At 43.2% G+C, this 67,512-nt stretch overlaps 4 protein-coding genes and 2 long non-coding RNA genes across 6 annotated transcripts; 1 reads left to right on the top strand and 5 right to left on the bottom strand.

Annotated features, from left to right (window-relative positions):
• Window positions 1-6,857: 6,857 nt before the first annotated feature.
• On the bottom strand, window positions 6,858-12,926 carry LOC147795364 (uncharacterized; the record flags this gene model as incomplete). The annotated part of the gene is made up of 5 exons (XM_087131998.1): window positions 12,709-12,926; window positions 12,473-12,601; window positions 10,801-10,951; window positions 8,393-8,545; window positions 6,858-7,043 (listed from the first exon to the last, which is right to left on the bottom strand). Coding segments are annotated over exons 3-5 (456 nt in total), but the record flags the coding sequence as incomplete, so codon positions are not given.
• A 12,685-nt stretch (window positions 12,927-25,611) lies between these two features.
• Window positions 25,612-26,748, top strand: LOC147795363 (uncharacterized). The gene is made up of 3 exons (XR_015423973.1): window positions 25,612-25,750; window positions 25,979-26,111; window positions 26,506-26,748. It is a non-coding gene; the product is annotated as an uncharacterized LOC147795363 (long non-coding RNA).
• Window positions 26,749-30,592: 3,844 nt separating this feature from the next.
• LOC147795362 (uncharacterized) lies at window positions 30,593-32,589 on the bottom strand. The gene is made up of 2 exons (XR_015423972.1): window positions 31,031-32,589; window positions 30,593-30,655 (listed from the first exon to the last, which is right to left on the bottom strand). It is a non-coding gene; the product is annotated as an uncharacterized LOC147795362 (long non-coding RNA).
• A 163-nt stretch (window positions 32,590-32,752) lies between these two features.
• On the bottom strand, window positions 32,753-34,135 carry LOC110989793 (uncharacterized). Its single transcript, XM_087131997.1, has one exon. The coding sequence runs from the start codon at window positions 34,133-34,135 to the stop codon at window positions 32,753-32,755; it is 1,383 nt and encodes a 460-aa protein (XP_086988123.1).
• A 28,943-nt stretch (window positions 34,136-63,078) lies between these two features.
• On the bottom strand, window positions 63,079-65,450 carry LOC110976500 (uncharacterized). Its single transcript, XM_022229820.2, has 3 exons — window positions 64,263-65,450; window positions 63,843-64,079; window positions 63,079-63,570 (listed from the first exon to the last, which is right to left on the bottom strand). The coding sequence occupies exons 1-3, from the start codon at window positions 65,448-65,450 to the stop codon at window positions 63,079-63,081; spliced, it is 1,917 nt and encodes a 638-aa protein (XP_022085512.2).
• A 50-nt stretch (window positions 65,451-65,500) lies between these two features.
• On the bottom strand, window positions 65,501-66,736 carry LOC147795361 (uncharacterized). Its single transcript, XM_087131996.1, has one exon. The coding sequence runs from the start codon at window positions 66,734-66,736 to the stop codon at window positions 65,501-65,503; it is 1,236 nt and encodes a 411-aa protein (XP_086988122.1).
• Between the last annotated feature and the right edge of the window lie 776 nt (window positions 66,737-67,512).

Below are 67,512 nucleotides of genomic sequence, written 5' to 3'. Positions count from 1 at the left end.
AAAACATCCAAGTAATCCATCAAAAAAAGAGTATGATTGGGTCTAACAGGCCATGATTTTTTTCGATGAACCAGTAATAAATTTTCCTCACACAATCTTCAGCAACATGATCAAATTCAGAAAGACATTGAAACACCCAACATGTCAGGTGCCATTTTGAGTGGAACATCCTAAACTGATCAGTACTGGACAACCTACGACAAATGGAATCAACTTTACTCACAAAAAATAAACCCATGTCAGCGGGCAAGTTTGAAAATCATTAACACATGAGGGTTACAATGAGGTATGGATGTTAAAAAGAGATGTACTAGTCTTGAAAAAACACCTAGGATCACTGCTATTCTTAGTAATAAAGTTATTATAATATTCACAACAAGATTGATTCATAAGTAAAATTACCCTGTTCCTTGTACGCTTAAAAAGGATAAGATCACATTCTTGTTTGGTCATTTGCCATTTTCCCTCATACTTTCTCCGACACTGCTTCAATGATTTAATGTCATCATTGGACCAAGGAAGCCAAGGTCGCACAATGCTGGTTTTCATTACAACAGAAGCATGATCAATATAGTGAGGAACGAAGAGTGGTATCATGAGACATTCTAAGATAATTTACACATGCATTATCACCTAAGGATTCTTGTCAAAATTGACCGTCCGTGAACTCCACGTAGCTCATGGACAAAATTTGGCCCTTGGTAACTGATCGTCAACAAGCCCCGCAAGCTTATTTGCATTGTGAGTCAGCGAACTAGTGACTAACCGCCGCTCCCATCTCTTTGTGGCCAATATGTTGGGAGCTCTTGGTTCATAAAACTACAGGCATTTCTGGGCAGTTCATGAGGGCTTCTCGAACATTCTTTCGACTTCTTTAGCATACACTCATACTTTGTTGGTAGCTCTCTTTTTTTTCTTGAAGCCCCATTTTTCTTTCACTTTGACGCTGCCGAAAACCACTTTCTTATATTTTATTGAGGTTTTTAGATTGACGTAATTTTTCCCCGCGCGCTTTGAGAAAATGATAAGGGTCGGAAAATATATTTAATAATGGGGGAGGACAAAAAGTTTTATTGAAGAACGTCACTGGCCTTTCAAAGTACAGTGACGGAAGCTTTCCGTATAATGTAGGTATTAAAAACGTTACTTTCTACTGTGATTAAGTTTTTTAACACTGTGCTATCCAGACCTTTCTGACCCATTTAATTATCGTTGAATTCATTTTAAGCGTGGTTTTGTTTCTTGTACAGTAGGTTGCCTAAATTGCCTAAATTACCCCATAAGCCGATAGGTGAATATATAAAAGCAAATGTGTCAAGCTCTGCAGTCTGGGTGACACTGTTGCTTATACTGGTGCTACTAGGCGACCTCTGGTAGAAGACCTGATTTTGCCATAGTCACAGGGATTCGAAGCCAACAACGACTGCAAGCAAAATTTTATTTTGCAACAACGCGGACCTCGCTGGGAGTACAGAGTACAGATCACAGGGGTGCTGACAACAAAGCAACAACATGAAGGAAGAATGCGCTGCGCAATATTTCACAAGCCCATGCATGCAAAGCTCAATTGCATATCATAAAAACGATACCAGCATCAGACAAAGTTCATTTCCATCACAAACTCTTCCCTTTCTAGCTACAAGTATCTGCGAAGTTCATTGAGAAATGCACTTTAATTTTGGTCTAAAACCCTTGCCCTTCCAGTTATACACAATGTTTCAACCCAATCAGACGTGTACTTCACAAGAGTTATCGTTTAATGTCATGTGACTTGTTTCAAGATGACGTCATAATCACGTGAGGTCAATTCGGGTCTAAACCCTTCCCCTTCACAGTATACACAAAGTTTCAACCCAATTGGACATTTACTTCTTGAGATATAGCACTTTAAAGAGAGCCTGTTTAATGTCACGTGACTTGCCAGCTGATGACATCATTATGAAAACTTGTACAGGAACCTTTTCCAGCTTGTGGCCCTATTGTGTGCCCCTAACACAAACTCAGTCAATTGATAACAGTGCAAAAGCAGTCTTCCTGTTGAAAAAACATGTAAACGACCCTATATATATGAGCAAAATAAAATATTCAAAATTTTAAAAATAAAATCATGTGATGACACCATCATGACAATTATAGTGGTTGGGACTATCCTTAATTGTGGGAAGGTTTGGTAATTATGAAGTCAATCAGATCTTCTGAAACAACAGCAATATTCAAGTAAAACCGATAATTTAGTAGAAAAACATGGACAAAGCATATGGAAAAAATTAAATATTCAGAATTCAACAATAAATCACGTGATGGACGTCATAATTACGAATTTGCTTCTATGACCTACCTGGCATGACTATCTAAAGGTCTACCAAGTTTGAAATCAATCAAATAAATAAAACTATCAAAGACCTGTCACAAAAAGAGTCTGAAAAAGGAATAGGAAAAAAAATAGAGGCGGTGTTTGTGAACAAACACTTAGCTGTTCCTGAAATGTTTTTTATTGTCTTTTGATGACTGTCAACGAATATCATAAGTTTGCAATCAATTGGATTAAAAATAATTGCCAAAGTGGCATGTACACCTAAAAACAAATTATCACTGCAATTGAACATATAGTGCATGAGATATGACGATTTGTGGTGTTAAAATACAACTTCCCGGTCAAACCAGAAGTAGACGTCACATGAGATCAAGATATCAATTTTCATCTATAACACATCCCCGAACATGTGCAGACCAACTTTGAGTTAAATCGGTCCAATAGTTTACTAGTTATTAGACTGTAAAGAATTAACTTTTGAATTGAGGTCACGTGACTCCTGATGACATCACAATACAAAAAAGTTTTGGGGCTCAACTTCTGATGATGGTTAAATACTTTACCAAGTTTGAAATCAATCGGACTGAAAGTAATTGCCAAAGTTTTTTGTAGAGAAAGTCACCTTTAACGTGACATGATTTGTCTTCTCATGAAATCATCATCACATCGGGTCAATATTCCTCTAAAGCCCTGACTTTTGAAGATATCTGCAAGATTTCAACCCGGTCAGACATCTACTTCAGGAGATATAGGGCCTTAAAGGGTGTATTCTTCATTGACATCAGTTTGCAAACTCCACCCTTATTTGCAGAATCATAAATATGCATTGAACAAACATAATTCTTCGATAATATCTAATGTAACAATAATTGACTGCACATATCAGATATTCTGTATACAAAATTTAAGAAAGAGAGTGCAGGACCACTATCGATGACATCTGTTGCACTATCCTGGACATTTTGGCGCAAAAACTGAATTTCACTTTTTGTAACTGTGACTAGAATGTTGTACTGTATGATATACACTCCAAACCACTCTTGCATTCATCGGCAGACACAATGTGGGATCTGTAAGTTAAGGGTCTGGTGTTGTCATTGACTTCATCACCTGTCATGTTTGGGGTTCACGACTTAATATGTCCCCACAAAGATCAGGTGTCACGTCCCTTTTTTAAACAACAAAAGAGAAGAATCCAGGCCAAATTAATAACATTTGACATTTCGATAATGTTATGAAAAAAGCGATATGTTGGTATTCAACAATATACAATGTCGACGGTGACTACATCAGTATATGATTTGAAGAATACTGCACCCAACCAAATTTACTGGAATATTTAAATATCAAAAATTTAATAATAAATCACTTGATGACGTCCTCATGACATAATTATTTATGTATTATCTTCATTTTATGAGGAATGCTTGTAACTTAATGATGATCGAATATTGCTAGGTTACAAAAATAATGCCTCGAAAACGTGTATAAAGTCAATGGGCTGAAATAAATATTGAAAGATCAATAATAATCAATTGGAGGCAAAATAAATTGCAGCTTCAAATAATTTATCACCGAGGGACACTGGAGACCCTTGTCACTATGTGGCTCAGTTGTGTTCACTCTCGCGGTTGCTTGCACGGTGATTTAATGCCTCTAACTAGTTACTGGCATGACCTTAAAAGGTTCGTAGCTCTGGAGAGAGTTACTCACAGTCACTTTTGCTGAAAAGAAGAGAAAATCTGTCTGTTTTGCAAAGGCAATTTTGTTAGTTATGCCCCGCGCCATTTCCTGGCGGCAGGCTCCTTCTGGGCCGCAGGCTCCTTCTGGGCCGACGGATGGAGCGTTCTCGGGGGCGGACATGCAAGTCTTCCCATCAAGAGGCACCAGTGGTCAGGGCCCTTGCAGGGTCTAGTGCACGCGGCATGCATCGCCGAGTCCAGATACCACTATTATACTGTTGGCTACTGCCGGAATGATTCCAGGGAGTGCGAGTGTTGAGTCTAACCATGCAACGCTAGCGCTCACTACCATCAGTCGGGCTGGAGGGGAGTTCGGCCCAAACTTTGGAGCTGGGTAAGTCCCCTGTTGCTACTCCTGTTGAATTAGCCCCGCAACCTCTGCTCTCGGTCATTTCTTCAAGTTTCAGGCCCATGGTGTCGGGAACTCCAGCTCTGAGCACATTGTCAGTTATCCCCTTTTCTGAATCGAACATGGCATTAACTAGTGTTTGTGGGCAGGGCTCCGCGTATCACGTCTATCGAGCAGTGGATGTCGGCGTTTCTAGTTTTTGCAAGTCTGTGCATTTGTTGTGACATCCTACCCATGCTTGTTTGTTGCTGAAGTACGCAGACATAATTAGATCTACTGTACTTCAACATGTGGGATATGGTTGGCGAGAGTACGACATACAGTTTCGATTACGCCAGGCATGTGTGTCGTCCACACTCTTGGGCAACTATTGATGTCGAAACTCTGGCTGATGCTGCTTGGTGCGCCCGTTTCGCACCATCAAAATTTTCCTCCGTACCAGCAACGCAAGCGTGCCCCCTCCACTGCCGCCAACCCCTTGTCCGATTTTGGGCCTGGTCGGTGCCGAGTAGCCGGAGTCGGTCAACCCACATATAACAACTTCAACCGCGGTCAATGCAATCACACCATGTGTCGCTTCGCGCATCGCTGCTCCACCTGCAGGGCATTGGGCCACCCCACAAACTGGGGAACTCACAGTCTCACGTCACAGCACGGGTGCCGGCAGCTGGCACCAACCCCAGTAAAACTAAGTAGTATGCTCCCTTTTTTGCAATTGTATCCTCATACTAAGGACTCCCACAATTTGCAAGAAGGTTTTTTTGCATGGTTTCTGGGTAGGCTATTCAGGTCCCAGGGTTAGTACCTCTGCTTGTAATTTGCTCGCAAATTACAAGCAGAGCAAAATGAATTTGCTCGCAAACATCCCAACATTCTGCAGTCGAAAAATGATCATGAAGTTGCTTTGAGTCGCGTTGCTGGCCCGTTTTTTGTCCCAGCCTCTTCCTCACTTCCGTTGTTCACCTGTTGGCCTGTTGCCCACACAGACTCCTGGTGAATTTCGGTTAATCCTTAATTTGTCGTCCCCATCAGCAATTCTGGGAATGATGTTTACTGATCCCGCAGACACCACCGTTCCCTACAAAAGTTTTGATGAGGCGATAACTATGATTGCAGATTTACCACAAAATGCCCTGATGACCATGTCAGATATTAAGTCGCCTTTTTGTTTACTTTCCGTCCATCCAAAAGATTTTGACTTGCTTGGTTTTCCCATAACAGCCACTTTTATTACAATAAATGCATGTACATGCCTAGGGTTGTGCAATATCCTGTGTTACGTTTGAGCGGTTCAGTACTTTTCTTAAGTACCGTTACTCATGAGGTGGCCGGATCTCCTAAAATTGTGCATTATCTGGATGATTTTTTGTTCGTTGGCACTTGTCATGCCGAGTGCGCACACTCTCTCCCAATCTTTCAGAGTAGTTTGTCAGCGATTTGGGGTACCCATTGCAGAAGAAAAAAAACGAAGGTCCAGCTACGAACCTCACTTTCCTGGTTTAACGATCAGTACGGTTGCGCGACAGATTAAACTCCCATCTGATAAGCAAGCTGCTTTGAAAAATACTATTGTTAATGTGCTCAATTAGAAGAAAATAACACCGCGCGATCTTCAGTCCCTGCTAGGTCATCTCAATTTTGTTTGTAAGGCTGTAAGACCTGGTAGGGCCTTTCTCCGTCATTTGCATGATCTAGCTAGGGGTATCTCCCAAACCTCATCACAAAATTTGCATCACTTCAGGTGCACGAGCAAACTGTACTGTGCTGCCACGTCAAAAGATGCATAATTCACCTTGCACTGCTCAAGACTGATGAAGTCATTGATAGAAGTGCAATGCAGAAATGATAAATGGTGAATTAAGTGATACGAGCCTGGCTCTTTCTTAGGTACGAGACCGATCGGAGAGCACTGTAGATTCTTTAGTGGGCGCGTTGGAAAGGGGCCAGCAATGCGGTCGGCTTGAATTTCTTTAGCAAGTTTTTCCTCTAACAATCAGGGGTTTTGATATTGCAGAGCCAAGGGGCTCGGAATCCCTGCTCACCCGAGGCCCACTGAAACCCAAGGAAAATCCCATTGAAAAACCCTCACTCAGTACATGTTGATCTGCAGTGTTATCGTACGATTCTGACCAGTTCTGCAATACGGGTACATTAATTGGAGTTGGGAGTACAAAAATTGGCTTACCAGCAGCAGCTGGTTGTGCATTCGTTGGGATACTCACGTCTGCGCTTTGTGCAACCCCTGTCACGCCCGCGGGGTTCACATCATGCCCATGATGGGGGAATTCCCGTTTCTTCGGCCCTTTTTGACCCCACTGCCGGTTACACGTTTGGCTACCATCGAATTGGCACACGTGCAAACCATGGCCGACCATGTACACTTGGCGCACTGGTGCTGGTACTTACAGCCAAAGTATTTACAACCGCCCGGGCTATTAAAAGCAAAACACACCTGACTACTTCCGCGCCGAGTGGCACTGATCTGAGCGGTGGTGCGGGCAGAGCCAACGGCCGATGCGCCCACCGTGAACCACAACACCCCATCTAACTCGGCCCAATGATCGATCGGGTGGCGTGGCCTGCCGAAGATGAAACTGTTTGTCATACAATTGCTGTAGGTACTGACGGTGGCGAGCGACTGGAGTCGTTGACATTTCCCTATCCACACTGAGTCATTGATGCGGCTGTGTGCTGGCGCACAGCTCCCCGTGCAACTGCGGGAGCCCGGGATCCCCGTCGAGCTTTCTTACTGGGCCGAGTACCGGCCTGTAGACAAGCAGGGGCGGAAGTTCGTTTCCGCGGTCGTGGCATTCTTCGGCTGCCCCCCGGGTAGCAGTTGCCTGTCGTGTGGAATCCAAACGATATCGTCCGGAAGGCCTGACAGAGCTGTTCGAGGTTGCAAAATTCTGCGATGAATTACGTTTTCTTTAAGTCCTCCACAATTGACGGACAATTCAGGGCCTCGCTCAAAACTTCACTGTGACCGATTTATCAAGGTAAGGTAAAATCCATGTGGTTTGATCGCTGGAAGCTGTGACGAAATAGGCTAGCGAAGTGATCAGCGCACTTTCATTGACCAAATAAACCCGTGAAGCTGAATGGCCAATGAATCTGGCGGGCTGCCCCCGCGATGATTGGAAATCTCTGGATCTTCATTCTGGCTCATTGCTCCACCCCATTTCGCCTAGACGCTACTATTACACGACAGGCCCCCTTCGAATTTCAACACACAATCTACACTCAGCACAAACATGTTTTCTTTTTTCCTAGAGTATAATTAATTTTATCGCTAAGGTCGATTAAACGTCTTGTTGCATACGCTGCATTGGGATGTGCCCGATTATAAACATTAAAGGTACAGAAGGTACACAAGGTCAGTTCTGCATATGTTCCTTTGTGGCAACAAAAAGTACTCAGATCTAAAAAAACAAAGGGTGCCTAGGAACAAACCTGACAAAGTTTCAGCTCAGTGAAAACTGTATATTCTGAGAAAACAATATTCTACATTGAAAATCTTGAATTGTGCCTGAGGTTAGCATGTGGAACACGTTCTTATGCTCAGTGGAATGCAGCTACGCGATGTCAAGCACTGAACCGAGCGCACGACATGTCAATGATTGCACGTGTTTCTAAAGCCGACCTTTAGAGCAGACACATCCTTGGGAAATGGCCTACATGTACATGTACTTTCATTGTTTTCTTCAAAATGACAGCTTGCCAGAAGGAATAACTTTACAGAAAGTCTAGTCCCATCACCATCTTTAAACTAAATATGTTTTTCTATAATTTGGTCAATAATTCTTTCAGTTACTTTTAGGATCACTGCAAATAATGGACTTTACCTTTAATGCCATATTGCTGAATAACAATGCTGCCAAATTTTTATGGTCATACCACAGAGTTTGGTGAACTTATTTGTACAGTACTTAGATAAACTGTGACGGCAGTTTTGATCATACTTAATCAACATACTTGCAAGTTTCTTACCTGTTTTAGGACGAACAGGAAGTCATTCTGAGTTCTGATCAATGAGTAAGGTGAGTGAAGCTCACTGGCCAGTGATGCATAGGATGCTACAATAGGTGAGAAATATTGAGTTGCTATGGATATGTCCAAATGATCCTTGTCAACCTCCTCTTCCTGTTGAAATCAGGATATTGTGTCATTAGTATAGTATCATTTTATCCTAAACGTACAAATACTCGTACCTGTAACTGTCATGATTTTAATTCGAGATGCATGGCACACGTCATAATGATCAACTTGTAATGTCAATATCAACTGATAGCGCTCCTTCCACATTTACAAAAGCAGGTATCATTTCACCCTTTCTGTATATAATACACAATAAAATGAAAATTTTCAAAAGACACATTAAAGAATTCAGTACCTTGCGTAAAATCGTCACCACCACCATGAAGTATTACTAATGTGGCTTTGAGAAAAATCAGGTTTTCAAGAAAATCATCAGAGAAGTTTTCCTTTATAAAAACTGCCAAAGAAAATAAGTATTTTGTGACAACTTCAAGTAACAAAAATCCCTTAAATGATTCTTTGATGTCTAATCGTTCACCCGACCAGAGTTATTAGTATAAAAACAGGGGTTAATTAGCCTAAATTAATAAGCAGAGGTTAACGTCACTTCGTGTGCATGAACGTCCTTCTGTTCAATGTATAATAATCACAGGGAAGGTGATCGTGTCTTTACACGTGCACAACTGTGAATGTTATGAAGCTAACCTCACTTCGTGAAAACAAAAATCCAAGTTGACCTGCATTTCAGCCGTTTCCTTGAAATATGTTTTGTACATGTTCAAAGGATGCTAAGCATTGCGTCACTCATGAAAACCCAAAATGCTGTTTCCAAGATGTTTGCCATTGGCAGCATTAACGCATATGTAACTATTACATTAATGATGTTGTGTCTGTGGGAGCATGTCAAAATGGTCAAGCACAATGTTGTGAAGAAAATATTGAAAAAAATGGACAAAAATTCATATATGAAAGGGCTGCATAGCACCGTGATCAGAATACAGACGAAAATATAATATATAATCAGTTCTCTGAACTATGTAATTGCCGAGCTTATGGTAACTGGGTAATGTACCTTGGTCAGGGCACTGAATGCGCTTGCACTGATCAAGGTACCCAGTTACCGTAAGCTCGGCAATTACAGAGTTTAGAGCACTGATTACATATACAATGTATATATATATATATATATGTTTGCCATCAACTAACAATGCCTTGTGCAGCAGTTGCCAACAGATTTAATTGACAGAACTACTAATGTAGAGTTTGCATTGTCATTAATTTTTTGAAGAATTGAATAAATACCAAGTTTGGCTGCTGCAACTGCAAGTGTCCTCTTGAATTGTCCCAAAGACTTTGGGTTAAAAATTTAAGATGGGATATTGATTCAACTTAAATGCCCTTGAAAGATTTTTCTTGTTATCTCAGTTTGTCAAAACAAAAAGTTGGTAATTATGCAATTGTCTCCAAAACAACTTTGGCGATATCTGACTGGTTTTCCCAGATTGCATCGTAAATGCTTGTAAAACATTAAAATTAAGGGAGGAAATTTGTGTTTAATTTGATAAACGGGTAAAACTTTCCTATATTGTTTAAACATTTAGCCAACACTTTACAGAGGCTCACCACTGCCAACCTTGGGGTTTACATGTACATGTTTATGCATGATCAGCTGGATAGAGAAATGTAGACCAATGTTGAGGGCACTGAATAAGCAACTTTTGTCATCTTAAATTACATGATCCCCCCAAAAGTAGATGGATACAGAAACGAAAAAAATTCAGGCAATTAGGAGCAATACATTTATTTGGCATGTTAAAAATGTACGCCAGATCATATCAATCAAATGCCAAAAAGGGGGTTCCATTTAATAAACGTTTTGGAAAAATCTGTAAATATTTACTTAAGTTTTTTGTTTAAATGTTTAAACCTGCTAATGTCACACCCTTTTCCAAAATAAGGTCATGTATTCATGCATCCTCATAGGGCAAGAGCTTTGTATTACTGGGCTAGGCTTGAGTAAACCTTTTGTGCATTACTGAAACTACATGTAAAATTAAAATAAAACAGCCTTTGAGACACCATGGCGATGCCAGCAATGTGTGGGGACAGCGCAGACATCCAGGATTCTCACAAAATGGCAGGTACTGTGCCAATGAAAACAATGACCATGGTGACGTACTCATGCATCAGCCAGTCAGAGGATCGGATTACACAATCCTTTCTTTGATCAGTGCGTATACACATGCTCGTTTCAGTTATTTTCATCGGCACGGTGTGGTTGCTACCCACAAATTTTGTTAAACTCCCGGATGTCCACGCTGCCCCATAACCTCTACAATCTTATAGAATGTTCATCTTACCGTGGTGAGTTTCTTTCCAATGGCAAGTTGGTTCATGTGACTGATGAAAGCTTTATCTGCAGTCAGGAAAACAATGTCTGGCATACTAGGGTTCCGCATCACCACAGTGCCCTTCATTTTGGATTCACTGTTACCGGTTCACTAAAGATCACTGAAAGTCAAAAATGGTTAAAAATGTTTTTTCTTAACCTCTTGTACAATTTATGCAGGTATGGCGGTAAGGTACTGTAAAATAGCTGTCCCATACAATGTACATATACTTTCAACATATATATACATTACGTAATTCTCCACAAATTAAATCATTTGTGTCCATCTTTGACAATTCCTCTTTACGTACGTAATTCCAAGATGCTATTTTTTATTTGTAACGCCACACATTCATGGCAAGTGGTATTCAGTATTTTAATAAACATCAAGAATCATTCATTCTTACCAGTGGATATTTTATCACAAATCTAGTGCCCAATTGTTTTTAACTGGCACACACTAAACACTGTTTTGGGGAATTTTTAAGGGAAAGAGTTCTATATGGCCATCACTTGACTTGACACCCTCTGCACAAACCCTTATGAGACTGATGGTAGCTGAGTGATAGTGTGGTTCCCAGACCAAACAGATCCCAACTGTGTTTGGCAGCGGTCAACAATCAGGAGTTAATCACTGCACTGTAGTAAACGAATGGCCAATGTTCATTCATTACAATGTTTTTGTTACACCCCAACTATAGAATCAGTCCCAACTACAGCAGAGAGGTCCTGTGTGCATGTGTCCAGCATGTGCCAAAGTCATATCATTTACAAATGTCATGCCATTGGTCAGAGGGCTAAGTGCCACATTTTAGATGAATTGTGTCAAGTGTGAGACAAATTGACTTGGATAATGTCGAGACATTTCCCACAGACATTGGTCAACAATAGTTGGGCCAGCCCAACAGCAGTACTATAGTTGGGACTTATTCTATACACTGTAGTTGGGGGTATAACATTTTTACGATGACTGGACTTCCATGAGCTATAAGTATAACAGTGACCCAAGGGGGTTTGGGAATTAATGTACGTGATCTAGACTTTGCCTACCCCCAGAACTGTGGGGTCCGATGTCAGGTCCGCTCCAATGAGAGAGCGGGAGCAGACGTTGGACCCCACAGTTCTGGGGGGTAATCTAGACTTATTGTAATTGAGAGGAAAATACTTCTCAAGGTTGGTATTAAAAAATCCATAAATTTGATGAAAGCTGTATCGGCGTCAGAATAATTAAAAAGTCAATAAAACGAAAGTGGAGACCAATCATCATGATCATCAGCAACAAGTGCTTGTTCAGTAAGATTAGTGAAATTTTCTTTGGAATAATCATGCGTGGCGATTGAGTGGAACAAATCGAAACCAACATGTCACGGACTTCTACCATGGAGGTTGGAAAAGATGCTTCTACATGTACATTGTACTACTAGTAGTAGTACTACGGAGCTGGCCCCCAGTCTGGAGCTAGCCTTGACATGCTATAGACCCAGCTTACTTTTTATATTTATTCTTTCTGTCGTTGACTGTTGATTATTTTACAGCAATATATTTGCAACCACTGATTGTTCAGTCCAATTTAAGATAAAGCAACAATTTATGATGAAGATGTTTCCAGTAACAAAGGAAGAAAGGGCAAAATATTCCATCACCTCCTGCTTGATTTGTGCATTGATCAGGCTTCGTTTCCTCATTCACCGATATTAACCGCGCCCGGCTGCCCGCCCGGTACGGTTTTACCGGTCCCTACGTTCGGAGGACATCTGCAAGACGTCAGGAGACTATGTACAGGATAGGAACAAGTTTAATGGAACGTCAGCATCACAAGCTTGTTGTAGAGGCAGTATCGAAACAGGGAAAAGACACGCTTATGGTAATTTATACTTACATCACCATTTGGTTCCCTGGGATATGGGATATCTAGGCGTCACACGTGAAACATGATTTATGCAGTATGTGAGCTCTTGGCCTTGTCACGCACATGGTTGCACAACACCATGACTACACCAAGTACGCTCCCATAGGAAACAGTGCAAAATCAGGCTGAAATAGCGCGGCCTGTTGACTCTGGGGAAGAGGTTAGCCTCCCCTTTTTCACTAGAAATTCAAGCTTATGATATGACAAGAAGATCCCTTTCTGTTTCAACTTTGTAGGGGTTGGCCACGCGATTTTTTTTATTCGCCTTGCCTCACGTATGTTTGGTCCCCAGGCCCCGTAGACTGTGCGTGCATTCAGTTCATGAATTTGCACCTGCGCAATAGTAACATTATGGTCGTCGGCCTGAAAACTGATCAGACGACGCTTATCGGTGAAGAATTTGTCCTGCCATTTCCCTTGAAGACCTCGTGTGTTAATAAATTACCAAGAATCTATCAAATGAGTATATATAATATATCCTGATAAGACAGATCTCAGGGAAACTGATCAAAGAAGTGGAAACAAAAATTTTACGACAAAGGATAATTATGAAAAATTACCGGTTTTTAGCTAACTTTGTGCCCAATTTTCACACTTTTGTCGAATTCCCCTCAGGTCAGCGGTGGTACTGTCTGGAACCACTGGGTTGAATCGTTTGTATCCATCAGTTAACTTCTTCAAGATCGAGAGCCATTTGTCTGAAATGCGGTTCATGCGGATTCAAATTTCCGCACCGAGTCCGACATGACCGGACAGCGGTCCGAAAAATGAGATGTTCGGATTTTTGGCATGGCATACACGTAGACAAGTGTGTATTTGCCTGCAACTGGGGACCCCCTCGTGTTCCTCTTTTGTTTGTACTTTAATTTTTTTTAGAAGTCCACCCACATGTTTTGTACACAGTTGTCAATCGGGGACCCTCTGTCCATCGGGGACCTTATTGTCCTCTATTGTTCAGAAACAAACTCACACACACCTGGGAACGAGTGCGTTTCGGTACGGGGTGACTTTTACTGTATTGCAACTAATACGTACAACCGATGTCAAATTACCCGACTAAAAGACCCAAACAAAAACTTTCCGTTCTCGTCCATGTCACAGATGGAATGTGAATTGTGGGATGGCGTGGTTGGAAGTTGCGCAAGCAAGACATTAATAACAACTTGACAAAGCAAACCAAGTGTTCTGAACAAAATTACAAATGTAGTTTTAATTCTGTGAGGCTTTAACAGAAATCTTCAGAACATATAATCTTCAAAATAAACGGAAAAATAAACGAACATGAATGAATTGCGAAACGAAATGAACAAGCTTTTGCAACTGCAAAAAGCAAAATCAAATGAAACGTAATAATGATGGACAAAATTAAACAAATTGTAACTTATATACAAATCCAAAAAGAAAAAAAAACACAAAAAAAAACAAATTAGTGTCGATGGATTGCCTTCCTCAAATCTGAGCTGAGCCCAAGCCCGAAAACCAGGAAGCTCGAGAGTGCCGGACGTAAAAGCCCCTGGTCTTAGCCAATTTGAGGAAGTGTACAGATATAAGTAATTAATTGACACGAATGGTGGGTATGTGGTGGCGGTGGTGGTGGATGCTGGAAGGATTCAGTGTAGCTCCTGCGGTAGCTAGCTGTCCGGTAGTCTGTGGCCATCAGAGTCACCGTTGCCAGGCCGTCCAAACACCACCACTTCCCACCGTGTCAATGTGGCACTCTCCCGAAACTAGGCATGCTAATCCTTATATACCCACTATTTACACAATAGGTATTTACCCCATTCGGAAAGATCCAATTAAAGTACAATAAAAGAACCACTTACGGTTTCCTTCTTGCATGATACTTTCTCATCAGAGCGTTTTTTATCACCACTCATAAGTACAGAAATGTCAGGGAAAACTCTGCAAAACTGAAAAAAATCCCCTCTAAAATTTTAGCTTCACTTTCGAACTTTCTGACTCAGTTACCGTTAGAGGTACGTACGAAAGACGGGCAAAAAATCTAACCGAAAATGGATTTTTATCGTGTACAAGTTAGCAAAAGAGACTTTGAGCGTGTAAATACTAATCGGTATCGTAATGAGGGGCAAAAAACGTTTTCCTGATGCTGACCGATTACTTTTGGGGTCCACCTGTCCGAGTCAACAGCCACTTTACTGGGCCTCATGCGCGCCGCAAACTAAGTGAGGGGCATGAACATACGTGGCCCCGACGATACCCCCAAAGTAGTAAAATTCGCTCAGCTGTGAAAGTAGCCGTCCGCCTCAATCCAAATAGGCCCGCAGGTTGGGGCTTTCTGTGAAAGAAATACCCTCAACTGAAAACTACAACTCCCAAATTCGGGATTTATAAAAATATTTCGATGATCCCTCCTGATATTGGGCATTGTCATTGTAAAAACCCTGCGAGATCACAAAATATTAATGAGTTCGCGCGCAGAAATACAACGATTTGGTGGGATGCACCCAGACGTATCTACATAATTAAGCCTGGTTTTATATCGACCGTGAGAAAACGCAGAGAGCAATGCAATCAAGACGCAAACTGCAACGCTAACAAATGGAAATAATGTCAAACGGAAGTGTCACCATACACGCGAACCAGCCCCGTCTAGATGGACCGGCAAGTTGAAACGTATGGGTGTACTATTTACGACAAACATTTGTCTCTCTCTTTAGCCTCCCTCCAGGCGACGCGACGGCCACGACAGCTCCCTTGCGTCGTGCCGTCGGGTCGCACCGTCGCCATCTTGCCATTACTTTTGTACACACACGTCGTGTGTCGCGTCGTGCCGTCGCCCGTCGCGTCTTGCTGTCTTTGCTCTTTTCCGTTTTGCTATTTTTTTCTGCCTAAACGTCGCCCCTTCCGTCGCCCGTCGCGTCATACTGTCGTGTCGTGCATCGCGTCGCCTTTACGTCGCCTGAAGCGCGACGCGACGCGTCGTGTGCTGCCGCCCTTTGCTTCTTGGTGTTTATAGAGGGCGCCTTTACTGTTTTCTTTTATTTCCGCCCTCGTACCACGGACGTGTATAATAAAATCTGGACTCGCAATGCCCTTAATCAGCTTATAGAGTCATTGAATCAACTCGCAGCCATTTTTCCGAGCCGAATACAAAGCTTTTCCGGCAATGCCCACCGTTGTTCTTCCTGGCGTCAATAGAAGGGAACCGCCCACGCTTTTGTATTCGGCTCGGTAAAATAGCCGCTGGTTGGCTTCTTTTTCATACAAAGGCGTTGCAAGTCCAGGTTTTTTTATATACGTCCGTGCCTCGTACTTGCATAGTACGGTACAGTCCACTAATTCAAGCTCCATTGAAAACAGTGTAAAATCGGCACTGTTCGGGCCCAATAATATGGATACCAACTTCCTTGAGATTGCTGAAACACAAATGAAATTATTGTCTGGTCCCTTATCTTTTGATTTCCTTTCAATTTTTCAAGTGGCAACCCTCAACCTTCTTGGGCACTTAGGACCATTTTTCAGCTGTAGTTTTTAGCCATTCTGCATGCTCTCATAGGATGGCTCAAAGACCCAGACAGTTGATCCTGGCAACGATTTACACATTTTCACCATTTCAGGGGCAAAACAATCCCCTTTTTCAGAAAAATGATGGGCTGCTACTTTTAATGCTAATGAGCTGACCAGAAATTCTCACTTGAATAGTGGATTGCATGCACCCAGTACATGGTATTCTCTCTTTGTACGCTGCCGCCATGGGCATGCAGAGCCTTGAACTGACAGCTTTTGAAATATTGTCCAATTGCAGAGTACAGATTAGAACTAACGCAGCATCATGCCCAAAATTACTTGCCAACATACAGGGAAAAAGCTGCCAAATCGAGGCTCTGCATGCCTATGGCGGTATCGTACAAAGAGCGAATAGGTAGCAGGTCTTGTTTGTGTTGTTCTTTTTCATGCATGCTGTATAACTTTGTGTTTTCATTAAGAGTGAGTTGTGGAAGAAAAGGTTTTTTTTTAATCAAATGTAATTAGAAAGAGTGTCACGACCAACTATCAGCCTTGTCTCCAGGAAATAAATAACATGAGCCACAACTTTGTTTTAACTTTTCCTGCTCTAATTTTGATCTTCTTAATAATTATGTAATAGAATTAATTTTGTTGCCCTACTTTTTGAAATCTTAAGTCCCCCAGAATTAGGTCACACAATTTGTGCAGGTTGCTTGGCAGCGCGTGTGGGCAGTTGGTAGTAGAACTTGCAACCAGCCACAAGAGTCCTTGAGAAGGAGCTGATAACTTCCCTAGCTAGTGACCTTCCACACTTCACTTGACTACTGGACTGAACAGAGACTGTTCCGTAGTCTCTCTGTGATTTCTCCTTCCATCGAACCTTCCATACTTACAAATTCGTCCCTGTCCTGCTCTACGCAAAAAAATTACCAGTGTAAGCCTACTGAACCACACATGCATACGTTGCTGGACAGGGGGTGGCCTGGACCAGAGCCACATGAATTCCGTTCCGAAACCGGATTTAGTCGAGGGGAAGGAAAGACTGTGCACTTGAACCCTAAATATGATATAGCCCAACACATCTTCGCCATCCATTCAAGCTCTTTTTACTGCAAGCCTTTCTACTGCAAATTCTACAGCTACTTGCCAAGTCGTCCCCAACTTCAGCAATAGATCGTCTTCAAGCTAGACCCTTTATTTATTTTCACTCCTAATTCATAATTGTTCTGTTAAACAGGATCCCTGTTTTTTTCTCATTATTAAAAAGATGCGTTCTCTAACGTGAGGGTATTTGTATTTTCGTAAACCATGCGAAAACTTTTCACTATATTAGCCGGAAACGAATTAATTCTCACTGGTTAGCTGATAATAAAAGGCGTAAACTAGTAAACAAGGAAATAATGTAAGCAGGTGTCATGATTCTCATGTTATGTCCGCTACAATAGTTCTCAATCTATTTTAAGATACAATACATCAATCATTATAACGTGCTTGGTAATGTAAGATGCGGATCAGAGGAGAAATTATACATGTGTGTGGCCAAACAGCGTTGAAAAAAGACACGGCCACAATGATAATAGCGTCTGTATAATGTTTTATTCAGAAACATGGACTAATATCATTGAAAGTGTGGTGCTGATGAAGGTAACGAGGACGACTGGCCTGATGGAAGACTACGACGGAATATTCTGAGGGTTTTATAGAGCAGGCTCGGTGGTAACTTCCTAAACCCGTGGTCAAACTTGCGGTCATACAATTGTAGACAAATTGTCTGGGGGAATTGGGAGAATTACTTAAAAATTACCGGGATGGACCACGGAGAAATACCGGTATCTATAAGATTACAAATCTACCACAAGTGCATCGACGGTATTAAAAAGAAATCATTGGCTGGACTAAAGAGTGACGAATTCTGGGCTTCCACTTATTATGAGAGGGCAGTTCCTACATATGCCGATTTTCTTTTTGCTCTTTTTTCTTTTTCTTAATAAAACATGACAGATATTAATCCTAATCGAGGAATGGATGAGATAAAAACAAGAACAAATCAACACCAAAGAGTAAATAGCATGTACTTTGCAAGCACGGGGGCAGAAATGAAAGAAAACAGTAAAAGCGCCCTCTATAAACACCGTGAAGCGTGCTGCGTTAGTTCTTCTGCCATCTATACTCTGCAATTGGACAATATTTCAAAAGCTGTCAGTTCAAGGCTCTGCATGCCCATGGCGGCAGCGTACAAAGAGCGAATACCATGTACTGGGTGCATGCAATCCACTATTCAAGTGAGAATTTCTGGTCAGCTCATTAGCATTAAAAGTAGCAGCCCATCATTTTTCTGAAAAAAGGGGATTGTTTTGCCCCTGAAATGGTGAAAATGTGTAAATTGTTGCCAGGATCAACTGTCTGGGTCTTTGAGCCATCCTATGAGAGCATGCAGAATGGCTAAAAACTACAGCTGAAAAATGGTCCTAAGTGCCCAAGAAGGTTGAGGGTTGCCACTTGAAAAATTGAAAGGAAATCAAAAGATAAGGGACCAGACAATAATTTCATTTGTGTTTCAGCAATCTCAAGGAAGTTGGTATCCACATTATTGGGCCCGCACAGTGCCGATTTTACACTGTTTTCAATGGAGCTTGAATTAGTGGACTGTACCGTACTATGCAAGTACGGGGGCGGAAATAAAGGAAAACAGTAAAGGCGCCCTCTATAAACACCAAGAAGCAAAGGGCGGCAGCACACGACGCGTCGCGTCGTGTCGCGCTTCAGGCGACGTACAAGGCGACGCAATGCACGACACGACGTGCGACGCACGATGGTACGACGCACGATGGTACGACGCGACGGACGACGGAAGGGGCGACGTTTAGGCAGAAAAAATTGCGACAAGGAAAGGGGCTAAGACAGCACGACGCGACGGGCGACGGCACGACGCGACGCACGACGCGACGCGTCGTGTGTGTACAAAAGTAATGGCAAGAAGGCGACGGTGCGACCCGACGGCACGACGCAAGGGAGCCGTCGTGCCGTCTGGTCGCGTCGCCTGGAGGGAGGCTAAAGAGAGAGACAAATGTTTGTCGTAAATAGTACACCATAGTAATGGTCCCATTTTTTCCAGCGTGCTCGGGTTTCCGGGTAGTGTGCGCACACTGCAGAGGGTGCGTTCGATTAATACACGTGTAAGTCAAACTTTCACGAGAGCGTTCGTTTAGCCATCACGTGATCTTTGTGCCTGCCCTGGTGTCAGCCACCACTACCCCTGCTGGCGAGCGGGTCTCTGGAGGCTGCTCGAGTGGATTGACGTGACGGATGGGCTGTTCGAGCGCGAGCATGGTCATGGACATGAAGGGCACGTGGCGGGAACTTGACCTTTTTCCCAGAATGCCTTGGCGAATACACAGCAGCGTTTGAATAGCCTAATTTGGAGGCTTCCTTTGGTGTAACACTGGTGTATTCAGGGAAGCTAATCGAACGCACCCAGAGCGACGTGGCGACCCGAACTGGCCTCCGAACCGTTGCGCAGTGAATCCTGTCTTGGTTCGCTTTGTGGGGACGACTTGCATGCTCAGTCCCTACATAACATGATGCGGGGCGCACATAGTATTCATGTAGGCCTTCGTGAGGACGTACGTCCGTGCGCCTGCTTTGAAGCGGTTTTGCGCGGAAATTTCGTTGGTCATGGCATGGTATGCCGACTGTCCGTCTGCGTCAAGTCGCTGAGTATTGTGGATGACGCACGAGGTATAGGCGGGAACGTGTATTTGTTATTTACACCGTAACCTAGGCCTAAGGTTTGTCTCTCTGATGGTGCTAATTCGCTCTTGAAAAAAAGACTAGTGTTGACAGAACCAGTCATCAGGCTTGAGCGCGCGAAAACACGAAACATACTTAAGTAGTATGTAATACTTAAGTACGACAACAAATATAATGTACGGTGTTTAGTTATGAGAATTGATACTTCAGAGGTGATAGACCGATGGATTGCGATAGTATTGAGGTGATTCCTCTTCTTCGGATGGTCAAATTATTTCTTTGGTGCGTGTGTAAAAAAAAATTGAATTTTAATCACCACCATGATAGCAGCTCTATAGGATAGCCAAGCTCACGCAATGTTTTTGATCATTATATTACATTTTTCGGGGGTAGGGGTGATAAAATACAAGTACGATATGACAAACGTGAACACCTTGGGTGGGTTATTAATAAGGGTTGTCTTCAAGCAGATTGAGATTTTTTACCCCTTTCGTCTCTCTTTTTTTCCATTTAAAAAAATCGAAATTTCACAATTTTTTACCTGAAACATCTTAATTTTGGTTTTCGAGTAGCCTTGATTGCTACCTCGTCTGCATCGTTTTCTGTCGGGCTTGTTTACCTTAAGCTACACGTATTACTGCAAAGTCGAATAAACAGACAGGTTATGGTTAAGCAAAGTGCATCAGTAATGCTTAATTATTATGCCTACAGTGAAAGACTACCAATGTCAAATATAACTTTTAACTTTGCACTATATAGTACAGCAAAGGATGATATAAAAATTAAGATCCTCGGTGGGCTACTTCGCTGCCTGTATGCATTTGAAGCACGGAAGAAGGGAAACGGCACCGAACGCATTATTCGGTCCCGTGAGGTTAGTTTGGTTTGTTCACGTTTTGCATTGCGTTGGCCTAACACGATTCCTGGTGGAGCTCTCAAAGCAGCTAAAGCTTTGCAATAACGAGACGTCTTCCAATTTTCAGTGACATGTGCTGAAACTCTCTGGACTTTCTTACAAACAATATATGTCATGTTTCCGCCCCACGTTAAATCCCATGCTTGTATACGTACTCGGCACTAGTCTCTTTTCAAGCGCGAATTAGCACCACCGCAGCAAAAACCTATACGCTGCGGTGTAAATAAAAAGCAAAGATCTACGATCTTTGATTTAAAAAAAGTACGTTAGACTTGAAATCAAGTAGATAATTGGGTGGGTGTAGTCCACCTTCCTCGCGTAGCGTACGCGGGGCGGTTCGGCGAGCATATTAATAACAGGCAGGAACGGTCAGTGCAACCTCGCTCCCCAATGTGCGTGCCCAACGGTGCCCAGCTACCGACTTCAACAATTTGCAAGCCCTTTCGTGCACAACATATGGGGCTTGCTGCCAACATTTGACGGAGCACTCTGATTGGCTAAGAATCCCGATAATATTAATATTTATTTCAGGGGCAGTTTGAGTCTCGTTCAATGAAGATGGTGTTTAAATTATCAAAAAAGATGATTTTCCATAAAGCATTGATTCTCTTACCAGAAAAGATAGTTAATAGATTTATTCGTGAATAATTCTGTATAATTGTCTCTAAGCGTCGTAATAAAAGGATGCAAGATATGAAAGAAACTGGCACTAATCAATTGTACACATCCCTGTCCATGTGAATAAATGGTAGAGTCTGTTCGTAGCGTGAGCTACTATTGGCGCTCTACATGGAAATATATGAATCATGCAGTTCAGTTGCTGCATAAATAAATATCCATCCAGGGTCAGGTTGATCAAGTCGATGAAGTCGTTGGGGGGCACAGGGGTCGTGGGCCGAAACCCGGTAACAACTCACGAGCAGGGGCAGAATCGCTGTGGCATGCTGGATGGATCGCAAGCAACAGTAAACGGGCTCGGCACTAATCGTAAAATGACGCAGCGTATAGACGACAAACACGACCCACTAACGACTTGATTTCAAGTCTTAAAGTACGTAGGCGCGCGGTACAGTGATCAGCCAACCTGGACGCGCTGACTGACTATTTAGGATCAACCTCGTTCCCATGTGTACGATCTTACTGCACCATGTTGGTTCCCAACGGAGGGGCGGTGGAAGGCATTTGCGCGTGATGTGCGCGCAACGGTATGTAAACCTGTTCCATTCATTAAAAGGGGGGTGTTCATAAGGAACTATTTCATTTAAAGTTCCAATCTCCAGCGTTTCCATCATCTACATGGATTATTGAAGAACTTGCTCTATTTTCGATATGTAGGCCTATACTAGCCTTTTGTTTCATGGAGACTCTAGAAAAGGATTCCCATTTGAGTTTCTCGATCCAGCTATGGATCCTGCATGCAAACACGTTTATAATGCACACGCTGCGCTGCGATCTTCTCAAATTAACACCCCCAAATTCCATGCATAACAACGATTTAATTGGCAAAACACCCACATTCAACATTGACTGTTTTTCTGGAATGTGCAAGTTGTCACGGTCAAAAAAGAATGGAAGGTAAACAAAATGTCCCTCTCTAAGACAATTTTCACATCGAAAATTAAGTTTTCCAATGAAAGTTGATGAAACCCACGCACAGTAGTGTTTTACTTGCTACCCACATCAACACTTCATCGGCTGAGCGTGAAACACTGACGTCTCTTAAGAACGATGATACCATCGTGATTGAAAGAGCGGACAAGGGTGGTGCTCCGGTGGTCTAGCGTAAGGACTTGTATGTCACTGCAGCGGAACGTCAACTGTTTGACGTTGCGTCCTACACTAAGGTTGACCGTGACCTAATACACAAGAGTGTCAAAATATTGTTGCTCGCACTGTCCGAGGTTTCATTGACTCTAGTACCTTCCCCAACGCAACCGAACTGGTCGTTCCCAACCCAGGCACGGTAGTCTTCTACTTGCAACCCAAAAATTCACAAATCTGGAAATTCATTGTGTCTGCGTTTAGTTGTCCCACTAAATTGATATCCAACTTCCTTGACACCATTCTACACCCATTGTCAAAACGCTCCCCAGCTATGTCAAGGGTACTAATCATGCTCTACGTCTGTTCGATGAATCTGAGTTCCCAGGTTCATCCAACTTTCTTTTCACCATGAATGTGAAATCGCTTTACATATCCATTCCCCAAACGGATGGTTTGGCTGCGCTCAAACACTATCTAAATCTCCGCCAGACTCAGGATCCTTCCACCAGCACTCTGCTCCGTCTGGCTGAATTGGTGCTCACGTTGAACAACTTTGCGTTCAACGGTGAGCACTACATTCAGGCCAGTCGTATGGCCATGGGCACACGGATAGGACCAAGTTACGCACGTTTGTTTGTTGGCCGCATCGAGGAGCAGATGCTGACCCAGCATCAGTGTGTGCAGCCGTAATGTACCGGCGATACATCGATGATATTGTTGATGCTATCACCGGTACGTGTGATGACGTTGAGAATTTCGTAGGGTATGCTTTTCACCCAGCACTGCGTAACACATCTGTTGTGTTGCAACACTGTTGCCTTCCTCTAAGTGCGCGTCCAGATCTGTGCAAGGAAACTTGGCACAACCGTACATTACAAACCCACAGATTCCCACAGCTACCTGCAGTACCAATCGTCTCACCCCCTCAAGTGCAAGAACTCCATCCCTTACTCTCAGTTTCTTCTACTGCGTAGGATTTGTTGTTGCGATGCAGAGTTCTCTGCGCGTGGGAAGGAAATGCTAGGTTTCTTTCATCAGCGCGGTTACCCTCCGGCTATCACATACGCTGCCTCAACGCTACATGTCAATCCCATGCGAAACGGCCCTGAAACCCACCAGGACCAAGCAACGTGATTGCGCCCCCTCGTACTCACGTACTATCCTCAAAACATCCCGGAACGTAATGTTCTTCTCAAACATTTTCGTACACTTGGAAATGATGCGGCCACAGCTTGCATTTTCACCGAACCCCGATTTGCGCGTTTCGGGGACATGGTTGTACGTTCCTGGTTAGATTCTGTCTCTCCTTCAAAAGCAGGCAGCAATTCCCCTTGTCAGCGCCCCAGATTTAACACTTGTCCCTACATAGTTAACAGCCCGTTGGTTGTCGGCCCCCGCGGTAGCTACAGAATACACGGGGATCATACATGCATTGTACATGTAATGTGGTTTATTGCATTACATGCCGCCGCTGTGGCAAACTCTACATCGGAGAGCCAAGCGTCGCCTGGGTGACCATTTCGTGGAACACCGTGCGCAGTGTGCACCAACAAACACCCGGTCTCACTGTTGCGCAGAGAAATATGGAAGGGCTGCGTAGCACCGTGATCAGGATATCAGACAAGAATATATAATATTAAACCAGTGCTCTGAAATATGTGATTGCCACATATTTCAGAGCACTGATTTGATGTTATAGATCACTGTTGCGTAGCACTTTTGCGCGCCGCCACACACTCTCGGTGACATAAGCGTCTCCATCCTGCGGAAAGCGTCATCCGATGTACAGCGTAAGGAACTGGAGCAGCGCGTCATTTTCGAACTTGGAAAGCTTCATCCAGTGGAATGAACGTGGATTTTTCTGCGTTCAATTAGAACTGAATCCGCCTGCCCAGAAGAAGGTACTGAGTTACCGAAAGCAAGGCAATTACATATTTCATAGCACTGATTATATATTATATTCTTGTCGACACAAGAAGACAGTTAGGAACAATGACTTTCTTATGAAAATTGAATTAGGGAAGTCGGAAATCTTTCCTAAACTAACCACAAAAGAGAATAGTGGGGAGCACTCTGTCTTCTTGCAACTAGATTTTTTTTTGCTTTTGAAGAAAAGAGGTGGGGTGAGGCGGGGGGCCAAACCTTCCGAGGACGTGCTCGTACAGGTTGGTCGGAATCTTTCCGACCCAATTAATATAATGATAATAATGCTTGGGTCGAAGAGAAGAGGACTATCATTCCTAAGGGTGATGTGAACAGCCAGGGCTTGACTGGTCCTATCGTTGTGCCACTTTGACCAGCGAAGTCGTGATTTTCTCAGAACATTGAGAACACTGCATGCCTTGCAAATTCGTGGGGAAAATGATGCAATTTCATCCATGCTTGGAGAGCAAGGCCCAAATCGTTGAGCCATGATTAATCTTTGCTATCTCTGTTGGAAACGTGGGCAATAAAACTTGTTAAATATATTTTCCCACATTTCAACAGGGCTGGACAAACAACCCATGGGAGAAACCGTAACATGGGTGAAAAAGTCCCACATGTATTCACAAACTGTAGTTGAGTCTTACACCAAACCAAACCAAACCAAACCAAACCAAACCAAAGATGGATTTTCCTCGAAACCGTAATACAGCCTGCTGATTTGTAGCTTCTCCATTTAAAAACTGGTCTATATACATAAAAAGCGTCTTTAAACGTGTATTAACTTACATAACGTATTAATAAATACCTCAGACAGACTCCCCATTCAACAATGTGCAAATTGATCGTGATTTAACATTTGATAATGCCCGCTGAAAAGTGATAATGCCCATTGCATCTATCGATAGAAGCATGGATCTCCATTATAGACTGGATTAGACATGGCGTCCAAAATGCGTCCCGCGTATGCGTATTTTCAGGAGCGTAAATAACGAGCGTTGCGAATTTCTTTGCGTGTACATTCAAATGGAATTTTTCAAAAAACGGTTGAGGCTTTTGTGCTTCAATCGTCAGATTTCGAAGAGAAACTGAATTGTGCACTTGGAATGGGTACATTTGGAAAGAATAATGGTTGAGGTGTACGCAGCAGTGCATTACCGGAAATCAACGTCAAGTTTGGAAGAAGGAAATGCGAGTCGCACTTTTTTTAGTTTCAGAAAATTTCTCAAGTTGTACTTTATGATGCTTAACTTTAAGCCTATATAGGCCTAGTAAGAAATTTACGACAGTCTATCTTGCCTATCAGGCTTTTTTTACATGAGACTTCACTATCTCGAAGTTGGGGCCGTCTGAAATGTTACCTATTGGCAAAAGTGGTTTCAAAAACATGATGACTAGTTTGTCGTATATTTTCCTCAGATTTCACCAGAAAATCTCCAAGAAAGCCACGATTTGTGTTTGTCGGATCTACAGACGCACCGAACTCAAATTGTGTGACAGACGATGTGATATGAGACACAGAATTCTTCTTCGGGGCAGAGATGAAACCAATGTGAGAAGCAGAGTGCTGATGTTTCACTTGAACGAAGTTACAAACAAGGAATGCGTAATGAAAGAAACTTTGTTTACATAACAAAATTACTCGTTCTGTGTTATAACTGACTTTGTTATGCCGGAAAGTACTTGTTAAATGTCAATCTTTGAGGCAGGTTGTGAACTCAACTTTTTAAACTGAATAATAACTCTGTTTTAAAAACGGCAGTAAGTTAGTTTGGTCGCTCATTTAAAGCTGCGCTCACTTTGTGCTCACAAAAGGATTCTCACATTTCCGTATGAGGCATGTAAGATTTCAATAAAATTTACTCAATATATGAATGAATTTTATTTACATAGTATTTTTCCCGAGAATGTGTAAAATTAAAATAATTTTATTGATTTTTTTTCAGTGTTGGCTCATCGAAACCAGACGGAAAAACACATGGACAGTTGGGAAATCATATTTACTCACATGTCCTACTGCATGTCCTGGCGGAATTCTAAAAGTTTTACACAGAACAAATCCCGACTGAACTGAGCCAAAGTGAAAATATTACTAAAGCGAGACCGTAGACAATATGGGTAAAAAATGAATTAACATTATCGCTTTCGAGTGGGTTTGTTAATAAGAAAATGGTCAGTTATTTCCGGAACTGATAATCTTGATTTTCTGTTTATTTTTGGCTTGTTTTAGAGAGGGTGGCCAAGGGCGTCGTCCCATAAGAAAAAGGCTATGTTGACCAGAAATGCACAACATACAACATGACATTACCCTCCTCAAGCGCCGCCATTGTTCGGCCGCGCATTTTGTGCACAGGCAATGCGCGATGTCCTATCCAGTCTATAATGGAGATCAATGGATAGAAGACAGTTTAATCCATTCCGATTGTTCAAGACCCAAGAATCTGTGTGCATGCCCGTTGCCACTTGCGCGCCAAGTCCATGGATTCTTGATCTTTTGGACAATTTGCACAGGAAATATTTCATAAAATGGACGGGGGTGTTCGGGAAAAGTAAAATAAAATTATAGAACAAAATCGATGGAAATGATCCCTCATATATTGACTTGTCTTGAGTCTTTGACTGAAAAGGTACTAATGCACGAGAAGGTGCATGGCACCGACCCACAGAGTGGGGTTGGGGTGACTCCCTCTTATTACCATTTAACATTTATTACTATAATTATTATTTCTTCATTTTTTTATATTGGGACCTACGTCTAAACCTTGGAAACACCTTAAAATCTGTAAAAGTCTAAGGAAAAAACTGAGAGATTTAAATGGCTTCACAAACGGCGACAATTACATGTTGTAAGGCCCCCAGCAAAAATCCTGTCATCCCATCAAAAGTTATGCTTAACCCCCCCCCCCCAAAAAAAAGAAAAAGAAGTCTCCGCTTTGAGGTCGTTGCGCGCGTCACCGTAGACCTGCGCATTAGCAAAATATTTGTTAAATTATTTTGGTATAAAACGATGTCCAAACTTGTTTAATCGACTGGAATCATGCTACTTCGTAATTTTAACGTGTTTTTGGTTTTATGTGAGAGAGAACAATATTCACTGTGAATCAATCTTTCAAAATAACTGTACCTGGCTGAATCGCTGGGGAATATGCGCGGCAGACGACAAACCCTACCTTGGGGTATGCGTAATATAAACTATTATATGTACTATAAACCACTTCACGCAACGTGTGTGCCTACAGAGGGATTTCACACTACCACCGTCTGTGCATATATGCATCGAAACCGAGGCTCTCTGTGTTGAACTTCGTCGCGCACGCCTGCGGAGTCGACATAGTACATGCAGTATCCGGTTCGTAAGTGTGACGCCACTTCAGTTTAAACACGCCCACTGCACATGCAGATACACGACCATCGTTAGTTCGCGGTAAATTGCCGTTATTTTGTCTTTTGATTTTATGTGTCGAATTGTCCTGAAAGACTCTTCCACAAAAAATTGAAGGATGCAAAGCCTGAATAAAACTTACTCTTCTGCCCTCACTCTGATGAGCATACACAAATATGCAGAGGCTTAAACATCTTTCCAAGAGGGCCCCTTGACTGGAGCCGTTCAATGAAAAACGATGCAAAACTGTGAACAAACAGATACAGGATGTTTTAAGTCACAAGGAATAAAATCAGTAAGTTGCATAACAATATACAGCAAATGTTGGAAATGCAGGAAGTCTAAGGACTAGGACAAGTCTACTCTAGGTAAAATGTATCTATGCACATGTGGATTAATGCAACAGGACACAAGTAGATGTAACTACATATACAGATACACGTAGAAAGAATTTATGTACGAATTCAAGAGTAAATGAGATGAACGTGGTTGTGAACATTCACTGAGCTGTTTCGGAACTTTCTGTTTGGTGATAACTTTTGGAAAATTCTTTCATGAGGGTCTTTGTTGCGTGTAGCTTTAATGTTGATCCAACCTCTGATAATTGTCCAAATGGTGGCTTAAAAATGTGTACAAAGTCAAGGGACTGAAATAAATATTAAAAAATCACTAGTAAATTACATGATGACGTCATGATGACGTCATTTCTTTTGAAGAATTCTTGCACAAGGGTCTTTGTTTGATATCACTTTCATAGCGATCAAACATCGCGAAGGTTTCCAAAAGTGGCTTGAAAATTTGTACAAGTAAATGGACTGAAGACACCTATGGGGAAAAGCTGCTCTTTATAATGTCATGTGATTTGCGTTTAAACTGAAAGAAAATTCTGAAATATTATTTCATATTCAGACTCTTGGGTGTACATGTAATCAAATGAAGACGAAAAAAATACGATTTTTTTTTCATTCTCATAGTAATGCTCAGCTGAAGTTTAGGACTACCCTCATTAAGATCGATAATATTGCGTAGTAAAAAACGTGTACAAACCCTACGAGGAAAACTGCAGCTTCAATCTCCTGTCACGTGAGCCCCTGATGATGTTATTTTGACGATTTTTCTTTTCGAGATTCAGATTGACCAAAGTTCCAAGGACAGGCTGACAAAAAACGTGAACAAAACTTATGGGGGAGATTAAATATCCAAAAATTATTTTAAAAATAGGTGATGACGTCATCGTTAGGGCATCAGTTAAGCAAAATTCTTTCATCAGGGTCTTTGTTGTCTGTAACTTTGAAGTTGATCAAACTTCTCAAACTAACCCAAATGCTGGCTTAAAAACGTGTACAAAGTCAACAGGCTAAATTAAACATTGAAAAATCACTACCAAATCACGTCATCTTGACTTCATTCACTAACAGTAATTCTTGTATCAGGGTCTTTGTTGGGTGTCGCTTTGATAACGATCAAACATCGCAAAAGTTTCAAAATTGTGCCTTGAAAACGTTTATGAATGTCCAAAGACCTGCCAAGTTTAAAGTCAATCGAAAATTTAAAAAAGGGTAGAAGTCCTGCTCAGAACGAAAACCCATGTTAAGGAATGGGATTTGATGTGAAAGAAGAAATAAACGAGAGGTTCTATGTCTGTTTGCAACAGAACATAGGGCTTTTCCGCTTTTCATTGAAAAGGCCATCGCCGTGATTGCATATCTGCAAAGTTTCATCCCTCTGGGACATGTACTTTTGGAGATAAAAGGCTTTAAAGGATACACCCTTAATGTCACGGGACTTGTCCACTGATGACATCATCATCCCATGAGGACAGTTTTCATCTATCACACATCCTCTTCCAGATATCTGCTAACTTTCAACACGCTGGGCCATGTCCTTTGGGAGAAACAGGGCTTTAAAGGATGCACCTTTGTGACTGGTCTCCTGATGACGTCGTCATCATCAGGCAAGGTCAATATACCCCTGAAGCGCTCCCTCTTCAAGAAATCTGACAGATTTGAAGCCGATCGGATATGTACTTCAGGAGATATAGGGCCTTTAAGTGTGCACCTTTAATGTCACATTCGGGTTGCATAATGGAGGACATGCTGTATAAAATTGTATGCTAGTTAAAAATAATCTCCCTGGCTTTGTGGCCACATGCACACATGTAGGCCTATGTTAACCTAAATGCACAACATCAAAGTTAGTCAAAAGTGCTTCTCAAAGTAACAAAAACTTTGCCAGAGCTTTTGATTTTGGAAGAAAATCTACAAACCTATACGTTTCTAATACATTTCAGTATTTCTTGAAGCGCCTTTAAACATCTTGCCATTAAACATTGTGAAGTATGCAAATTTTGGTTGTCAAGACTTCAATAAAAGGAAACAACACCCAAGTGCAATGTACTGAGGTTTTCTTTGTGAATTGATGTCTATGGATTGTCTCTGTTTTCTGTTTAGTATACAACTTCATTTGACTTCCTGATGCAGGGCCAGCACTACTGAAAGACCATCATAGCAATTCTGCACAAAATGACTGGAGTGGGTCCAAAATTGTGTACAATGGCTGCACTGCCCTCCTTAAGATGTTTTCTAATCTCAATTTGGCAGCCAGCCAAACTCCTATCACTGACGAAATGGGAGTCAGGGAATAGCTCCACATGTAGCTCCGGTGTTTTAATATTTGGTCACACTGGATGACAATGTCATTGACATGGAGTAAAACTGCATAGTAAACAAGAAAACACAAGCTATGAATACGTGCACTACAGTATTACTACACAAACATTACACATGTATGAATCTCTAGTCTCAAAATACATTGAGATTCATACTAATAACTAGTCGAACGAGTACTTGTGCATACTGAGCTCACAGAGCCCTAAATATGTCTATTTAACAGGCCTATAAGTGCAGAAAATAGCCACACACATCCCCATGAACACGTGGATCGCTTGGTGTGTTATATGTTGTTATATGTCAACATGTGAGTATATACGTGTGTAAACAAGGTAAACTTGACATGAAAACCGAATGTTATAAAGGCCTCTAAACTACTTGAAACACCTCTTGATAAGGAATAAACTGGAATCAACTTACAGGCAATGCTTCACTAGGCGCTATATACAGTTAGCAAGGAGCGAGAGGAAAATTTGTGCCCTGAAAATGTCGGAAAATGATGCACAAATTCACTGTGAGAAATCCATTGTCTATGGATGAGTGTAAAGCATGGTTCTCAGATTACCGGTCAAAGGAGGGCAAGTGGAAGCAATAACATAACACTACCCGCTTGGCATCGTTAAGATGTCACTGAATGACCTTACAGTTTCTAGTCCTCTTTAGGCAGAAGCAGTACAACCTCTGAAATGGGTCGCTTGAACGGCTTGATAGTACCTCCTGCAGCGGCCACCTTAACCTCGACGATGTGGACTCTACAGTCGTCGCTCATGGTTGCAGTGGTGATGAGTCCTATTGGCCACTCATTCCGCGCCAGTTGTTTGTCCTTCAAGAGAGTGATATCCCCTGCTTTGAGGTTGCGATGACTCTCTTTCCACTTCTTTCAGCTTTCGAGTATAGGGAGGTACTCGCGTCGCCAACAAGACCAGAATGTGCTCGCAAGACTCTGCACTTGTCTCCACTGGCTCTTGAAGAGGTCTTTAGTGTCAAAGTGTCCGGGAGGAGCTGGGGTGCCAACTTTCTGGGTGAGCAGGATTGCTGGTGTCAAGATGTATGGTGACTGAGGATCGATAGAGACTGGAACAAGAGGTCTGGCATTGATGATGGCTGTTACTTTGGCCATGAACATACATAGAACTTCGGGTGTCAGGTTAAGAGGTTTTCTCTGCAGCAGCATGGAGTCGAGAATTCTTCGTGCTACTCCGATCATCCGTTCCCATGCACCTCCCATGTGTGAAGAGTGGGGCGGATTGAATACCCAAGTACAACCTTGTTCAGCGAGGTAGCGCTGGACTCCAATACCCTGCTGCCGTTCTTATCAAGTTTCAGCTCGTTGGAAGCTCGGATGAAGTTTGTTCCGCAGTCCGATCTCAGCTGTTTAGCTGGTCTGCGGATGGTAAAGAACCTATTGAGTGCATTGATGCAGCTCGAAGCGTCCATGGACTCGATGACTTTAATGTGCACCGCTCTAGTACTCATGCAGGTGAACAGGATTGCCCAGCACTTGTTGTTGGCCTGGCCTCCTCTGGTGCGACGCATGACGACCATCCAAGGTCTGGATACGTCTAAACCTACGTACGAGAAAGGCGGCAAGGTGCTAAGTCGCTCGGCCGGTAAATCTGCCATCTGCTGTTCCTCAGTTTTGCCACGGAGCTTCTTACAGGTTACACATTTGTGTAGGACAGAGCTGATGAGTCTCTTACCACCGACGATCCAAAGGCTTGATGCTCTGATGGCTCCTGCGGTGAAGTGGCAGCCTTGGTGTTATACTTGCTCGTGGTAGTGCCGCACTAGTAGTTTGGCTACATGATTGTAGCCAGGCACGATGGTGGGGTTTTTCTCACCTCTGTCCAGCTGGGCATGTCTGAGACGTCCTCCAACTTTAATGATCTCTTCTTGCAGCATTGGGTTAAGCTCTGAGAGTGAACTCCTGCCTGGGACGTCTCCTTTCTTCTTCAAGGCAGTGATCTCGTTAGGGTAAACCTCTCTTTGGACTGAGATGATGATCCTCTCAGCTTGAGCAAGCTCATCTGGGGTGCGAGGTTTACTGCACTGATGCCAGCCGGCACATTTATTGGTCTCGCTTCCCAATTCCTTCTTAAATGAGCGAGCGACATGAATGAAGCATGCAATGCCCCTTAAGAGTTAGTTCCAGGTGGAAAAGTGCTCGAACCGTTGCGGGGTAAGCTGTCTCACCTCTGCTTGGGTGATGAAACTCTTTACTTCTGGTCGGATGTCCGCGTCAGATTTGGGGTCGACCAGTTCGAAATGAATCTGGTTTTCGTGGATCTGGGTGGATTTACACAGGAAAGTCGGTCCCGTGAACCACGATGTGCTGGTGAGCTGAGATGCTGGAAGTGCTCTCGAAGCATGATCAGCAGCGTTGTGTTCCGTAGGAACGTAATGCCACTGATCAGGTTGCGTTGACTGGCGGATGCGCTGAACTCTGTTGTGTACATACACATAGAAACGTTTGGTTTCATTGTATATGTACCTGAGGACAACCTTACTGTCACAATAGAAGTTCACTGCATCTGGTGTGAGATCGATTTCATTCAGGATGAGTTCTGCTATCTCAACAGCCAAAACTGCAGCACACAGCTCAAGTCGTGGTGTGGTGGGTTGAGATCGTGGGGCAAGTTTTGCTTTACCAAGGATGAAGCCCACTTCGATGAGTCCATCGTTGTCGAGGGTCCTGAGGTAGGCAACTGCTGCAATGGCTTTGGTGGATGCATCTGAAAACACACACAACTCGGTGCGTCTCATCTTGGTAAGCGACTTTGAAGTGTAGGTTCGAGGGATGTGAAGGTTCTTCAGCTCTTGCAGTGAGTCCCTCCATGCTTCCCATTCCTTCAGCTTCTCTTCAGGAAGTGGCGTGTCCCAGCTACAAGCTTCAGTAGTCAGTTCTCGCAAAAGAGCTCTGCCTTGTATGGTGATTGAAGCTACTAAGCCGAGAGGATCACAGAGGCTGTTCACCGTTGAAAGGACCCCACGCCATGTGAAGGGCTTATCAGCGGCTGAAACCTTGAATGTGAAAGTATCTGTTGTTGTTGCCCAAAACAGTCCGAGACTCCTTTGAATGTATTCGGCATCACCTCCGAGGCCAAAGTCCTTCATGCTTGTGGCGTGATCGTTGGTGGGAAATGCCTCCATCACGGCACCGCTGTTTGAGGCGATCTTGTGTAAACGTAGATTAGATTCTGCCAGCGATGCTTGAGTCCTCTGTAGCAAGTCAATAGCTTCTGTAGCTGTGGGTAGGGACTTGAGTCCATCGTCAACGTAGAAATGTCTCGTGACGAACTCTCTCGTGTCTTCACCATAGTCGTGTTCACCTTCTCTGGCTGCTCGATGGAGACCGTAGATGGCCACTGCAAGAGATGGACTGTTACCAAAGACACGAACTCTCATTCTGTACTCGACGATGTCCTTGGATGTGTCGTTGTCTCCATACCACAGGAACCTTAAGTAGTTTCTGTGGTCCTCTCGCACAATGAAGCAGTGGAACATCTGCTGGATGTCTGCAGTCATTGCTACTGGTTCTTTCCTGAAATGCAGTAGAACTCCAAGGAGGCTATTGTTTAGGTCTGGGCCGGTGAGCAGGACGTTATTAGGGAGACACTATCGTGTTGAGCGCTTGAGTCAAACATGACCCATATTTGGCCTGGTTTTTGTGGATGGTAGACGCCAAATGTCTGCAGATACCAACACTCTTCTCCAGCCTTGAGTGGGGGTGCTAGCTCGGCATGGTCTTTGTCGAATATCTTCTTCATTAAGGCAATAAACTGCTCCTTCATATCAGGCTTCTTATTGAAGCTCCGACGCAGGGAGGCGAGGCAAGTGAGTGCATGCTCGCGGTTGTTGGGTAGGCTACATCTCCATGTCCTGAATGGGAGAGGTGCCACCCAGCTGTTAGCATCGTCCATGTATACCTCTTTGTCCATGGTCTCAAGGAAATTAAATTGTGTCTTCGATGGAGAGGGCAGGCTTGTTGTCATCACAGCTGGTGTGGAACACATCTTGCCCGGGATCCTTGTGTAGTGCTTTCCCGGCGTGCTTTCTATTGTACGCTTGAGATAAACCGCTCTGCTGCTCCCCGCTGTAGTGTATCTTCTCTTGAAGATGAATATGGTTTGGACATGGAGTGAGGAAGGACGGCCGTGCCTTTTCTAGCAGGTTGGTTTTGAAGCTGTTCTCGCTTGGCTTATGTGCTTTCCCGAGACAAACTTCTCCTATGAGCACCCAGCCCAAATCGAGGCGCTGGGCAAAGGGAGCGTTGTGTGGGCCATTGACTTGTGCACGCACCTTGTGAACTCTCAAGATATCTCTTCCGAGCATAAGAAGGATCAGTGCATTTGGGTCGAGGTGTTGGATGTTGGCTGCCACGGGTTGTAGATGGGGATGGTTTTTGGCTGCTTCCGGTGTGGGTATCTCCTCTCTGTTGTTTGGTATCTCATTAGATTCAATGAGAGGAGGAAGAGGAAGGCTTTTATCTGAAAACCGACTGCTTGCCTCCCTGTCATTTCGGTGACACCTGCAGAGGTTTTAAGAGAGTAAGGTGACGGACTGCTCTCTATGTTGAACAGGTCAAAGAAATCTGCCCTCACTAACGACCTGTTGCTCTGGTCGTCGAGTATGGCGTACATCCTTACTGCTGTTTCCGGCTGCCATTGTGGGAACACTTTCACCAGGCATATTTTGAAACAGGACCGCGCTGTGAGACTGTTACCACATACTTCAGTGCATTGGGAACTGGCAATAGGTGTTGTGGTAGAATCGGCGTTTTTCTCCCCTCTTTGCTGTGATGTAGGAAGGGAGGCCTTTGGCAACCACAGGGCTGGACCAGGGTGCATAGCAGCGTTGTGCTGGTTGCTCTCACATTTGTTGCATTTCACTACTACCTTACAGTCCTTTGCGAGGTGAGACATGGATGCACAACACTTGAAACAGATACCATTCTCTCTGAGGTAAGATCTCCGTTCGTCGATGGGTTTGGCTCTAAAACCTCTGCATTTCTTGAGTGGGTGTGGCTTGTGGTGGATGGGGCAGCTCTTGTCAGGGCTGTCCTCTTTCTTTGCAGTGGTATCCGCACTTGAGTCGCCTACGATGGCAACATCCGTCTTGTGTACAGATATTGGGGTACTTGTGCGGATGTGTCCTATGGTAGGTCTCTCTCCCCTCACCACAGTACTACTGTGGGAGTCAGGGAATAGCTCCACATGTAGCTCCGGTGTTTTAATATTTGGTCACACCGGATGATAATGTCATTGACATGGAGTAAAACTGCGTAGTAAACAAGAAAACACAAGCTATGAATACGCGCACTACAGTATTACTACACAAACACTACACATGAATCTCTAGTCTCAAAATACATTGAGATTCATACTAATAACTAGTCGAACGAGTACATGTGCATACTGAGCTCACAGAGCCCTAAATATGTCTATTTAACAGGCCTATAAGTGCAGAAAATAGCCACACACATCCCCATGAACACGTGGATCGCTTGGTGTGTTATATGTTGTTATATGTCAACATGTGAGTATATACGTGTGTAAACAAGGTAAATTTGACATGAAAACCGAATGTTACAAAGGCCTCTAAACTACTTGAAACACCTCTTCATAAGGAATATAACTGGAATCAACTTACAGGCAACGCTTCACTAGGCGCTATATACAGTTAGCAAGGAGCGAGAGGAAAATTTGTGCCCTGAAAATGTCGGAAAATGATGCACAAATTCACTGTGAGAAATCCACTGTCTATGGATGAGTGTAAAGCATGGTTCTCAGATTACCGGTCAAAGGAGGGCGCTATTAAGAAATACAGTGGAAGCAATGTAAACATAACAATGGCATTAAATAATGGGGAAACACCCTCAAATTTATTGGCCAGTCCACATTGTTCTTTGACATACTCAACAGCTGGTCTGTTCACTCAAAAAGTTTTAAGCAACCAGTTGTTCCCTCAGACGGGTGCATCGATGGCACAGAGGAGGTCTTCTCTGCAAGTGAGGCAATGTTGGAATCACTAGAACAGGAGGATTGCACACTCGTCCTTGACAGTAGACGTAAGACTGGCCTAATGGGACTGCTTTGCTCTATCCAGGTAGTACTCTGTCTTCTTGGTGAAATGCGAGATGGCATCCTCCCCCTCCGATACCTGCATTCATATAAGCTTTCAAAAGATCACATAAAGCTCTTCTTTGGCACTGTGTGTCTTCACAATGGCTGTGTTTATAACCCCACACCGTAACAGTTCTGCAATGCTTTCTGTTGATTGTTGGTCCTTGCAGGAAAAGGTGTTGTACCGACCAATGGCAACTGTTAGGCTCAAGATGGAACAGCAGTTGTCACATTACCATGGCGTAGTGCTTCATCTGTCACTTATCTGCCTCTAACTAATTAGACGTGAATCCTCCTCACAAGATCAACAGCAGAATGTTGAAATGCCCACTCAGGGTGCTTTGTCATGGACTGTAGAGTTTGTTGTGCTGCTGTAGCTTACATTGCTGGTTTTGTGGTATGCAGAGTTTCACAGATTTCCATGTGCAGATTGCAACTCTGCCATGACGCATTCTCAGCATGATACAAGTTCTGTGAGGAGTTCAACTCCACATTTGGCCTGATTTACTCATCTGGTAGTGTTATGACCATTGTTCTAGAAACAGAGCAAAAAGTTCATTCAATAAATCATCAGCTGTCCTCAAAAACATGTATGGCCAACAGTTATCAACAATTCTTTGGAAAAGCTGGCTAACAGACCTCTTCTTCCAAAGTTAGGAGACCACATGTTTGAAGCAGAGGGTATTGAGTCTCACTGCTGGTTGTTCATGAAGAGTATCATCCGTCACTATGCCCTCACAAGGCTGAGAAAAATGTGTAGAGACGAACAGAACTACATATAGGTAAAACAGGTCTAGGCAATAAGTTGCAGAGAACAAGAATATTTTTCAAAATACAAGTACAGGTAATTGATATTCTAAAGAAACAATGCTGTGCTTTTCTCACTTCTTGTGCATCTTTATACTCTTTTACAACATACCAGTGTGAAAACTTTTCCAAAATTCTTTTGGGGTGAAAAGTTTTCAAAGTTCACTTTTTAAAATAGATGTAAAAAAATTGTCAGAGCTTTTCTTGACAAGTGATGGCATTGTTGCTTTGATGTAAATGAGGAATACACAACTCAGTTTAAATGTACATTGTATTTACACACAAATATTGCACCCAAATTCAATTTTGTTAAATTACTTTTTAGAAAAGGCTGTTTGCTGAACAATGTAGTGCCTTTTAGTAATACATAATAAATTGTAAATTAAGAAACTGAGCTTTTTGTTGCACTAAACAATACAAAGCTGAGGTTCATGTCTTGAACGACATCAAAGTTTTGCTTACAAACATGTAAAACCCCACTGCTCACTTAAGATTTCATTTCTATACATGCTAAAATGCTACTCCGGTATTTTCCTGTCTTGTTTTTCTCACTGACATTTTCTATTCCAGTCTGAGCAACTAGTAGTATTAGAAATGGGGAAGCTGGACCAAATTGACCCTCCTATACCTAACAAATAAAAAAGCAAAAATCCAAAAAAAAAAAAAAAAAACAAAAAGGAACATCATCAACCCTGCTGGGTACCTACCTGACCCCCCTTTTCCCTTCAAATCACAAAATACCCCTATATCTAATTGACATTACAAAATAAACCCCCAACTCTCCCACCTTCCTCATGCTGGAACAAGACCATGGGACTTTCTCCACAGCCTCTTATGTCGCAAGTGCCCCTTCCCCAAACCCCATGCACAATCACCACAGTCAACACAATCACCACAGCCAACACAATTACCAATCTTGATTCCAAAAATCAACACAATCACCAGCTGACTTGTTACGGGCCAGCTTGCGTGGATAAAAACTACTATAAATAAATGATATTTTAATAATAAAGTGTATTATAAATAAGTATGACAATGCAAGAAATCAAATGTTTCCAACGATGCCATCAATGTAAACCAATCACTGAATTTAAAAAGATTATAAAAACAAAGAATTATGTAAAATTCTGCAAAGCTTGTAAAGAAAAAATCAACAACTGGCAAAAGTGCGAAAACAGACTAGAATAAATGTCCAGAGTGTCGCCCCGTTTGCCCGCACGGAAAAAACAAAGTAAAGATGCAACGATTGCCACAAAGCTATGTTTTGTATACATAGAAAATACAAGAATAATTGCTGGTGTTGTTTGCATTCAAAGTGAATTATTTTTAATGTGCAATTGCCTTAAACAAATTTTACTTTTGTGAAAAAGATGGTAAACAAGAGATATATTGTGATTATCACGAATTGCTCCATCAAAATTGTAAAGATCCAAATGTCGTATATGGGCCTTTTGATTCAAAGAATCTCATTACAGAAAATCCAAATGGTTGCACATCAAGTATATATTATTTGCACAAAGATGAAAAATATAAACTTATAATTATGATGCCCGAAGCAAAATGTTATGGAATACAACCAATTTATAAATTTGGAACTTTTCAAAACCATCAAATATTAATGGTTATCAAATATGCTATTATTTAAAAAAAAGAAAGAAAAGTGTTAAATCAAATTAATGAACAAGTATATGAATTTATTATGTTGAAAGTGAGAACAAACCAAACTATTCCAAAGCACATTTTTGAAAAATTAAATGAAAGTAAGACAGTAAAGACAAAATACAAGAAGCAGTAAAGCCTATTTTTACAGATAGTAAAAATGGCAGAAAACGTATGCATGTAAAATTGTCTATGAAAACGGATTTGAAGAGTCTCGCTCCTATTTATTATGGCAAAAAACGGATAGATTCTAATGAATTTGACATCGGTAAAGAATGTAAAATTAAGTCGTTTATTATTGTTGATATGGAGAACGAGCAATTGTTAGATTTAAAGTTAAAACGGCTTTTATAGAACCGCATTAACTCGGTTCACTTAAGAAAACATTAAAAATTGCTTTTCCGTACATATTAGTATGGAAAAGTGAGCTTGTCTTAAATAAATTGGCTATATATAAAAAGAAGAATAAAAATGAATAAAATTATAACGCAATATAATCAAGTAGGAAAGATCAAGATGAGTAAAAAATTATTAATACCGTACAAGTTGCGATCGTGGTCGTTTGACAGTCTCAAACAATATGTCAACGATTTTAACGTTGATTTACCACCCAGAAAACGTCGGCATTCCCAAAAAGACTACGTCAAAGCAATTCAAGATGATGTCAAAGATTATAGAAACATCGCGAGGCGCAAATAAGAACACCTCAAGCGGCTCGTTGAAAGACAACATTTACAGATTACGCCCACGGACACAACGGGCGGTATACAAGACATGATTACACACATGCAATCAAGTCTTATTTGGATTATGGCAAATTTGATCGCGTTGACATAACGAAAACAAGATTTAAAAACCATAGCGTCAATTTCGAATTAAAACCAGAGCCAATTATTGCAGACGTAATGTCATTTTTGAACTATTACGGCAAACTGATTCGCAACAAAATTATACCGGCTTGGAAAGAAATCGGTCCGCGTAAAATTAAACTCCAATGGGCTATAGAGGTGAGTTTTTTAAACCTAGAACGCAGACCCGATGACAACCGAGACAAATATTTACAATGGACATTTTCTACGGAAAACCACATTGTAACGACACACGACTCGTTAGACCAAATTATGAATGATCACAGAAACAACCTTATTGAACGTTTTGTCAATAAAGGTTCGGGGTATATCGTTGACAAAATACTTGCATTTTACATCAACATTGCTAGGTACGGCGACATTGGCGGAAGCAGTTATATCAAACATTATCAAACATTAAAAATCAACAATTTATATGATGGTGTCTGAGGGCAGCGCTTGGAAAATATACACCACACGCCTTACAACCACTCAAAAAACCAAATTACATGATACAAGATACATGAAGACAGAACAGCGGTCTTAATTTTAAGGGTATCGATTTTCCCACACCGTTGTCGCAAATATCACGCATCGAAAAACAAAACAACGTTACGATCAACATGTTTGGATACGCCTATCCTGAACCCGAAAAAGAAATTGGTGCTAAAAGAGCTGCTCAAATATTACGCCAAAAACAAGATCAACGAGGCATTTTTTTAATTTTACAGCTTTTAAAGAATGGTGCACCGGCGGGATTAAACAAATTACCTCATGTAGATGTATTATACATCACAAAAGAAAACTGAATCTGGTATGGTTAATGGTCACTAATGTTGGATTAAAGACAAGTCGAAACTTTTAGGCGGGGAAGTTAGCAAACACAAAGAGAAAAAAATATCTGTGCGATCGGTGCAGCACACACTTTTATAAGCAAAATGATCGTTTCAAACATTTCAAAGAATGCCGAGGCGAAGGAAGCCCAGCCTGTTTTGTTGAAATGCCAGGATCGGGGTAAAACAAAGATCACACCAAATTAAAATTTAAAAATTTTAGACATAAACAAAAAACACCGTTTGTGATTTATGCTGATTTTGAATCAATTTTAGAACAAACACAAAGCATGTCTCGTTCACAAAAACACGTCCCTTGCTGTTTTTATTTCGCAGTGATACGATGTGACAATCGTAAAATGGGCGAAAAACTTTATCGAGGACCAAATGCTAGTCAATTATCTGTTGCAAGTCTCATGGAACAAGTTGAAAAAATTAACATTTTTAATAACCCGGAACCGCTTGAACTCACATCTGAAGAAGAAAAAATTATCCAGATGCCGAAAAGTGTGGGATATGTGAACAAATACATTTACCGTCAAGACGAATGTCAGTGTGATGAGCCGAAAATAAGTGAAGGTAAGAATGAATGTCAAGAATGCAGTTACCGTTTGGCAAAAAATCCCAAAGTCAGAGATCACTGTCACGTTACGGGTGTCTTTAGAGGCGCGGCTCACTCTTGGTGCAATTTACAACTTTGAGTCGTGCCCAACGAAATGGCAATTCCCCATATTTCACAACTTGGAAAGTTATGACGCACATCTTGTTATGCGAGGAGTGGCTACGTTTAAAGGCAATGATTACACAGATATAATTTCTTGTATTCCTAAAAATAGCGAAAAAATACGTTTCGTTTAGCCTCAGTCAACTTCGATTTATAGACTCGTATCATTTTATGGCAGCTTCATTGGACAATATCGTCAAAGCGTGTCCCAAAGACAAACATGAGCTCATTGCAAAACTCGAAAACGCAAGTTTGCTTACACAAAAAGGCTTTATCCGTACGAATACATGGATTTATTTGCCAAGTTTAATGAAACGCAACAACAATTAAAAACTTCGCTTATTCACAAGTAATTTAACGCTTTCGCTTGGGTCTGACGTGGTACACAACACGTACGAAGGTCGCCTGTTAAAATAATTAAAATGATTGTTTATTTTACGACAGTGTATGCAAAGCTCGTCCAAAGGATTTGTATTTATTCTTCCCTTGTAGATAACGTTTGGAACTAGCCTACCTCTCGGCAGACTCATTAACTTACCGATTTCTTTACCCAACTTTAATCTGAGATTTATATCTGTAATCATTATCATAACCAAATTTGACTTTTTGTGAACTTTAAAACTCACACCTGGAATGGCATTTAAAATAAAATCGAACCAATCCACGTTGTAAACCTGGGTGGAATGACAACGTTACCATGGCCTCCGCCTTGCAAAAAATCTGCGGGCGTTTCTCTTTTGTGTAAACGGTGCATCACTGGTGCAGTAGAACCAGAAGCCGTAACTAAAAGAGCGCGATCAGCGGCTCTAATGATTCTCATTCTTTCTTCTTGGTTGTCGCCTAAAAATCCTTCTTGAATAAATTCTATAGCCATGTGACGGGGTTCTGTGTATGTTTCCAATTGTCCTTGTGTCAAAAGTATTAAAAAAATTAGCGCGTCATCTTTCTCTTATCCAATGCTTCAATGCTTCAGCTGACATTTTCTCCTAGTCTTATACGTTGCTTTCCTAATGTATTTATTTGATTGTTGAGGTGAATTATTTTTTTGTGCAACTGAGGCGCTGAATTCTACTAAATTTTCTGCTTCATAAGCTCAAATATAATCTCTTATTACGTCATAAAACTAAGCCAAAGTATCTGTCTCTAATTCTGAAAACAGTATTGTGAGTTCGAGCTCTTCTACAACATCCGCGTTGATTGTTGCAGCTGGTGTTGGTGGGACAGCCGCTAGCCCTGGTCTTGTTGCATTGATTGGCCTCTCTGCGGGACATTCTTCGACTTGAGTTCGCCATTCAATTTTAGTGGATTTTGTAACGTTGAAATATCCCTGGTGAAACCTTACTTTTCTGACTTTAATTTTTTTGTTACCTTGCAAATGATCAATTTGATTTTCTAGGTTAAACGTCTGTGGATTTTTCAGTCAAATAAACCAACTAAAAGATCCATGTTCAATCCACCTGGATGCAGCGTTCCAAGTTCAGAGATGACGACCTGCTCCAGTTCCTTAGGCTGTACATCGGATGACACTTTCCGCGTGATGCAGACGCTTAAGTCACCGAGAGCTAGTGTGCAGCGGCGCGCAAAAGTGCTGCGCAAGAGCACTTTGGCGTGCAGTGAGACCGGGGTGCATTCTAGCGCAATACGTACGCCGGTACATGTATTGGCCGTACCCACATACCTTCATTGTTGAACGTGCGGTACGGGCAATATGCACAGCATACCGAGCTTTCTAGTTCAGAAGTGGTTTGCACAGTATGCATACCAAGATGATGGACGGCGGGCAAGTAGATCCATGGAGCTATAATTGGTTGAAACCAATCCATGGTTGTCTCGGAGCGCAGATCATGACGGAATTTGGCATGTGTGAGTGTCGTTAGATGCAAACACAGGCCAGACAGCACACAAGCTCGATAGAACCTTAGCTTGATGGGGAGGATGACCTTTCTTCTCCAAAGGTGGTCTAATTGGCCCACGATGTAATACTGGTGATGCCAATTCTGTGTTGGACATCGGTACTGCATAGACCTGAGGTGGAGATACTGCTTCCGAGGTAGCAGACAGACTCAACAGAATCTGCAACATCAGGGCCAAGGGAAACCGGGGCAAGTGGAGGTCCACCTAGGGGATTGAACCTTGGTCTTAGCTAAAGAGGGTTTAAAGCCAATGTGACTAGCTTCCCATTCCAAAGGTTGCAAGATGTTCCCCCATTCTATCTGGGTCGTCAATAAATAGCGCAGCGTCATCAGCATAAAGGAGGTCAGTAAACCTATGGTAGCCTTCATCGATCCCCAGTGATGCCTCACACGGTGACAGAATGGTGTCCATGGCAGCCCAGAATAGAGGGGGGGCTAACAGACAACCCTGCCGGACTCCTGAGGCAGTTGAGGAGGGGTATAAGTCACTGCCTATCTGACCCTGGCTTTGGTGTCTGAATGCAGAGCTTTGATCAGATTCAAAAGGGTATTTGGAATTCCCTTTGAGGAGAAGATATCCGAGAGCTGGTTTCGATCAACAGAATCAAAGGCAAACTTGACATACAGACATACTTACAGAAATACTGTAAGAATTGGGTCAGATGTGAAGCGGCTAAGAGTGAAACCCAAGTGTTGTGGTCTCCGCAGGGACACAAGTAGTGGACAAATTCTGGCTAGCAGAATAAGCGCAAACACCTTGACAGGAATCGAAAGCAAAGTGATGGAGCAAAAACTACTACAGGCCATCCTTGAACCTTTCCTTCTGTAGAGAGGTAGAATTATACCATCCTTCCAGTCTGCTAGAACCATGCCTGTGGACCACACTTTGGGAAACATCTTGTGAAGAGCTCTGCTTATGGGCTCCTTAGCAGATTTCAAGTACTCGGAGAAGATGCCGTCATCTCCTGCTGCACGGCCCAATTTCAACTTTCGAATAGCAGCCTGTACTTCATACAACAATGGAGGATCACAGTCCAGGTCAGAGGTACAGCTTCAGGAGATGTAAGTTGAAAGCGGTCGTGGGGAAGCAGTCGGGAAGTTTAGTGACTGGCAGAAGTGGTCTTTCCAGCAGGACAGCATTTCTTCCGACGAGTTGTAGAGAGCTCCGTCTGCTTTGGAAACGAAGGAAGGAGCTGAGTGTTGGCCAACTCCACGCAGGTGGTTCAGTGCTTTGAAGGCGGGGGGCAGAGTTTATTCTGTTTCAGGCCACCTTCGGCCTCAGAGACAATGGAGTCATACCATACACTCAAGTCTTGTTTTTGACGACTCCTCTTGGCATGGTTGGAGCTTAGATGGGCAGCTCGTTTCTGCTTAATTATTTCAAGGGTGCTGTCAGTAAGCCAGGGGCAACGCTGGGAACGACACACAGGTACAACCTTCTCAGCAGCACCAAGAACAGTGTCACTGCAGCAGCCTGCGCAGTGAATAATTACTTTGTTTTTATTCTCATGTTAATCATCAACATGTGGATAGGTATTTTTTAACTCTTTAGAATCCTGATTAAGACTTATTATTTCTTGAAGGCAGATTTTGCAAACCTCTCTATTTTAGTAAGTGAAAGAGCCTGACAACCTCCTTCCTTGAGTCACTATGTGTAAGTGGATACACTGGTGCACGCACTGTGAGCTTGAGGTTACATAGCAACCATCTTTTTTGCCATGCTGTCATCAAGACATTTTTCACTTTCGTAACCCACCATGTCAATCCAAGTAATCTTCAGTTTATTCATTCTTGTGGAACCCAAGAAACCCCCATTTCGGTAAGAAGTTTTTTTCCTTATATTTTTATAGTATTTTGGATAAGACAGCTTAAGTTATTTGTTCATATTAACTGAGATTTCTTTGTATCTTTGAGGGGATAACCATTCAGTGATCCCTGACTATACTTGTATGTGACCAACAATGTGCTGATCATGTTATGCCATACTGTTTATGCAGTGGTAGTTTTTAGCTTAATGCTAGCGATTCAGAAGAATTAAAGACAGTTCTGGTTACTCAAGTTTTGAATTATTTAGATACCTTTGGTTTATTTCTTTGATTTGTTGATGCCATGATTCGTGAAACTATAACAGTCATGACAGTTGCAGACTAGTGACTAGACTTCTTTTTATGACTAAGTTTGCCAAGTTAAATTCTAGAATTTTCCATGTATTGCAGTTTCTTTTCTTATTAGTGTTTCTCTCCTTCATTGAATTGCAGATTGTTATCTTAAACTCAGTGAGCAAGTACACATCACCAGAGCAGTGTCAAGTGACCCAGAGTTTGTGTGTGATAGTCCACTAGGTTGTGAATGAATAATCATTTGGGCCTCATGAGTTTGAGACATTTTCTAGAGTCCCGAGAGTTCAAAACTCCTCAAGGCACATGTGTGTCTGAGGCAAAGTGACAGTCAAAGTCTAGTCGTTCATGTCATTCCACAACTGTAATTAAAGCAAGTTTTACGTTATGTCTACGTCAGCATCGCGCAGTGGTCACTCCTCGTCGAGCCATATATCCCATAAGTCGAAGAAGAGTAGATCCAGCCATGTCAAATCTACCACATCTGCCACATAGTCCGTACTCCGTGAGAAACTTGAGAAAACAGAGGCCGCTGTGCAGGTGCAGTTGGCATTTGCAGAGATGGAGAAAGAGCTGAAGCTACTTGAGCTAGAAGAAGCAAAGAAAGTTGAGGTGATGAAAAGAAAGAGGGAACAGAAGCTGGAACAACTACGACTAGAAAAACAACTAGCAGAGACCCGAGCAGTCATGCAGGTGATAGAAGAGTCAGAGGACAACAGTTCCATAGCATCAGAGTCGACAGACATCATTGCCAACAAAAGTGAACACTTGCAGAAATTTCACAACTCACAACAAGGTGAGCACTCCCCTCCTTCTTGTGCATCCGTCCCCCAAGATGAAAGTGCATCAGTGGGCAATGTGTCATCTCACTTGGTTTCGTCAGCTGAGCAGGACAGACGTGACGAACAAGCAAGTGCACTCAAGTTTCATCACCTGAGTGGAGGAGAATGGATGACGATGTCATCAGTGCTTGAGAAATGCATTTCACAACTGGCAGAGTCCAGTAGAAAGCAGCATGATGTGAATCAATGCTTACTTGCATCTAGCCAGCTACCAATGATAGCCGTCCCCCTATTCAGTGGTGCCCCCTACAATACCCCCTGCTGCCGAACTCTTTCAATTCCGTCATAGACAGTCAACCCCTTGACGCAGACACAAGGCTAAAGTACCTAAATCAGTATGCGACTGGCAGGCCAAAGCAGCTGGGGAAGCACTACATGCTCATTGGCACCGAAGAGGCGTACACGCAAACAAGAAATGTGTTGAACAAGAGGTATGGTAACAGTAGTGTAGTCAGCACTGCCTTCACCAGTAAACTGCGACAATGGCCAAAGTTAATGCCCAAAGATGCAGTGGGCTTAAGAGATTTCTCTGATTTTCTCGGGAAAGTCAACGCTGCACGAGCAACCACACCTAGTCTGTGAGTGCTAGACTATGCCAGTGAAAATGCTCACGTGGTCAAGACACTTCCATTTAATCTCGAGACTAAGTGGCGAGACAAGATTGATTTTTGGAGACAGATCCATAGTCAGAGTTCCTACCCCCCATTCACAGAGTTCGTGAAATTTGTGAAGGTTGCTGCAGACGGAGCAAATATTCCAGAGTTGCAGAGCATCAGTCAAGGTTAAGATAAACGTTCTAGTGCAAATAATGCTCCGACAAAGACTAGAGCGTCCAGCAAGAGTGAGGGAACAACTAATGGAATGCAGTTCTCAGGTGATGAAAGTTCATGCTCCTACTGCAAGAAACAACATCTACTGGACGAAACTGAGTGTTTTCTGCGTGAGCCTTTCCTGGAGTGAAAGAATTTCTTCTTCGAGAGACGACTGTGCATGGGCTGTGCAAGCCTTGTCATCATCAAGTGCAAGAATGTAATGACAAGAAGGTTTCTCAAATCTGCAGTGGTGCCGATCTAACCTGTCTCCATCGCAACTCTCCGAAGAGAAAGCCAGAGGAGACTACTTCTAGTCACCCGCAGTCAGCAACAGCAGGTAAAGAACCAGCTGACAAAAGTCACAACTGCACTCCACCCAAGGAAATTGTCACCATCCATGGATTGTCCAACTGCATACAGGTGTGTTCACAGCCTGACCAAGGAGAAGGTGATCAGTCAATGATCATCCTAGTGCTGGTTCGCAGCCAGAGAGACCCATCAAAGGAATTCCTTGAATATGCAATCCTGGATGAACAATCCAACATTTGCTTTGTCTCCAAAGCACTGTGCAAGAAGATGAACCTGCAAGGGCCACAGACGGAGTTGTTGCTAAGTACAATGCAAGAACAAAACGTCCGAATAGCCAGGCTTGAGGTACTTGATGTCAGTACAGAGCACAATGTTCAACTTCCAGTCTGCTTCGAGAGAGGTAGCATTCCTACCAAGGAGTCGCAGATACCAAAGCCTGCAGTTGTGCATCAGTAGCCCCATCTGCAGTGTCTAGCTGACAAACTCATGCCCTATGACTCAACCCTGCAGATCTCTCTTCTCATTGGAAGCAATTGCCCAAGAGTGGTCAAACCCAGAGAAATCATTGCTGGTGGTGAGGACGACCCCTATGGCCAGAGGTCACTTCTTGGCTGGGGAGTAATTGGGAATGTGTGCAAAGATGCACGACAAATGGATGACCAACCTGCGGTATGCAACAAAGTGGTTGCCCCCTTTCCACAAAACAACCGACACTTTGTCTATGGCACAAAGGTCAAAGAAGTGCTAAATCCAAAGAATGTTCTGAAGGTGCTGGCATCAATCATCAACGGAAGCCATACTCAGTACAAGATGAGAGGTCTCTTAACGTTGTGGAAATGGGAATCAAGAAAACTTCTGATGGACACTATTAAATGCTGCTACCACTGAAGTCTGATGCTGAAACTCTGCCCAGTAACCGTCAACTTGCTGTGAAGAGATGGAACCAGCTGTCAGCAAGGTTCAGGAGAAATGGAAAGTTCTGTGAGGACTACAGAGAGTTCATGGAAGATATCATCACAAACTGTGCTGAGTTTCCCTGGATCAACTTGATGTTGAGGAGGGAAGGGTGAACTATATGCCATACACTGGAGTCTATCACCCGAAAACGCCAGACAAGATAAGAGTAGTGTTCGATTGCTCAGCAAAGTATGGTGGTGTCTCAATGAACAACCATCTCCTTCAAGGTCCAGACATGACGAATGTTCTTCTCGTTGTCTTATCCAGATTCAGGAAGGAGAAGGTAGCTTTCATGGTTGATGTAAAAGGTTTGTTCCATCAGTCTTATGTGGTTGAGAAGTTACGTGACCTGCTGCAATTCTTGTGGTGGGAAAATGGTGACCCGGAGAAGCCTGTGGTCGACTACAGAATGAAAGTTCAATTGTTTGGGGCTGCAAGCCTACCAGGCTGCGCCAACTTTGGGCTGAAGAAGGCAGCAAATGATGGAGAAGATGAGTTCAGTACAGAGGCAGCAAACTTCATCTGAAATGACTTTTATGTGGACAATGGGTTGAAGACGCTAACCAATGTGGAGAAAACAGCATCACTGATCATGGCCAGCCAGAATCTGTGTGCAAAAGCCGGGTTGAAGCTGCACAAGGTCATCTCCAACAAACAAGAGCTCTTGGAGAAATTCCCAGCAGAAGAACATACCAGTGGTACCAGGGAGCTAGATCTGAAAGTTGACGCATTACCTTTGGAAAGAGCCCTGGGTGTTACTTGGTGTGTTGAAAGTGATAACTTCCAGTTCCATATAGAGCTGAAGAATTGACCGTTCACAAGCCACGGCATACTTTCAACTGTGAGCTCAATCTACAACCCGAATGGCAACATAGCTCCAGTAACCCTCAGCTGGACGAGAAACTTGCAGCAGATGTTCCGCAACAAGCTAGACTGGAACAGTCCTATACCAGAGATGCCGAGACCACAGTATGAGAAATGGCGTCTAGAAGTTCTTGGCTTAGAGAAGATCCAGATCCAAAGATGCTATAAGCCCAAGGATTTTGGAGTTGTGTCAGCAGTAGAACTGCATCACTTTTCTGATGAAAGCCAAGAGGGCTACAGTCAATGTTCCTATCTGCAACTGGTAAATGAGAACAACAAGGCACACTCCTTTGTTATGGGAAAAGTGAGAGTTGCTCCTCTGAAGCTCACCACTATACCCCAGCTGGAACTTGCAGCAGCAACAGTCTCAGCAACTGTGAGCGAATTCCTTTGACGAGAGCTACGAGATGCTAAATGAGTACTACTGGACAGGTAGCAAGATTGTTCTAGGCTACATCAACAATGAGGCCAAACGGTTCCACGTCTATGTTGCTAACAGAGTGCAGAAGAGAAGTCTGACTAATCGAGAGATGGATGTATGTAGATGTAGCAGGGGCAGATTTAACTTAGTTTATTTCCTTGGTACTAAATGCAAATGTCCACGCACACATAGGAGTAGCACCCCCTAGTTTACCCATCCTAAGTTGCATTGTGCCCCTCATAATTGTTTACTTGATGACTCATGCAACCGGACAGGCACTGTGGGCATGCTTTGAGCCCAAGTCTCAGTAAGCAGGTTGGCAGTCGGTGAAGTAACACACCTGTTAAATACCAGTTAAGTTCTGCCCTGAAAGCTTAGACCTGCGGTGGACTTGGTGAGTTTACTTTTATTTCTGTATTAATCTGTATTGTTAAAGAGAAAGACTTTTGTATTTTGTGTCAGCTGACTGCTTTTGATGATAGATGTCACTTTCATTGTTTGAGATATTGTTTCATCTTTACTCACATTATTGGCCAAGTGTTCTTTTGTAAGATTTGAACCAAATTCCAGCCAGATGACTGTAACTTTTACAAGGTGTTTTGATCATTGCTGAAAACCTTTGGGTTACTCGGATATTTTTTGTTATTGTTGCTTAGCCTGTTTAAATATGGACATAGTGTTTGTATTCACACACAAGTGCATTTTTTTTGGAAGTTCTTCACTAGGAAGATTGACGATGGAGTCTATGTAGTTCTTTTTTTAGTAGCAAATAGTTTGTATCTGCAATTCTAGTTCTCTGCTTTTGGATTTGATTCTTAAGTCCGTGCTTATGAACCTTTTAAGTTAAAGTTGGTTATGAGGATGAGGATTGCTATGTAGATTCACTCCATACCATGATTGAAAGTGAAGCAGAATAAATTGAGTTGAAGTGTAATTCTGCTGACTTACATGTAGTTGGTACATATGACGAAACACAGATAGATTTGTTTTACTTTTCTTCATTATGTAGTCTTGAACTCAAGTGAGTATATTCTATTATCAATTTTTTGTGCTTTTACCTGTGTGTAGTATGTACATGTATTTTGTAACCATGTGGCCAGTACATGCATCCTGTGCAAGTCAGTTTTCTTTGTTCATGAACTCCCATATGCTTGTGCACATGTTTCAGCAGGAGGCTTAGGTAATTGCAGGGATTAAGGATTAGTGTGGCCTGCTTTCTTGGAAGTGGCTGGACCTTTTGTTTATTACCTCATTGATATTCACGAGTTTGGGCAGGTCTCAGCCTTACTGCACATGTTTGTTACTGAAGCTAAAAAAGTTTGTGATGTAGATTGAGCAACTGTGGATGTGTAGATAGTACTTTGTGCATTGGCTAATTTCTTTGTCTTCAACTTGTATTTATATGGTTTTTATTACTTTTCCTTTGACTTACAGGTAGTTGATGCTTGAGTTGGATTGATCTGTAACTTTTCTTAAGTGCTGTGTTGGTTTTGTCGGTTTTGTCGGTTTTGTTGGTTTTGTCGGTTTTGTTGGTTTTGTAGGTTCTTGGTTTTTTTTTCTTTTAGTTTGGGTTGGTCTTGTTTTAAATTGGTTAAGCCTTACCTTGATTCTGTTGCAGATTTGCTTTGGGCTAGGATTGGTCTAATTTCTAAATTTAATTTTGGTCTTGGTCATATTTCCCCCTACATTTTAGGTTTGGTTTCAACAATTCTCTGATTTTCGACTTAGTCCTGTTTTTTTTAGTTCTCTAGTTGCATTCCTTTTTGGGGGGATATTTTTTTAGAAGAAATAAAAGATTTTGTTGTTGGAATCAAGTTTCAGCTTAATCCGTATCCCTATTCTTTTAGACTTCTTGCAACTCCTCCCTTTTGATTCTGTTGAAAGTTTTTTTTTGTTTTGCGAGTTCCCCAAGTGTTTTATTTTCTTCAAGTCTCTTCTTTATTTTTTTTATTCTCATCTGAAGTGTGCCATTTTTCCCCGTTACAGACACCAAAGAGATATCCTGCTGATGAGGCTTTGCGTGGCCTGACAGTGCAGGAGCTGTCAGAGAAGTCCTGCTGGTTATCTGGTGCTGATTTCTTGCAAAAGGGTCGCTCCTTTCAACTTCAAACAGCAGTAGTTGTGCCACTGAGTGAATCCGACACAGATGTGAGGAGAGTGTCATCCTTTGCCACCACAGCTGACCACAGAGCAAGTCATTTCTTTGAAGTGTGCAGACTTTACCATTTTCCATCCTGGAACAAAGCTTGCTGAGGAGTAGCCCTGTGTGTGAAACTGAAGATAAGGCTGAAGATCAGGACAGCAAAGACAGGGCTTGTTCGACTTCTGCAAAGCAACCACCCCCCCTACCCTACTTGACAGGCCTATTCACAATATAGTTCTGTGGCTTCCAGCATCAGTTGAACCCAGCGCAGCTGCAGCAGAGGACAAGTCCAAGGAGACGAGAGGATTCCCCAACAAGGAGCCTACACCAGATAGGAGGTCCACGCCTGACGAGTAACCCACACTGAAGGATCAGTGTAGCTGCGCCAACTACCAAGCTAGCAATCAATGGCGGACACGCTCTCACGGATGTAACTTAACATGTGATTTATTCCGAGTGAAACATCGTTGAATGACATTGAACGGTAGAACATCATGAATGTCAGTGAACATCGTGAACGTTGGTGAACATCACTCATGGCACATCATAGAACATCTTAGAAATCATACAGAACATCGTGAGATCTGACAATCAAAAACATGTAATCGTAACAGTATTGGGAACAGATCTCACCAAATTAAGAATCTTACATGTTCAAACAGACAATAAACAATAAGGTATTTGCATGATAAAGGTTCGAGACTTCATCCAAGACACATAACCTTATTTCTAGAATAAACTTGCATGTTCAATGCATGGGCTTATATAGATAGAAATGACACAAACTTTGATCTAATAAACCTTCATTTTCTAGCACAAATCCTATACACTAAAGATTAATAATTGAACAATAAGGTAAGGCAAGTATTTACCTCGTGGGCCTGTAGTTGGGTAGCTAAAAATAATGCAGGATGGTTATGGAATCAGTGGAATTAAACCATCTTCAAGGCAGCAATCTGCAGGGCCCACTGTTGAAAATCATGCCAAGTGTTGTCAGAGTGAAGCATTACGGGAGGCTTCAAACTAAAGTAAAATAATATTTCTAACAATCACTATAATCTACAAGGAAACATTAAGGACAAATTATAGAATCATAATTTTAGGTAACCTTTTACATTGTGAATGAACTAGCTTTTCATGAAGTCACATGACCAAAACAATAATGCCAAAAAACCAAACATGGCCGCCTCCTTAAGAAAGCACATGTGCATGTACAGTTGGTAACACAAGGATGGCTATGCACATGAATAGCATGGTGAGCAACAAAATAAGCAATCTTCAACTGAATTCTTCATTTGAATTGTATCACGTCAAGTAACAAGGCAAAAATTGTCAATGTTAAAGAATACTGTGATGAGTTTCGCTACACTCCCACCAAATTATCAATGATTTAAACACCGAGTCCAAACATTACATTATTTGTTTTCTTAAGGTATTGGTTGCAAGATTAAAACATCCCTTAAAATACATGTACAGCTATCGGTAAATCATGGTAATTTAACTCTACATTTAACTACCAAACTGACAAGAACTAGGCAGGCATGAATAAAGACACACTAAGAATGCTAGTAGCATCTCATACAGGATGATGGAATGGATCTGGCCTCCAGAGTAACTCATTTACTCTGCCTCAAGAAGGAGAACTAACTTTTGGATTGGACGCTCCAACACTGATACATGTAGTTTCTCCACTCGTTTCCCTTCTTTGTCTAGCTTTTTAGTACCAATCCGTACCTTGACTCTTCTGACAAGGCCATCATCATTCTCTGTTGTTTCGATCACAAGACCTAATGGCCATTCCAAGCGAGGGACATCTTCATCCTTCAACAGCACCATGTCTCCCACCTTAACGTTTCGTCTAACTTGGTTCCACTTCTAACGTGAAGTGAGAGAAGCAAGGTATTCCTTTCTATATCTTCCCCAAAACTGTTCCGCTAGGTACTGAACCCTTCACCAACGTTTTCTGATGTACAGGTCTTCTCTGACAAACTTCCCGAGAGGTGGCAAGGCTGTTGTTGATTTCAGTGGTTCAGGGCTCTGAGGATCACTCAGATTATCTACCGTTAGTGGACGACTATTTACGATAGCCATGGCTTCATAGCGAAAGGTGCGCAAGGTGGATCCATCTAGTCTCCCTGCAGCCTGCTGCATGATGGACATCAGAACACTTCTGACTGTTTGGATTTGTCGCTCCCACACACCACCAGCATGACTTGCGTGTGGAGCATTCAGTATGAACTCACATTGACTCCTCGCCAGGAAAACCTTCACTCTCTCCATGTCAAGCTCCTTGAACGCTTCTCAAAATTCATTTTTGGCTCCCACAAAGTTTGATCCCTGATCAGAGCGCAATTGCTGGACAGGGCCCTCAAGGCAATGAAACATCGAAGTGTATTGATGAAGCTATCTGTGGTCATGTCATCAAGCATTTCAATGTGCACCGCACATGAGCACATACATGTGAACAGGACTCCATACTTCTTAAGCTCCTTCCTGCCTTCCCTTACAGTGAACGGACCAAAGCAGTCTACATCACAAGATGTGAATGATGGGGAGGGATCTACTCTGTCCTTCGGAAGGTCAGCCATCTTTTGTTCTTCAACTGCCCGTCGTAGACGGCGACATGTTGTACACTTGTGTATGTGGCTGGCAACTACTTTGACCCCCCCATAATCCAATATCCATTGGCCCTCACCTTATTTAAGGTCATTTCTCTTCCTTGGTGATACACCTTTTTGTGGAAATGTAAGGTGAGTAGTCGGGTAAGATGTCCGTCTCTTGGCAAAATGGCTGGATGCTTAATGCTGTCGGGAACTTCTGCGTTCTTGAGGCGTCCTCCAATTCTTAGAATGCCTTCATCGTCTGAGAAAGGATTCGGGCTACAGATTTTACTAGTCATCCTCACTCTATCTGTGCCACTCTATGATTGGATTTCTTCCGGGAACGCTTGCCTCTGGACGGATTTCACAATGAGCCTTTCTGCTTCCTTTCGTTCTGGGGAGTGGAGAGGCCAACATGACCTTTCTCTTTCTGATTCAGTCGTCTTATACGTGCCACAGCTCCCACTAGCTTTGACCAATCTGAGAATCGGGACAGGCAGTCCTCCCAGTCGAAGGACTCTGGCGAGGCAGTGCATTGGAGCGACGTTACACCTTTCACCTCTGGATCGTCGGAATTCAGCTCACGCACTGGTCCCTTCTCAGTAATCATCATTTCCTTGTCCTACAAGAATTTGGGACCCCTGAACCAATTTGAGTCCTGCAACTCCTTAGCGAAGACTCCTCGTGAGGCGTGGTCAGCAGGATTAAGCTCTGTTGAAATGTAGCGCCACTGACTGGGATCAGAAAATTGCCTGATTTTCTGGACTCTGTTGGCTACAAAGACAGCGCCTAGCTTCATTGCAGATACATCCCAGGACAACTTGAGAGTCTGTCCAGAAAAATTCCTGTCGATGAACAACACTAATTCCTCCTTAAACATATGGCTCATCTGAACCGATACAACCGCGGCTGCCAACTCGAGGCGAGGAATGGTGACTACCTTGATGGGGGCAACTCTGGCTTTCCCCGACACCAGTGTGCAATGCGCCGTATCTTCTCCAATAAATCTCAAATAGGAGCACTGGCCATATCCTCTTGTACTTGCATCAGAGAACCGATGTAGCTCCACTGCAATGACCTTTCCGAAGTCATTTGGCTTGTAGCACCTGGGTATCTGGATTTGCTTCAAATTAAGCAGATCATTCTTCCACTTCTCCCACCGTGGGCGCAAGTCATCAGGAAGTGGATCATCCCAGCTTACTCTGTTGTGACACATTTCCTAGAGAACTCCTTTCCCAATTAGCACAAAAGGGGCAAGGAAACCAAGAGGGTAATAGATAGAGGCCACCATTGATAGGATTCCTCGGCGTGTTGGCGTTTGATCCTTGGTCTCGATTCGGAAGTGGAACATGTCTGACTCGACACACCATTGGATGCCAAGGGCCCTCTCCATAGGAAGATCATCTTTCTTCAGGTTTACATCCTCAATTCCAGCTGACCGTTCATCGCTTGGGATGTCCTCAATGACTGCTCTGCTGTTCGACACAAATTTGTGTAGTCGCATCCCTCCTCTGGCATACAGCTCATGAGCCTCTACTACCAATTTCCTTGCTTCATCTTCTGTTTCTGTACTCTTAAGACCATCGTCGACATAGAAGTTTCTTTTGATGAAGACTGCTGCACTGGGAAATTCATTCTCATGTTGACTGGCTAGGTATTTCAGGCCATAGTTGGCACATCCCGGTGACAAAGCTGCACCAAAGAGGTGTACCCATTGCCCAGGTCTCCACCTTCCTACCACAGAAATCGCAAGTAGTCACGGTCATCCTTGTTGACTTGGAATCGGTGGAACATTTTCTCGATGTCGCACATGATGGCCACTGGATGTTCTCTGTACCGAAGTAGTACTCCAATCAAATTGTTGATGAGGTCTGGTCCAGTCAGGAGATGACCATTTAGAGAAGTTCCGCCATGACGCGCCGAACAGTCGAACACGACTCTGATTTTTCCTGGTTTCTTGGGGTGATATACTCCATTATGTGGAATATACCAAATTCTGCCATTTTCTCCTTGGCTCTGAACCATTTCAGCATCTCCCCTGCTTATGAACTCCTCCATGAACTTCGTGTAATCAGTGTGGTACTTTGGATTGGTCTTGAACTTCTTATTAAGATGATTGGGATGTGCCTCAGCTGTTTTCTTGTTATTCGGCAGTGTTGGCTTTCCCCCTCTGAAGGGAAGTGGCATGGTATAGTGGCCAGCCTCGGTCTGTCGAATATTGGCTTCTAAAATGCTGAGGAATTGAATATCCTCTTGCGACATGGAATTTTCGGCATGGTGTTTCTCAGAGAAGTCTGTCTCCAGTGCTCTTATCACACTCAAAGGAGTGATGCTTGGAGCCTCCGTCACTGAAACTCTATGGCAGACACTTGTGGCGTAATTACTGGAACTGGAGTCATCGTAGCCCACAATTGTCCACCCAAGATCTGTTTCGATGGCAAATGGTTCGTCGTCTTGACCAGTTATGGTATCTCTTGGCGCCAAGGCTTGTGGGCAGTTATAGCCAATGAGCATGCCAACCTCGCAATTCTGCATGGGGACCATCTCGTGGGCTATGCTAGCATGGTGAGGCCATCTTCATGCCGTGTCTGCAGTAGGAATGGTGCACTTGTTCACTGGAATGAAATCCCTTGTGTATGCTCGAGGAATTTGCACTCTGTTGGATGAATGTACGCCTCTAACTTGCTGGTGACGGCACTGCAATCGATCGTGGAAGATGCTGATGTCATTGTGGAAAGCTTGAGTCATATTGGTTCACAACAGGCTGAAATGGACTTTGCAGTGTGGTCCAGGATAAATGTGCAGTCGCTCTGAGTGTCCAATAGGGCATCAGTCAGCACTTCCATTGAAGGAGAATCTGTAGATGAGACCCAGACTGGGACTATCATCGAAGTTGCCACATCCACTTCCCATCTGCATGCCACATGACATCACACGTGCATGTACTTCCTTGGAGTTCTCTTCTTTGGAATTCTCTCCCTTGGGATTGGTTTCGGTTGTCGGTGCCAGAGCATCATCATGCAGAATTGTCGGATGTCGCCCTTTTACACTTATCACAGCTCAGCTTTCTACGACAGTCCTTGGACATATGACCTCTCTTCAGGCAGGCAAAACATAACCTGTTTTCTTGGACAAACTTTCTCTTTTCGACAAGAGACTTCGTATCAAAGCCAGGGCATTTACTCAAATGATGATCAGTCTTCTTGCAAAACTTCGGGAGCTGGCCTTCCTTGGGCTTTTTGTGCAGCTCATGAGAACCAACTGTTAGAGTTGTGCCCCTGCTACGGTTGGCTCTTCTCTTAGCTTCTCGTGTTTCCTCTGACTCTGGTAGGTCTGCCACTTTCAGTGCATGCAGTGAAGAGATGGGATTGAATGCTACTCTAGCTTCCTTACAAATGAATTCCACGAACTCTTCAAACCCAGGGTAGTCACCTGTTTCATCAAGCATCTGTGTAACCTTCCTATTCCATCGAGCTGTAGCCCAATCTGGCAATTTGGAGAGAAGACGTTGATTCCCTTCACAGTCGTCCAGTATTTTCAAGGCAGGAACATGAGGAATGGTGTCTTTACGTGCCTTGAGGAAATCTGCAAACTGTTGCAGAGCGTTAGCATCCTTCGGGCCTATCCTCTGCCACTTAGATAATTTATCTCGAAACGCCTTCTGGATTTTGAAGGGGTGTCCCATAACGCTCCTCAAGTAGCCGCCAAGCCCCTTCATATTACTCCGCTGATGTGCGGTAGAAGAAGCCCTCCACTGCCTTAAGCGTTTCTCCACCAAGATACCTCTTCAAGTAGTATACTCTCTCTGGCGTGGAGATACCCTTTGATTCAATTAGTGTCTTAACCACTACCAGCCGGGGACTCCGGGATCGGAGCCGTATGGTTTATATGTGTGGCCGGGGTCTCCGAACTCGGACAAAGGAAACAGGGCCCTGTAACAAAAGACGGTACTCCTAACAAAAGACCAGGCTGCTGGGCATGACCGGCATTTTTCGCTCTCAAAAGTGGTGATAATCCAGCGTTATTTTGAAACCGTATACCAGGGTTTGGGGTATTTAGAGCAAGCGGATTACCACCGGGGACAAAAGCTCTCCACCACCGCAGCGATGAGCCACACAGCACCGCTGCATGCTAATCTGGCCCCTATTGAAAAGAGGTCAGCAGTGCACTGAGCCAGGTTCGTGAACAAAAGACAGCTGTATAACACCGCACAATCTGGGCTCTGTTTACAAGGCTGCAGGCCTGGCTGAAATATTCGGGCGTCAATGAAGGTCACCTGTCAACTTAGAGTAGTGCCTGAAGATTACTCCCTGCGGCTATAAACGACTGTCAAATGGAATGATGAATTGTTGAAGGATTTTGAAAACGGAAAAAATGATAGTCATGCCGGCCCAGCATCCTCAACGTTGAAAAATGCCCCGGTCCGAAGTGGTTAAAGCTGGTTTTCCACTCAACATAGTGGATTGGGTCTCCCACAAACACAGTTGGTTCTGGAGGAGGCAACTTCTGGATTGCCATGCAATCTCTCAGGCTAATAGACAGTGCAGCTACATCACCACCTCCTGATGACTTGACTGGGCTTGGTTGTGTCATTTGTGACTGCTCCTTACGTCAGTTGGTTCAAGATGTGGCTCATCAAGTAGGGCACCTACTTGACTACCGTCTTGACTGCCATTACACTCCCGGTCGTATACTTCAAATTGGGCGCGTGCTACCTCCAGCTCCTTTTCCTTTTCTAGTCGTTCTATTTCTCTCTGTTTCTTGTCTTGTTGTCGTTGCATCTCTTCCTTTTGCCACTGCAGCTCGTCCAGTTCTGCTTGCTTTTGTTGTTTTACTTCCAGCATTTTTATTTCTACCTCACGAGCTGCCAATTCGGCAGCACCTTTTGCTCATCTACTCGAGATGCTCTCGGATGAGCCGAAGGACCCTTGGCTTGGTGCTTTCGTGGAGAACACTGATGCGTTGCTGTCAGCATGTAGCAATTGTGTTAGTTCTCTGGAGATATATGCTGTTCACGCATCTTCCTTGACAGCAACAATATTCAAGAGCTGTTGCGTTAAAGCTGAGCATGTGTCAACTCTACGTCGCAATTCTTGTTCTGGGGGTCCAGTTTCTTGGCAAGCATCGTATGAATCTATCAGGTCGTCCCTGGTGATACGCAGTGATGAAGAGATTTCAGTCAGCATGTGGCTCGTGCAATAACCCTTCAACTGCCGTCTTGCAGCCTTACAGCATTCCTTCCACGACTCATACTTTTGGGTGAAAGCTTTCTTCAATTTTGCTTGCTTTTTAGCTTTCTCTAATTCTTGAAGCTCAGCCATCTTGGTCGTGGGCTGCTTTGCTCCGCTGCTTTTCCTTCTTTTGCCATCGGAGGGCTTGCTGAGGTTGGAGGAGTTGCTCCTGCTTGACTTTGACTTCCTTCAAGATTCGCTCTCTTTCTGCGGGATCGTCTACTGACTCTAAGGCTGAAGTGTGTTCTTCAATCTGTTCCTCATGCTGCTTCACTTGGTATTGGTCGTTCACTTCCTGGCTAGCCATGACATTAACTTGGGAACAGTATTATCAATGCAAGATAATTTCACATTTTCTGTAAATCTACGGTCAACAAGAATAACATGTGCTTGTAGAATGATACATAAATGCACCTTTAACTACATCAGGCATCTCTATTAACTATGACTGTGTGCGCATTTAACTATATCAAGAAGCAATTAAATTCAGCAGCAACACACTTCTCAATAAAGTACACAGAAAATATTCTGTCAATGCACAGTATGCTATGGATGAAATGTCAGTGATGTGCATGTAACACGAAACAATATGCAAGTCAACAATCTCTCATTAAGCATCAAACAATGACTCAAATCGGTAGTGAACAATGTTGCACAAATGTAAACAATGCGAGAGTACACGTAGGCTAATGGTGTTTCACTGTGCAGTAAACAAAATGCAGCAAAAATGTTTCCCAAAACACGGCTGATCTGGAAAGTTGTATGCAATCGGTTCTTAAATTCTTACAGCAAATTTTACACAAACTTCATACGCTATGCTTTACGTGACATTCATGGCACAGCGTTACGTGATTTTATTGTCAATAACTGACTGTTCATTGTTAAGTTCCGCGTACAGTTCTGCACAGTTCATGTAGACTTAGTCTTGGACTTGCTGAACTTTTGATGCTGGTCGACTCTCCCGTCTCTGGAACTTGCTGAAGCTTGAGCCAATAAGTGTGGACAGGAAACCTGATGAGAAGTCGAAGACTTGTTTCACCTGGTCCATGATGTCCGAGATGAGGCTAGGTGAAGGACGAATGGTACCGGTTGGCCTACGGAAGACATGCGGCACTCGACGCTTGTGTAGCATCGCCGGTTCAGAAAGGATCATCAGTGTGGTCCACCTCATACGAAGACTAGCGAAATGATGATCCCGAGATCTCACTGTAGCTGCGCCAACTACCCAGCTAGCAGTCAATGGCAGACACGCTCTCACGGATGTAACTTAACATGTGATTTATTCCGAGTGAAACATCATTGAATGACATTGAACGGTAGAACATCATGAATGTCAGTGAACATCGTGAACGTTGGTGAACATCACTCATGGAACATCATAGAACATCTTAGAACATCATACAGAACATCGTGAGATCTGACAATCAAAAACATGTAACCATAACAGTATTGAGAACAGATCTCACCAAATTAAGAATCTTACATGTTCAAACAGAAAATAAACAATGAGATATTTGCATGATAAAGGTTTGAGGCTTCATCCAAGACACATAACCTTATTTCTAGAATAAACTTGCATGTTCAATGCATGGGCTTATATAGATAGAAATGACACAAACTTTGATCTAATAAACCTTCATTTTCTAGCAAAAATCCTATATACTAAAGATTAATAATTGAACAATAAGGTAAGGCAAGCAAACCCCCACTTTGGTAAGAAGTATTTTCCTTTATATTTTTTTAGCATTTTGGATAAGACAGCTTAAGTTATTTGTTCATATTTCCTGAGATTTCTTTGAGAGGATAACCATTCAGTGATCCCTGACTATACTTTTATCTGACCAACAATGTGCTGTTCATGCTATGCCATGCTGTTTATGCAGAAGTAGTTTTTAGCTTAATGCTAGAGATTCAGAAGAATTAAGGATAGTTCTGGTTACCCAAGTTTTGAATTATTTAGATACCTTTGGTTTATTTCTTTGATTTGTTGATGCTGTGAGTCAAGAAACTGTAACGGTCATGAAAGCTGCAGATTAGTGACTAGACTTCTTTTTATGACTCAGTTTGCCAAGTTAACTTCTATAATTTCCCATGTATTGCTGTTTTCTTATTAGTGTTTCTTTCCATTGAATTCCAGATTGTTATCTCAATCTCAGTGAACAAGCACACACCACAAGAGCAGTGTCAAGTGACCCACAGTTTGTGTGTGATAGTCCACTAGGTTGTGAATGAATAATCATTTGGGTCTCATAAGTTACAAGTTTGAGACACATTCTAAAGTTATGAGAGTTCAAAACTCCCCAAGGCACATGTGGGTCTAAGGCAGCCACAAACAGTATTGTAAGGCGTGGCAATACATGGGTTGGAATGCTGGGTGTTGGCATTCGCAGTCATGGCGCTACACATTTCACTTTTTTTTTTGCAATTCTCCCAAGAGCAAATTGGCCGGTCATCTAACATCGGTATTGTAGGCTTCACTGTGAGGAAGTGACAAGGTTCACTTGGAAAGGGAGGCGTGGCTCAAAGGGTAACACAACAACTCTATGGCAGCGATTAAACTGATGAGCAGGATGGTTTAATGAAGAAACTGTCTGTTTATTATACCCAGATAATTAGAAACAGGGGGTAGTGACTTGCAATTGGCCAGGATACTGTAGCAATCTTGGGGAAAATGTGCTTTGTGAACGGAATGGTGGAGCTGAAACCAGTGATGAAGTCTTGGAAATATATGGAACAGGAAACCGTGGCGACTGGGGAATAAACAGAAATACTGGAATGCACGTACATGTGCCCACTAGACAACATAATTGTACATGTAACATTGCAACAATTGTCCCCAATTAAAGCTAAGGTTTGTACTCTAAACTCCTCTATTTTACATACTAACACAAGAATCACTGTATAATCTTATACTATGAACACTAAAGAACATATGGCTGTACTCACAATTGTCAGTAACGCACGGTAAGGGCAAATTTGGAGGTATGTTGATTGGATATGAGCTTGGTAAACCTAACTTTAGAACGGAATGTACGGCGCCAGAATGAGCAACCTACTGAGGGCGCCCTACCAACTATTGCCTGGTCAGTAGACAGTGAGGGACTTTCTTACAGCCGCCCCACATTTGGGTACTAAATGTGAAACCAAGAAAGTCTTAAGTTAGTGTTCAGTCTGTGATGGTCCTCAGACAGGCAGTTGTCGTCGTCCTTGCATTCTGGCAGACGGATCAAGGGGGCAACTGGTCTGGTGTACACCTTGTCATGGACTCAGACCTTTGCCGCTCTCACACGTCCATCAGTTCCAGGATGTGTCTCGCATATCTTCCCTACTGGCCACTGAGCTCTAACCAGCTGGGGGCTCGACGACCATGATGACGTCTCCACAGGCCAGGTCTCTGGATTCAGTCTGCCACTTTTGCCGACTCTGTAGACTGGGAAGGTAGGATTTGATGAAGTGAGCCCAGAACTGGGCTCACTTCGTCCCATGGGTTCTTTGGAGGTGTAGACGACCTGTGGAAGGTTAGGATCTAGCTGCCCCATCAGAAGCATGTTTGGGGTCATCGGATCAACGTCAACAGCATCTGAAGAGACGTAACCCATGGGTTTTGAGTTGAGAATCCCCTCGACTTCAGCTAAGACGGTTCGGAGTACTGGTTCTGTGACTGACTGGTCTCCAAAAGCAGCTCTGAGTCCAGCCTTGATCGACTTCACCTCTCTCTCCCAGGAGCCGCCGAAGTGGGGAGCATTTGGCGGGTTAAACTGGAATCACACCTTTTGTTTAAAAAGTGTTGGCTTAGATCTGGAGCCATGGAAGCAAAGGCACTTCAGAGTTCTGCTTCTGCACCCTTGAAATTGGTCCCGCAGTCAGACAGGATTTCATATGGTTTACCCCTTAGGGAGGTCAAATGGCGAAAAGCCATCAGGAATGCATCTGTGTCTAAGCTCTCCAGCAAATCCAAGTGTATGGCACGTGTGGTCATGCACTTGAAGATGACTCCCCATCTCTTCTCTGTGCGTCAACCAATCTTAACCGTCATTGGCCCAAAGCAATCAACGCCCGTTGAGAAGAAGGCTGGCTTGAAGAGACGGAGACTGGAAGAGGGCAGGTCGGCCATTTTGGGAACTGCTGGTTTGCTGCGCCACTTGCAGCAGTCGTTGCACTGGCGCTGGTGAATTGCCTCTCGGCCTCGCAGGATCCAGAATTTCCACCGTATTTCAGCAAGGAGTCGCTGATCGTAGTCTTGGATAACAAACTTGGTGATATGATGCTTCGGGTCAAGAATGATTGGGTGCTTAACTTCGTCCTCTGCCTGTCGCAATCGGCCTCCCACTCTGATCAGTCCAGAGGTTTCATCATGCTCAGGGCTGAGCTGTGCTCATCTGCTCCCAGAAGGTAACTGCTTGTTCTGCATCAGAGCATGGACTTCCTGTGGGAAGCAGTCTACTTGTACCTGAAGCAAAAGTTTGATCTCGATGACTTCTTCCCTCTTGACCAGTGTTGAAGGAGATATGTCAGCAGTTGCCGCTGCGTCATGAAGCTCCTTGAAAGCCCGTATGAGGCCATTCCAACTGCGGTACTGTTCTGGGTTTGGCAACTGGGGCTCTTTCACGGTGATCGCTCCACAGAATGTTGCTCCCTTCAGTTCTACGGTGTCGTCCGGTTCGTCAACCAAGGGGCTTGCCGGCCAGCGATGAGGAGGTAAGGACAGAAAGGACTGGCCATTTCTCCATCTTTGTTCATTAGAGAGTTCATACATCGTCTTACCCCGAGTGATGTCATCAGCAGGGTTGTTGGCTGTGTCAACATAACACCAATTCTCTGGATTGCTCAGGGACTGTATCTCTGCTACTCGTGTCCCGACAAACACCTTGTATCTGCAGGAGTCAGACTTCAGCCAGCATAGTGCTGTAGTGGAATCACTCCACAGGGTAATCTTCTGGATGGAAAGGGTCAACTCCTTTCTGAGCAAATTTGCCAACTGTGCACCGACCAGTGCAGCAGAAAGTTCCAACCTTGGGATGGAAAGTTGCCCCTTGGGAGCTACCCTGGAACATGAGAGGATGAAACTGGTATGGATGCTTCCTTTGTGACCTTCAGTGCGCAGGTAGGCGACCGAGCCATAGACTCTTTCTGAGGCATCACTGAAGATGTGGACTTCTCGGTTGGTCGTCTTAGTGTCAACTTCAGGTGGTGTGTAACACCTTGGCAGTCGAAGCTTTGGTTGGTCAGCCAGTTCCTGTTCCCATGTGTGCCATCTGGTGAGGATATCTCCAAACTCTATCGGGTCATCCCAGGTTCTCTTTGACTTCCACAGATCCTGGACAATTACCTTAGCTCTTGCAGTGAATGGTGCAACGAAACCAATTGGATCATACTGGCTGGCCATGATTTTGTAGACAGTTCCGAGGTTGAGCATTTGGTAAGCAATGGGTCGGTGCTTGTAGCCAAGGTCATCTGCATCGCACTTCCACTGCAGTCCAAGTGTGGCCTCGGGTGTGTCACTCTGACCAAAGACATGCCAAAGGTCAAATCCATCAGATCTGGCAGCAGCTGGCAGATCTGCTACCACTGAGGGGATATTGCTTGCCCATTGGCGAATGTTGAAGCCACCTGTTGCAAGCAGTGTGCGTATCTTCATGACCAGTTCTTTAGCTGCTTTGGCTGAGGGCAGACTGTCCAGGCAGTTGTCTACATAAAAGGATTGTTGGACAGCACGTGCGACCTCTTCGTTGCCCCTCTGGTGGTCGAGTACATGCCTTTGCGGGCAAATGAGGCGCAGCAGGGGCTACAGGGTGTGCCGAACGGAAGAACCTGCCACTCATAGACATTAGGCTTAGATGCTCTGTCCATGTTCAGCCAGATGAATCTCAAGAGGGGTTTGTCGGCTGGTAGGAGACGTATCTGGTGGAACATTGCTTGGATATCTCCAGATACTGCCACAGGGTGCTGCCTAAATCTGAGGACTCCTCCAAGGAAGGATGCTCCATACTTGGGTCCGGGTAGGAGATGGCCGTTCAGCACCTGTCCATCATGTTCAAATGAACAGTTGAACACCAAACGTGGCTTACCGCTGGTTTCAACAATGCGATGTGGAAAGTACCTCTCCTCAGTCTGCTGGGCTTCTGCATCACTGAGGACTCTCACGTAGCCTGCATCAAGTAGCTTCTGAATTTGCTCTTTGTGGATCCTAGCAAGGTCAGGATGTTTCTGGAGTTGTCTCTCTGTACGCTTCAGGTTTGGGAAAACTGCTTCTTTGCCAGCATGGAAGTGGGTTCCATCATTCCTCCGCAAGAGGGGTGTGGCATAGCCCAGAACTCCTCCTTCTTCAATGCGAACTGTTTTTGCTTCAAGCAGTTCCACAGCATACTGGTCTTGCTTGGAACGGGTTACAATCTTCTCACTAGTGTAAGGGATCACATCAGCCTTCCACAATCTCTCAACTTGCTGCATAAGGTCATGGTTCTCTGGACAAATGGTAATCTTGAAGCACTTCTGCTCACTGAACTGTTCCTTCAGGACTCCAGCCGGTCCCTGAAGTGTCCAACCCAATTCGGTGCATACAGCCTCTGGTGCTCCACTGGGGCCCAATTTCACCGGTTGCTGTGGGGTGATTAGGTCAGAGTAGTCAGCGCCAATCAGGATCGAGGGAATTGCGTTGTTGATCAGAGGCAGTGCAACTCCACGTAAGTGGGGCCAACGCTTCTGAAGACCTGTAACTGGATAGGTATATTCTGACAGGCATAAACTGTCAGCGGTGAAAACTCCTTTTATGTCGTACCTGGTGTCAGGATGTTCCCTCATGGACACTTGGAAATTGACCGATTGCCCTTCAGATTGGAAAGGCAGTTGTTGAACTGTCGATAAGAGAATATAGTCTTTCTTCGCATTGAGGTTCAGTTGCTGGACTGCATCGTTGAGCACCATTGTTCTCATGGAGCCATCGTCAAGCACAGCATGTGTTTCAAGTTTGCCAGCAGGACCATGGAGAGTGATTGGAACGACCTTTAACATGACATTATGGGGACGCAGGGGCCGGTCTAGGTAAGTCATTTGAGTCATCACTCCAACAGTATAGATTCTGCTTGCTCCTTGCTGAATGGCGTCATGCAGTACAGTCAAGTGGATCTCCTCGCAGGTGTTGCATGGTTTTCTCAATGTACACTGCTCAGGTTTATGGGTGCGCCCACATTTCCAGCATCTGGACTTTTCCTTCAGCCATTTGATTATTTGCTGGTTATTGAGCGCCTTGAATTCAGTACAACCATTCAAGTAGTGATCATAGTTGTTGCAGTGTGGACAGAAGGCCTTACGTTTGTCATTTGATGGCAACTGTTGTGAAGGTAACTTTCCCGTTATCTGTTTTCTGTCATCAGCCATGAAAATAGCAGTAGGCTGATTCCCTTTCTTGCGGGGAAACTTGTCTTTCCTCTCTTGTCTGGGGTTATCTTCTTTGTAGACTGTTGCAGCTTGACCAGCGATCCGCTTTGCCCGTGACTGTACTTGCAACCAGTCAGCAAGATGGTTTAGGGTATAGGTCTGCTTTCAGAATGCAGCGATTGATGCAGTGTTCCACGAATCTATCACGATATCCTGTTGGTAGTTTGCAGATCAGTCGGTCCACATGGGAACCGCACTTGAGTTCATAGCCATTTTCTCCTTCTAGGGAGCGAAGCATTCCAACCAGTGACTGGACTGAAAGC

The sequence above is a fragment of the Acanthaster planci genome, unplaced genomic scaffold (genome assembly GCF_054643075.1).
Source record: "Acanthaster planci isolate LZ-2023a unplaced genomic scaffold, COTS_SCS Contig56, whole genome shotgun sequence".
NCBI classification, from domain to species: domain Eukaryota; kingdom Metazoa; phylum Echinodermata; class Asteroidea; order Valvatida; family Acanthasteridae; genus Acanthaster; species Acanthaster planci.
Note: the sequence above shows the minus strand (reverse complement) of the source record. Positions and strands in the feature narration are given on the sequence as shown.

What these genes read in the sequence shown, in the direction of transcription:
- LOC110989793 (XM_087131997.1), bottom strand. Translation starts at nt 34,135, where the DNA reads ATGACTGCAGACATCCAGCAGATGTTCCACTGCTTCATTGTGCGAGAG.
- LOC110976500 (XM_022229820.2), bottom strand. Translation starts at nt 65,450, where the DNA reads ATGAAGATACGCACACTGCTTGCAACAGGTGGCTTCAACATTCGCCAA. An exon ending in AGATCAAACTTTTGCTTCAG is followed by an intron (nt 64,080 to 64,262) that starts GTACAAGTAGAC and finishes CTTGACCCGAAG; the next exon opens with CATCATATCACCAAGTTTGT. An exon ending in ATTGCTTTGGGCCAATGACG is followed by an intron (nt 63,571 to 63,842) that starts GTTAAGATTGGT and finishes GTGTGATTCCAG; the next exon opens with TTTAACCCGCCAAATGCTCC.
- LOC147795361 (XM_087131996.1), bottom strand. Translation starts at nt 66,736, where the DNA reads ATGGTGCTCAACGATGCAGTCCAGCAACTGAACCTCAATGCGAAGAAA.